Raw genomic sequence first — 60948 nt, forward strand, 5'->3', positions numbered from 1 at the left:
TTAGAAGCCAGTGGTCTAAACTACTAATCTAATTACCTAATGCCCATTTGGGAGCTAACTGCCTTCTACGTGAGTTACATGTGTGCCGCTCTACTGAGTGAAAAATAATAACGCCCAGCCCTTTGGATCCAGGGTCCTGGGCCATCTGAAAGTTGCTTCCTGTAACCAAGAGATTTTGCAAGACTTTGCCAACTATATTAAAGTTCTTGAGATGAGGCAAGGGTGGGGGCATTAGCCTGGATTATCCCAATGATTATCTTTAAATACACTGTCAAGAATTCACAAAAGACGGCTAGAGACAGAAGGAACAGCAAGCAAACCAGATGCGACAGTGTAGCCTCTGAAGAGCGAAGAAAGTATTATGAACCGGGACAAGCAAGCAGGGTTGCAAAACTCAGCAGGGCAAAGATACTGGCTTTGTTCCAGTGGGTAAAAGCCCCTGCTGGCCCCGGGGTACCAAATGAGACCATTGTGGACTCTCTGTTGTTTTCAAACAACCACGTTTGTTATAGCAAACATATAAAGCTAACACAATCATCTTTCCTTTAAATGGCTTGGCAAATTACTCATAAAATTGACAGTTTTTCTCATAAATATGTCTAGTACATATAGGAATTCTGGGTTTCCTAAGACTTTTGGGAATGTAGCAAATTAAGACATTCTTTTTAAACTAGTCATATCCTTTAGAAGGATATGTTTTGGCTTACTAATTTTTTTTGGCTCCACTAATTGTTGGCTTACAACTATACCATATGAAATAAACATTAAATAGAGTATCTATTTCAAATTAGTACATTTTTCAATTTAATCACTTGACTTTTAAATTTTTTATTACTTGGTGTTTAATTTTTTTCCTGTTTCCATTCACTGTTCACTCTAATAAAAACAGTTCTGCTTTGTTTTATTCTAAATGAGTTTGTTTCACCCTCTGAGAAATTTCATGAAGTAATGGTGTGTGTCCATAGACATTAAAAATGTTTGTTCTGTAGGTGGTTTTGAGTTTCTCTGGGACAATAGCATCCTTCTCATCTGGAAATGGCATATGACCATCAGCAGGTAATGAGGTGACTGGAGAAAACCATGGGAAGATGAGTCCAACGACATTCATTACCAAGCTGCTTCAAGGTGGGGACCTTCTCCCACCCCACTGGCATTTGGCTTTGACACTTTAGAGGAATGCTTCTCTTTCTTATGACACCACTGCCTGCTCCCAAGACAAGAGCAGAAGCAGGAAGTGTTAGACATGAAAGGACAGCTCCTACCCACCTGATAATATTAGGGAGAAAGGACCAGAGCATCCAAGTGTCAGCTCATTGGGTCACTCTCATTCAAACCACCACACGTGGGTACCATTGTTGTAGGTGAAGAGATGTAATTCTACACTGTCCTGTTAGAATTGGGTCACTGGATAAATCAGGACTCTTTGGAGAAGGCCAGCATTTACGCAGTGCTCTTTCTTGTAAATAAAGGGATCACTTTGATTGGCTAATACTCATACTATCTACAAAATATTCTAAATTTCAATTCCTTCCCTGATGAAAATTCTTTTCAGGATAAAGGTGGTTAATGTGACAGATCTAGGGTAATCAAAACAACCCTCTACAACCTAATGCTTCCTTTAAATGTCACCCCTTGTGATTCTGAAGTCTCTAACTGTACATCCCCCCCCCCAAATCCTCAAATATTGAACAATGATCTCCAACACAGAATTGTTCAGAGGTGGGGCCTTCAGAAGGTAGTTAGATCATGGGGCTTTTACTCCATGAATGTGTTCATTCATTTGTGGGGTTGTAACTTAGTGGGCTCCTGAGAGACTGTAGAACACTCAGGAACTGGAGCCTAATTGGAGAAAGTGGGGTTGGGTCTTGGGAAAGTTGTCTACTTTTTATCGCACCTGGCCCTTTCTTTTGCTCTTCCCCGACCTTCCCCACATCAATAAAATGAGTAGCTTCACTGTTCAGCCTCACCACGGACTTGAAAACAAGGGAGCCAAACAGCCACAGACTGAAAATTTAGAAATTCATCCAAAAACATACCTTTCCTTCTGTAAATTGCTTTGCCTAGGTATTTGCCATAACAATGGAAGGATAAGAGAACCCTAAAATAAGACATAGAGGTAACATAAGTCATCCACCTATAACATAATACCTAACTGTTAGGAGAGGCACAACCAAGGGAAAACAACATAATAAAAATCACATGTGCCTCCACATGTAAATACACGGACAGCGAGATACTGAAGACATAACAAAGTGATTATATGCCCGCACTTATTCATAATGAGTAAGTGGGGTTCAAGAGGCCGCGAGTCATTCCATACAAGATGTTTGGTGAAATGAAACAGGAGAGCAGGCATGGGTACAAGAACCAAGGGAAGCACTCTCTGGCTAAGCAGCAACATGCTGGACGGCTTTGTGTCCGAGAGTTAGAAGAAGGAAGTCTTCTGATTTCAGTATGGAAAAATGTCCATGAAAAAAATAAATTCCAAGTCTGGAAATACTCTTGCAAGTGAGCTAGTCCGCGTTTATAACCGTAATGTCAAAATAATTCTCAGTGTTATGACGTGGATTAGGAAGGCAACGAGATATCAAAGAAGAGTTCTATCTTTTGAGACCCGCAAGTCTTAGATCTCTCTGAGGATGCTTTTCTGTGACATCTATGGTTGCAGACAAATAGCTTTTACAGTCCGGTCAATTCAAGACTGAGTGGAGCATGGTAACTGCATCCCTTTCCAAAATGCAAATGAACCTTCCTGAGAAGGACCTTAACAAAGACAAGTGCATCTGTCTTTTGCTTTGTGGTGTATTGTTACTCTGAAATGTCAGCATATTTTAAGAGTGTTTTAAACACTTTGTGTCTCTATGCGAAGTAGCATTTAAGGTTAGGCTCAAATAACGGCAGACAAATTCTCCTTTATGTGACTGTTTGCAGGGCTCTTTAATGAGTGAAACTTTGGCCTCCTTTTGGGGTTTATTTACTCTGTCTTGTAGGGCATTTAGCAATCCTGCTCTGTGAAAGGCTAAGGAGTATGGCCTGCGATTGTGGCAGCTAGTAGTGTCTCTAAGCATTTCTGAAAAGGCCTCTAGGGGGCGGTACCACCACTATTGAGAACCAACAAGATGGATGCTTTTCCAGAGTTCATAGGCTGTTCTCTACCAGCCTCTCTGTTTCTTGGTTGCTTAGAAACTGACCCACTGATTCCTATCTGCCCAAGACCCACATGTGAGATTACTGGCCCTCTTGAGTGGGAAGTGGAGGCCCTGGCACCAAGTTGGAAAAGAAGATCTCTCTCTTCAGGAGAGCTGAAGAACTAAGCTAGGGAATGGGCTGACTTCAGAGCAGAGCCAAAGGAGGTGTCCCTGTACTATAGCAGGAACAACAAGTGTGGGACAAGTAGAGAGAGAAGGAGCCGATTTCAGGACTCTAAAAGTAAGCTGTGGTCTCAGGTCTCTGATGCGCCTTATAGCGAGTAATACTCCAGAGTCACTCAGAAAGATAAAAGTCTACTGTTGGATGCTTGTGTGGGAAGCTGGTGTGTTGAGTTCAAAGGAGAGAGAACCCATGGTTGTTTGAGTAATTCTTGGGTTTAATCTGGAAAAGTAGGATCTGATGGAGCGGAATGTTGAAGAACCGGGTAAAACAGAAGAAATGGAACCCAGCTGGGTGGGTGGGAAGGGTGGGGGGAGGAGGTAGAAGCCATCATTTATCAGGAACAAAGTCGAGTATGGTGATATATTCAAGCTTATAATGTACGGTGAAGTATTTGAATTCTTATTAGTTTTCACTCTCTAAGTATATCACGAGAACTAAGGCTTAATTCTTAGTGTCTCAAACAGAGGGGAAGCAGATCAAAATTTCCAGGTTTTTTATTTTCAGTAAGTAAAATGTCGGGGAATGGTCTAAAGTATTCCAGATGAAACATGACTTGAAGCGGGAGGGCAGGAAGGAGGGAGAGGGGTGCGCTGTTTCTCACCTTGACTTTACATCTGTTATTACTTTCTTATTTCCCTGAAATACCAGACGTGTCTCCACAAAAACAATCCCCTCTTCATGCACACTGCTCCCGAAGTCTCCCCTCCAAGAACACAAAGGAAACAGAAACATACGTGTAAGATTCCTTTGTTTCTAAACCTATCACAAGGATTGGTTTTATCTGAGCAAGAGTTATCCCAAACTTCAAATATCGTCTTGTTTCTCAACAAAGTAACCGTATCACCGTTTAAAGAAAGGGGTGTGATGTCAGGGTGTTTCACTATAAACAACAACAACAACAATCTCATTTTACGTTAAGGAAACCTTAAACTTCTCAAGCAGCACAACAGTGCACTGAGGACTCAGGGTGAACATGATTCTCAGGGAGGATCCAGTAGGGACCCCATTTATAAAACCTAGCAGGCATCATTATTCCAACCAGTGTGTGTGTGTGTGTGTGTGTGTGTGTGTGTGTGTGTGTGTGTGTGTGTGTGTGTGAATGCAAAGAAAGAAACAGAATTGCTTTTAAATAAAAAGCAAAAAAAAAAAATTACATTATCTGGGAGCTGGGAAGCCATGCTTGCTGGAAAAACATTCTGTAATCAATTGGTTGGTTTGCTCGTGCTTTCAGACTTAGAGAAGGTACACTTAGACTCCGGAGGTGTGAACCAGCCAAAGGTGAGGTTTCCACAGTGATGCTTCCTGATGACCAGACACGGTTGTAGACAAAGACCTATGATGCTGTGACCCACGTACAATAGCGACTAAAGGTCTGTTTCGCCTGGATGATAACTGGCAAAACATTGTTTTTACACCATATGGACCCGCTCTGTTTCCCGAGTCCTTCCACACAAGCTAAAAGCTAGGTTAACCCACAAGAACAAGAAAGCCTTCCACACTTAATAAAAACCATGACTGGAAAGATGGTTTAAGAAAAAAAAAATGACCCTAAGCAGGTTGGATAAATTAAAGCTATCCTTGCTATTTTGGAAGTGGACTGTGTTTTTCTTTCCCTTCACTACAATACAGTAAGCACACCGGGTGCTGATCTAAGCACCATGCCTCAGGCCAGGGAGAAGTCATTTATCACCCTAGGCCCTAGACCTCACTGCCTGCCTCCCCATAGATCCAATAAATCACAACTGTGTAAGTGGACGAGCCTTTCCGAGTGTGCTGGTACATGCTGCTGTTGCTTTCTTTACCAGGGCAGAGATTCCTCAAAGTGAGTTTACGTTGGACTGGTACAGAAATGAGTTTCTGTGTTTCTGGCAAAATGGCCTGCCAATTTATAAAGCGCTTCCCAGGCTACCCAGAGAGTTGTTACAATCATTACCCTCATCTAATAGACCAGGAGAGAAGTCACGGAGATCAGATGATTGGCCTTTAAACCCACAGGAAACTTGAATGCAGTGTTCATTCGGGGATTCTAGGCCCTGACGTGTACTCACGGTGGTGTCCAGCCAGATCCTTGCAAACAAGTTGCTAGAGCTGTTATTTCTCAACCTGTGGGTCTCGATCCTTTTGAAGGCTGCATACTAGATATCCTGCATATCATATATTTAGATTATGACTCGTAAAAATAGCAAGGTTTGAAGTGGCAACAAAAATTATTTTATGGTTGGGGATCAGCACTACATGAGGAACTGAATTAAAGGGTCGCAGTGTTGGGAAGTTGAGAGCTGCTGTGCTAGACAGACCTTCAGTTGCATTTGAGAGTCGCAGAAAGAGGGACGGCATATTTAAATGTGTTTTATAGGAAGGAACCCAGTCTATGGAAATTTAAATGTTTTAAATTACATGTAACAGCTTTACATGAATCACTATTATTTAAAAAGATTGATATGAACTTCTTTGCCATCATTGTCTGGGGCTTACAGCTTTTTACATCTATAGCTATATATTTAATGTAATTAAATGTGTTGAACAGAGTCAAGCTATAGTTTTTATTCTGATCTTGCTTATATTCAGGAAGGAAAGCTATTTATAATCATTTAGCTATCGTGTTTTGTTTGTAAATGGTGGTTATTTTGTCAGTTAAGTCAATCTGAAGCAGTGATTCTCAACCTTCCTAACACAGCGACCCTTTAGCACAGCTCTTCATGTTGTGCTGACCCCAACCATAAAATTATTTTTGTTGCTACCTCATAACTGTCATTTTGATACTGCCGTGAAACAGAATGCAAATATCTGATGTGAAGGCTATCTGACATGTGACCCCTGTGGTAAGGTCACTGGACCCCAGAGGGCAAAACCAAAATACCAAAGAAAAGCCTAGCTTTGTCTAAATTCTATCTCAAACATTATTAATATTGCTCATTTACTTGTGTAGGGACAATCTTAGGAAAATATTTCAGTTATACATAAAAGCATAAAAATAGTAATACCACTCACTCACCCTGACCTTACCACTAAGTTTACAAAGTTATCTCACAAACAGAGCTGAAAGGCACTACATAATCTCTCCAATATGTCTCTTTTTGTCTGCTAGATTGTTCTTAGTCTGTGTGAGTTGTTACGCATTTTGTTTGCCCTGGAGTTTTCAATTTCCTATGACTGTTAATTTTTTTTTTCAGTAGTATTACATACAGTTCTTACTCACTTTCGCCACTGTGGATAATCCCATGAAATGTCTATTAGGTCATTTCCCATCTTCTACACAGTTAAACACTGCTGTTCTGGATTAGCATTGTACATGTCTCTTGTGCATATGTGCTGGGGCTTCTTCGCAGCCAACACCAGAGGTGAAAATGCCGGGTCCATCACCCAGAAGTGGAAATTCAGGGCCCGTCACCCGGAAGTGGAGATGCAGTGTCCGTCACCCGGAAGTGGAAATGCAGGGTCTGTCACCCGGAAGCGGAAATGCAGGGGCTTTCAACCAAGATGTGTCCATAACTAGACATTCCTACTGATGCTTATTGTCGGACTTTGAAAAAAATGTTTCCAGAATGACCAGCATGCCCTTGCATCTCTCTGTGGTTTAAATGCATTTTTCTAATTACCAGTACAATTAAACTCCCGTTCATAAAGCTTTTCACCACACCTTATCTGCTGTGAACAATCTGTTTATAGTCTGTGCCCGTCTTCCTGTTTCCTTGAAATTGTTCTTATTGATTTGGTAATTTCTCCATTGTATGTGCTGTGAACAGCATTTGCTAACCCGAATTGCTTTACCCATGCAAGTTTGAATTGTTAGTATAGATCCCATTTATTTTAGTTTACTTCTAAAATAGTCTTCCTAACTCGGGACACATGGATATTGTCGTAAAGGTCTCTCATACTAGGTTCTTTAGTTCGCCTTGTTTCCTGTGAACATACAGTATGAGGCAGGGATTTCCTGACTTTCATCTGGAAGTCAGGGGGCCTGGTACTTCCCGCCATGTTACCTATCTCTGACCATCAGCCCTGCTTCTGCGCATGCCCAGTTTCCACATGCACTTCAGGACGCCTGATTTGGACTCCAGTTTATCCATCCTTTGCTAACAGCTTTGACACTTCTTACTGATTAGAGGTTTCTTATTCTACAAAGTTACTCAGAATCTCTTATGGCTCTTTGTTCTTCTTGGTAAAATTAAAGTCTACATCATTTAATTTCACAGAATCTTCTAGTAACTGATAACATTAATAGTTGCATTGAATTCATAGATATATATTATATCCATAACTTATATACTAAGATTTTAAAGTCTCAGCATTTAACACAATCATCTATGTATACATACATATACACATACACATACAAATGCACATACATGCATACATATATGTAATTGCCATTAGAAAACCACTTCCTTGGGAATCAGAACTCTGCCTGTTCCGTTCACTTCTACAAGCCAGTATCCACAAAAGTGCGTAGGGCAGAGTAGGCACTACAAATGAGAACGCAGATGTGGGTTTGCTTCCTTGTAAACTTCTTCTCTTATAACTGAAGTTTGAAATAGCTTTGAGAGCATTACAGAGAAGCTAAATATTTTTCCTTGTAGATTTATGAAAGATAAAAACATAGCTCTCAAAATGTTTCCTGTAGCATGCTCTATAAGAAGACTTTTATAGCACACATTTCCTACAGCGCTACACAGACACTGACTGGGAGGGTACTGTGGAAGGGAGCATTTGGAAAATGGCTTCCTGTCATGTTCGCCTCCCAGTCACTGTGTGCATTAAAAGTCATGCTGAGGAAACTAGTTTAACTTTTTCTAAAAGTTATGTGACTCCTACACTTTGGAAAAAAAAAGCAACCCCCTTTTTCCCTACCAAATTCTGTTATTAAAAAAATGTTTTTGCATTGTATCTAGGAAAGGGTGGTATTGGAGAATATTTAAAAATATGAAATTATTTAAGTCTCTTCTCTTAAATACTTGAGTATCGGTTGGGGTTCAGGCTGTAAGCTGTGGGGAAACATTCATTCATGGGACTGACACACCTATGGGGGAGTCCACAGTTCCTTCTTTCTGCTATTAGTAAATAAAGGAGACAGAATCAGTTGGCTTGAGCATTTGGATTTCCACTAATTAATACAAAGGCATTTGAGACAGAGGAGTCTGTAAATGTTGATTTCCTCTTTTCCTCTGGAAATGACAGACCTGTACAACCTGTCTTCTGTCTGCAAACCTGTGATCAGACGGAGCTAACATGGCAACCAACGTTCCTCTCAGCCCATGCCTTATTCTACCTGTCCATTCTGGTAGACCCTCACCAGCTTCTGCACTAACGATCAGTAGCTCATCTCCGATATCTGCTGATGTGGCAGGATAGCCTTCTCCAAGCGAGAAACCTTGTGAAATGAGGAAATCTTTACACAGCTCCAACAACAATGAGAGATTGTAGGGTATATGGAATTTTTTTACTTTCTTTTTTGCAACAGCTCATCTGATACCTTTTTATACAGTAGTCATAGTAACACAACCTCCACCCCCTTTCCTCAAAGACTAGCATCACCTTGGTGACTGTGTTTGATGCAATTTTTGTGAAGATATGAGTTGGGCATGTTTAGCCTTTAGCCTTGAGGTATGTAATTAAATTATCAACATAGTGTGATATGGGTTAGATACATGTGCTGTATGTTGCTATCTATTCCACCTATCAGGAGTCCCTCTAGGAGGACAATTTGCATCTTTCAGGAATATGTTAATCAGGGTTTTAGTAGCAAAAGAATGGTATTGTGTATCCCATTTAATAGTGATGGGTGGTTGTAGGCATGGCTATACTCAGGGTAATGACACATCAGATGTCAGTGTAGGTGCAGGTGATATAAGTATGGATACAGGCACCCATCACCAAGACACAGATGCAAACTACGAATAAAGCTTTCCATGGTAGTGTTACAGTTCTGTAACAAGAACAAATGACTGCTTCCAGTGCTGTTCACTTTGCCAAAAAGATACTTTTGCCATTACATCTATGAAGTCACATTGTGGACACAGACTCCTCTCATGTGCTCACACTTGAGCTATGAACTTAGTGGTCATACAATAACTGGATTAAAAATGTCTTCAGATCTGTGTTCTCCTGGCTCCCTACCCTGGGGTGTCCATTCCACAGGCCACTAGCGTGTACACCCAAACATCGAGCAGAGATGTCCACTATGCGCTGGACTATGACATCCACTCAGAGAGGGAGTCCTGACCACTGTGGCAAAGAGGGTATCCCCTTCAGCAATTCATTACCTAATGCCCATCTGTGTTTTATCTCCTCATATCTGCCATTCCTGACTTATCCTTTCCTTCTTTACCCTCCTCCCCTCCACCTATCATTCCTTCCCTCTTCGCTAGCCCTCTCTCCAGCTGCCTCTAAAGGACAACTTAGTGTACTTGGTATAATCGATTTCCATGCCTAGGATAGTTGGTATAGAATAAGGGTCAAAACATATTTAAAGATAAGAGGCAAGAAGGAAAGAAGCAAAGAAGGACGGAGGGAGAGGAGTGCGAGGAGAAGGGGAGAGAGACTAAAAATTGATATATCTATCACACTGGCTGGTTTTGTGTCAACTTGACACATGCTAAAGTCATCTGAGAGGAAGAAGCCTCATCTGAGGAAATGCCCCCATGAGATCCAGCGTAGGGCATTTTCTCAGTTAGTGGTCAATAGGGAGGGCCCAGCCCATTGTGGGTGGTGCCATCTCTGGACAGTGATCCTGGGTTCTATAAGAAAGCAAGCTGAGCAAGCCAGGGGAAACAAGCCAGAAAGCAGCATCCCTCCATGGCCTCTGCATCAGCTCCTGCCTCCAGGTTCTAGCCCTGCTCTGCTTAAGATCCATTCTGGCTTCCTTTGATGATGGACAAAGATGTGGAAGTGTAAGCTGAATAAACCCTTTCCCCCATGGTATTTCATCACAGCAGTAGTAACCTTAACCAAGACATTTGTTTTCCACAGATAGAAAGAAATCACATTTTCCCCCCAAAGTCCACTGTGGTAAGAAAGACTGCAAATATGACTACTCGGTCACATGTGTGGGGTGGGACTTACACCTCTAGTTAAATTTCACTTCTGTATTGGGTTCTTATCCTGAGGCCAGGCTTTGGTTAGTGGTTCCATTTTCACTCCCAGGGTTATCATATGTGAGAGGGAAGGCAGCTTGTTTGTCAGCTCTCCACTCTGGCATCTGACGAAGCCTCCTTGCTGCCTAATCCATGGCTATTACTCCATGCGGGTTCCTTAAGATGTGCCTATTTTAGCTGATCCCTGTTAACATCAAAGTCTAGGGTGAAACATAAGCTGGGAAACCCTGCTTTCTTTGCTTCTTCAAGATACACAGACTGTATTGCTACATCCAAGTAAAGACGATAAATCAGCGGCTCTCACCATTCCTATGCTTCAACCCTCCAACAGCTCCTCATGTGGTGCTGACCCCCAACCATAAAATTATTCCATTGCTACCTCATAACTGTAACCTTGGGACTGTTATGAATCACAATGTAAAAATCAGATATTCAGGATATCTTCTGATAGGTGTCCCCTGTGAAAGGGTTTTTTGACCCCCCCCCAAAGGAGTATCGACCCACATGTTGATAACCACTGAGATAAACAGTGGAAGGTAGGACTTCGGCGAACAGTCAGGTGGAAACAGAGGACAAAGCACGTGGTTACAGCTCTAGAGCTGGACAAGCGGCAAAATAACCAAGGGGCAACTGGAAACCTATGGCAGGGTTTGTAAGGAGATGGCCAAGGTCTTAAACATGTCAGACTGAGAAAATGGAAGGCCAAAGAGGGATTTAAAAAGAGAGATTGACGGGGTTGGGGATTTAGCTCAGCGATAGAGCGCTTGCCTAGGAAGCGCAAGGTCCTGGGTTCGGTCCCCAGCTCCGAAAAAAAGAACCAAAAAAAAAAAAAAAAAAGAGAGAGACAGAGAGGTTGACACTTGCAACATACAAAACAACATGACATGAGTGTGTGTGTGCACATTTGTGTGTGTATGAGCGACTGTGTGTATGAGAGAGAAAGTGTGTGTGTGAGAGAGTGTATGTGTGTATGTGAGTGACTGTGTGACTGCATGTGTGAGTGTGAGTTCATGTGCTCTGAGAGAGAAAGTGTGAGTATGTGAGAAAAAGAGACAGTGTGTGTGAGTGTGTGGGAGTGTATAAGAGAGTGCATGCGTGTGAGAAAGAAATTGTGTGTGTGTGTGTGTGTATGAGAAAGAGAAAGTGTGTGTGACTGTGTGAATGAGTGACTATGTGTGTATGACTGTGTTTGTGACTGTGAGTGCATGTGTCTATGAGAAAAAGAGTGTGTGTGAGAGAATGTGTATGTGTGAGTGTGTGTGTATGTGTGTGTGTGTATGTGAGTGTATGTCTGTGCACATGTGTGTGCACATGTGCATGTGTGTGAATGTGGGCATGTATGCCTTCACATGTTTATTGAAAAGTTTCTACACAGGAGCCTAATAGCAAATGAGGTCCAGTGTGACCTTGCCACTTTCCCTTGTGAGATCACTCAGGGCAAGGTTGGTCACTGGCTGTTTCCTCTGCCCCTGACTGAACTGACACACTTCGAAACTATTTAACATTTCCTCCTTTGCTCTGCTGTTGCTTCTATGTCAGTGACCTGTCCTTGGGGTCAGTTTCTCACTTGCTTGCTGCCCTCCCCACCCTCCCCACAGGGTTTCCTAGGGCATTACACAGAGCAGCTGCTTGGAGCATACACAGGCCAGTTTACATTAGGCTGTTTTTTCTTGAGAAAGTCATAGTTTAAACAAATGGTTGTGTCTATTTTAATCATTTTTGCCCTCTTTTGAAGTGATTTTTTTCAAACATAAGGGTTTTTTTTTTTTTTTTTTAGAATGGAGTTTTGCGTTATAAATTCGTCTGCTCTACCACATCCCTTTTAAACACAGCTGTTACTACAATGTAAACAAAGTTTTTAAAATGTAGATAAACAGTCACTAGAGGAAGAGCTTCAAGTGTTTTTAACACATGGTCAGTTTTTGCTTACTTGAGCACTGTGGTTTGAAAGTTGAATTCAAAATACACGTTTGCCTTCACAGACGTCAGTCTATTCAGTACAGCTGTTCCAAACGCCCCTCCGAGAGAAGCATTTCAGTCAGCACAATTTTGACAATATCCCAGTTTTGAAGTCATGTTAGTAGTAAACCTAAGAAAAATGTGGAAGTTCTACGATGGTGCATCGGGAATATTCCTCTCAGGCATAAATGTTGAATGGAAAAATTATCTAGTGGACTGAAGCTAAATTACAAAAGAGTTTTTCACGGTCAACCCAAGACAGAGTTGGCGTTTTGAAAGCAGCTGCTGTTTTAGTCCTGGGAAGAGACAATACAAATATTAATTCATTAGCGGGAGGATTGTATGCTCTAGGGACTTCCTTCTAAGCCTAGACCTTAAAACTTTTAAATTTGATGTTATTTTGGTTAGAGAGATTTTGACTGATCAAGTGTGTTGCATTTTAATAAAATTTAAACAAAACAATCTAAATATAGCAAACACATTATCTCCCCCCCAACCTTGTGTGCGTTCGTGCAGACCTGTACTGGTGTATGTGTGAGACATGCATATGTATACATACATGTGTGAGCAGAGGATAACCTCTGCACTGTCCTTAGGAGCCAGACACCTTGTTTTTTGAAACAGAGTCTCTCACTAGGGCCGAGGGCTCACCTATTTAGCTAGCCAGAAGCTCCTGTCTGCCTCTGCCTCGCCGCATAGACATTACAACTGTGCCCCTGGGTCTGGCTTCTCATGTGGGTGCTGAGGATTGAACTCAGGTCCTTGGGCTCATATGGTGAACATTTCATCAGGGGAGCCATCTCCCCAATCCCAACAATCTCAAGCTTACTGATGTTGGCTGCAAAGCATAGGTCTCCCGGGTACAAAAGAAATGTAGCATTTGGAACCAGGGAAGTAATAAAACTAGAGAATTTCAATACTTTTGGAAGATAGTATATTTGAAATCAATTCTTGCATGAAATATATGAAAACTCTATTACAATATTCTGGTATTATTAGTCATCTTGAAAATTAGTACTTAAAACACTACTTCAATTTGCTGTTTGTCTGTTATAATGTGATTCTCATTACTCAAGTGATAATTGTTTGACCACATCATTTTCAAAGACTATTTGGCAAATGCATTTCTAGGCCATGCTGCATAAAATAAAACCAAAAATAAAATAAAATTCAACCTGAAATGCAGTTTATCTAGAAATAACATTCATTTAAATGTCCAAGAATAACATACAAAATTTCTACCCATGTTGTTCCCAAACCACCACGTCTGAGTTATGGATCTTGCAGAGGAAACCAGGTTACGAAACTTAATTACTCTATGTTTGGTTTGGAAAAATAGTTAACTGATTATTTTGCTATATCACACACAACCCAACATGACCTCATTTTCAATAAAAACATATGATTTGATCCAAAGCCTTCCGTCGTACTCCATAATTAGACACCTTATCTATCAGGCTGCAAGGAAACCATGGTAAAGACAGAAACAAGAATTTTCATGTGTTAAGTTATACACCAGAGGGAGTCCCACGAATATAATACAAACACACTGATATTGCCAAAGAAAAGTCAATTAAATATTATATGCACTCTAAGAATCACAGAGCTCAAAACATGCGTAATCCAGGCCAAATACCAGTGAGCACAGTTGCACGAACATTAGACTGCGTGTTAGGTATCATCCCCAAGAATATTAAAGACTTTCCCAGATGGATTTGAGAACCAATGTTACTTAACCAATAGTTTTAAATCAAGGAACAAGGCTTGTACAACAAAAGCAGCGTGTCAACGTGAGAATTCACTTAGGTCTAGACTTTCCATTCGGGTACAGAATTTAGTGTTACAATACATAGCCACAGACCAAACCTCAACATCCCCCCTAAAACTTACCTTTAACGTTTTTATCACTGATAAACATTAATCTTGATTCAAGCTAAACCAAGCAGGTTCCCTTCAAAGAAAAAAGAATCTCGATGTCTTCTAGACTCACCTCCTGTGTTTATATCAGTGACTGTCACATCATCTGCCGCCCTGAGTCACATAAGGGAATGAAGATGACTGGTTTCTGTTTCTGCCAACATTCCCCATTCGTATTTCTTTTTTATTCAGTTTTTACACTGTTCCAACTGGCCTGAGACAAGAGTGACTCCAGGCCTTGGGGGGCTGTGGTCCCCAAAGAGGTCTCCATAATGCTTGGAGCTCTCAGATCAAGGGGTGCTGTTACTGTCCCCATGGACGCTCCAATTGATTATTTGTATTTAAAGAAAAAACAAACACTGCAAAGTGGTATTTTCCCTATTACGTCGTCAGTCCATCAATCTAGCTAGTATGAACTGTATCACCACATACTATCTTATAAGCGCAACACAAAGGGATCCTCCCAGGTCACTACTTTCTGGCTAAGGGGAAAGAATCTTAAAAAAAAAATAATTAATACTATGTGTTAAATTGCTAATGAGAATGTAGACTCTCCTGATAGCTACTAACTTTCAGAGGTGAACTTTCTCGATGTCCTACTGAAAGGCACTGTCCTAAAGTTAGATATTTGAAAAGTTTGGAGATCACAAGAGAAGAGCTGTATGAAGATATAATTCCTTGTCATCTTAGCATAACCTCTGCTACCCTTCCTAACAGATGCTGCTTCCTGTTTTTATAAAAAGAGCCAGGAGTCTTCAAGGAAGAAGTCTCTGTGGCAAATGCAATCTGCTAGTCTTTGCTGCGTCATAGCGCCTACATTCCTGACCAGCTTTCTCTTCTAGTTTCTGCCCAAATGCTCCATGGCCTTTTACCTCAAGTCAACAGCCTACTCATCCATTTTGCTTGACAACAAGAGAAATTCAGTGGCGACTGAGAAGCTCCAGAGATACACATTCTCAGATGCAAACCAAGAAGGGAAAGAAAATTCAAAGCTCACTTCTGGTGCTGAGGGATAATTGTTTGTGCCTCATGAATCGTAATCATTTGGCCAAAGTGATGGAACTTTAGTGGTCAGAAGCTCAAGCTCTGGGGGGGTTCACACCGTTCCCTCACGACTGATTCCGTTCTGTGACCTCAGGCAGGTGTATGGGTCTTCTTAAATCCTTTTCTTAAAGGTTGACACAGCAAAAACATCTGCTTATAGTGCTGATATCCATGTAAATTACTTAGTTCCAGACACTGGGGCCTGCAAAGCCCCCTACCGTCTTTTCCAGAGAGGGGCACTGTTGAACCAAGGCTGTGTCAGATAGAACACAGGCAGCATGGTGTAGTCTACCACGCAGATGTGGGGCTCAGGTTTGAGTCTACCACGCAGATGCAGGGCTCAGGCTGCCCTTTGCATGGGGCTACCCCATCTGATGAGACTCCAGCTTTCATACTTTTGAGTGAGGTAAGAAAACCCTAACCTTGGATGGATCCTAAGTGGTACCCATCTGTCAATACAGCATCCTCACTTGCTTCTTCACACCCTGTCACTGTGTTTTGCTCAAGGCTGTGTGGGAAAAGGGCAGGGACGGAGGCAGTTTCGGGGAGGGCGTGAAGGTATCTGGACAATTTACATGGCTGTAGCTTGCCTTTTCTTTCATCGATCTTCTCCCAGATAAGGTGCTGACTAACACTGCATTAAATATTAGTCAGACATCTGGGGATGTCTTGGGTCAGATGTTCTGGCTAAATGAGATTTTCACTCTGTGTTGTTCATCCATTTCCAATTAAACACTTTGGTCTTTCACACACACACACACACACACACACACACACACACACACACACACACACACACCAGAATGAAACCTGACTGTACATGTGTTCACCGCTTACAATTTTTGAGTAGTTTCACAAATCTTGCTTTTCAATGAACAGTGAGGCTTACAAGTAACTTGGACTTAGGCTCACCTTGTAGCCTAGAATGAATAATTCTGACGTGGAAAGAAGGCTGGGGATGCTGTGCAATGTTAGAAGTGGCACTGAGTATTAAGACACACAAACCTGCCATTCCAGATGCCCTGCATTTCAAAAGAAGATAGGGTCTAAATTGGTAAGGGAAAATAGATGTGCTGACAGTTTGGTCAGAAGTTGAGGGAGAACAGTTATCATATTCTATCTGCTCTCCTTTAAGTAGGGCAGAAGAAACAAAAGCAGGAAGTACACACACGTGGTGATTTCTCTGTGGGGTAGGCATTGGCCGTGTATAATTTGCTCCCTCCTTGGTACCAGAGCTTTGGCTGTTCCATCCTCTCTAAGGTCCACTATTTTAAGGTCTCCACCTTTATAAGCAGGTGTGAGACCTAGGGTTTATCTCCAGTACTCCAAAACAAGGAAGGAAATAAGGGAGAAAGGAAAGGAGGGGGTTGGAGGAGGGAGGGTATCTTGAGTCTCAGTGGAAGGCGGGAGAATCCCAGGATTTCGGTGTTTTAGACTCTTGAGAGCTCCACATAGCTGCAGGGTAGCTTCCTGGGTTACCCAAGTTCTCTTGAGACTTTTATTCCCATCTTGGAAAACCCTCAACTACTTATCTCTCTCTCTCTCTCTCTCTCTCTCTCTCTCTCTCTCTCTCTCTCTCTCTCTGTGTGTGTGTTTGTGTGTGTGTGTGTGTGTGTCTGTGTCTGTGTTATGTGTATGTATGAACGTGTGAGCGTGTGTGTCTGTGTGTGTGTCTGTGTGTGTGTTTGTGTGTGTGTGTGTGTGTCTGTGTCTGTGTTATGTGTATGTATGAACGTGTGAGCGTGTGTGTCTGTGTGTGTGTCTGTGTGTGTGTTTGTGTGGGTGTGTTTGTGTGTGTGTCTGTGTTATGTGTATGTATGAACGTGTGAGCGTGTGTGTCTGTGTGTGTGTCTGTGTGTGTGTTTGTGTGGGTGTGTTTGTGTGTGTGTCTGTGTCTGTGTATGTATGAATGTGTGAGCGTGTGTGTGTGTGTCTGTGTCTGTGTGTCTGTGTGTACGTGTGTGTTTGTGTATGTGTCTGTGTGTGTGTGTCTGTGTGTATGTGTGTGTTTGTGTGTGTCTGTGTCTGTGTATGTATGAACGTGTGAGCGTGTGTGTGTGTGTGTCTGTGTGTCTGTGTGTGTGTGGCTGTGTGTGTGTCTGTGTGTGTATGAACATGTGAGCATGCGTGTGTGTGTATGTGTGTGCTTGTGTGTGTGTGTCTGTGTATGTATAAACATGTGAGCGTGTGTGTGTGTGTGTGAGTATGTGTCTGTGTCTGTGTATGTCTGTGTGAGTGTGTCTGTATGTGTGATCTTGTGAGTGTGTGTGTGTGTGTGTGTGTGTGTGTCCACACGTGTGCGCTTATAACCTAAATAACTAGGCTTGGATGCCAGGTGGCTGGATTTTACATTGTTAGTTGATTGCGGGTTTCTTTCGCTCAGCTGTGGAAGCATCAACAAATGAAGAAACAAGGGGAACGGAACAAATCTCCTCAGAAGCAGAGAGAGACGGAGCCCTCATCTATGTAGGGACTTGACCCCAGGTACACAGGACAAGTGAACAGCAGGACAGAATGTATGGTGAACGAGATACAACAGGAGCTGGCAGTGCTCACATCCCAGAAACTCTACCCTCTGCCTCCCCAGCCTTTGTACTCACATGGGGAAATTAGCATAAAGCCTTCTGGAAAGGGAGCCAAGTAAAGGACTTTGAGAAACAGATGCCAGCCTGGGGCCAGGCTTGTCAGGAAGCTGGCTTTTTGGCACTCAACACTGTTCCTACCAGTCGTGGGTTGGCGTGCTGTGGGCACCTGCCATTTGTGTTCTCCTAGTTCCTCCTATGGTAGGGCACCTGCATTTCCATCTAGGAAATCAACCATCAGAGACGACTACAGCATTGGCAGGACCCATATTTGATTTGATCTGGATAAAAGGAAAAGCCCAGAGATACAGTTTAGTGCTAGAGTGCTTCTCTGGAGTGCTTGTGGCCCTAAGATTCAGGAGCAGGAATGAGACCCAAAGAAAGATTCTCTTCTTTTGGGATGTGATTGTGACTGTCAAGTGTAGTGATTCATTGAAGAGAAGAACCTGGTCTATCTCATCCTGACCGTAGCGACTTGATGATGACCCAAGAACACCTATCCCCTAAACATCTGCTGCTACCCTGGGTCCTGTCCTCTAACCCCGAGGCAGTAGATTTCTCTTCATTATGAGATCAACCCTAAGCCCTCTAATAATTCGTTGACTGATTGAATTGACCTACCTCAGTTTCCATAGCCTGCAACAGAAAAACTTGAGGAAGTCATTGCTGGACAAAAGGAAGAGTGAGTCAAAGCCCCTGAGAGTTAGACCTCGGATGCAGAAGGGTTGCTTAATAGCTACCACTGTTTACTTCACCCATCGATGAATGATGGAGTTAAATGATTACTAGGTCTTTATGTTTTATGACATTCTAGGATTTTATGGGAAAACAACTGTCTCTTAGTTACATTTATCTTACAATAAAATTTACTGAGTACCTGTTATGCCTCTTACTGGGGAAACAAGTGAACCTGGGGGTTCAGCTGTTACAATCTGGTTTGGGAAATGAATTATGACTAAGTAAATCCAGGTCTTGAGTATAATCCGAGCTACTCTGGAGGCTTTAAGATCGCAAGTTCGAGGTTAGCCTGGGATACAGGATGAGTTCAGGGCCAACCTGCATACTGTAAATTATTGTCAAAATTAAATGTTAAGGAAGAAAACAAGAAGAGAAGAGAAGGAAAAGCCCAGAGATATAGTTTAGTGCTAGAGGGCTTCTTTGTCATGCTTGGGACCCTAAGATTCAGTCTGTTGCATGGCAGTCACATAAGCAAATGGCATAGTAGTTACAGACTGTGTGGTGAAGGGCTTTGCAAACATGAAACCAGTTCATAAGAGAGTCAGTCTGCCCCTGGAGGTAATGCATGTGTGCCTGCTGTGTCACATGTGTGTCAGTAGATGGCAAAGAGGAGAGAGGCTCAGTGTTCTGACCTAAGAACATCTGAATGATTAGGAGCCTTCTACCCCCTGAAAAAAACAAGCCTGAGACAACCACCAGTCTGGCACCAGGGTCCAGGGCAGGGAGCTCACCTGAGATCCCCACCAGTTCAGTGCCACACAGGCCTGGAGGCACAGACAATGCCTAAGATGACCCCCTACCCAGAGCATAGCACTCCTGAGACTGCTCCTGGGATGACCCCACTCAGAGACCCCAGGTGCCACTAAGAGAGGCAGCAAGTGGTAGAGAAATGGAAGAGGAAGAGATACAGAAGGATGTAGGCACAATGAAAAGAGACCGGACCGGAGACTTGAGGGTAGCAAGGAACAACCTGATGTGAGTGGCCGGCAATGCCACTGGGATCCACGTCTGGGTTTGTGGCCCTGCAGCAGCAGCAGGGGTCTGTTACTACCAAAGACCAGGCTTGTGTCCCTGGCCTGGGCTGCTACCCAGGGACATGTTTTGGGAGCTATGCAGAACTGGTCTTACACCTCGCCTGGGCATTATGGGAGAGTTGGCCCTGGAAGCATGAGAGCAGGAACGGTGACCTCATCCCTAGCCATCTGAGTACTTCCCAGAGGGAGCCTCACACAGTGCAGGAGTCTTGAGTGAGCCGACTGAGGGTCCGAGAATGGGAGAATCCAAGGGCTGCCCCTGCCCCTCGTCTCCTGTGCAGTAGCACAGATGATAGGATGCCCTCTTCCTCTCTGGCATCTATGGCAGGTGGGGAGAGCTGGTCCCGGGGTCATGAGAGTGGGAGAGCTGGCTGTGTCCCTCAAATGCAGCTAATACTTGGGAGAGCAGACCCTGCCCCTCACTTGAGCAGCAGGATAAAGCCAGCCCTGGTTGTGGGAGTTACTGATGAGCTGCCCTGAGTGTGGGAGAGCCAGTGAGCTGACCAACTTAGACACCTCTCAGGTGGAGTAGATCCATGGCTTTGAGTTGGCCCAACTCAACATCTACCCCATCTACGAACTGCTGGAGTACATAAAATGGCCAGTTCTACAGATCCAAAACTATAGGATCTCCACGACACAGGGCAACGACAGGATATCCAAGAGTCCCAGTGAGGTTCCAGTGTTGATAGAGTAGCAGAAGCCAGAGGCTTTGTACCAGACCCAGGAATCACTGCAGTGAACATTTGCATGCAAAGATGTGTGGACAAAAGGGTGTACTGTAGGACACACTGTGACACACTACATCTTCCACAATATTTTTTTCTCAGTTGAGAGGTTGTAAGGGTGGAGGGAGGTTAGGAGCGGAGGGAGAGACAAGGGGGATTGTGGTGCATGATGTGAAATTCACAAAGAGCCAATAAAAAATTGAAAACAAAAAAGGACAATCAGTGGGTGAGACCAGGTTAGACACTATTACCAGGGAAGACTGTTTAGAAAAGAAATTAGAACAGGAAGCCAGGGGGGTAAGAATGGCTCAGTCATGAAAGATGGGGAAAGGATGTTTTATGCAGAGAGAATAATAAATGTCAAGGTCTGGGGTTAAGAAAGAGTCTTGGTACTTAGACTATGGTGAGGAACCGGGAGAACGGCAGGGAAGTTGCTGCAGGGAGCAGGGAAGTTGCTGCAGGGTGACGGAAAGATCAACACCAGGCTAGACTCGGGGAGCCTAAGAAAACTTGTAAAGTTTGTGCTTTTTTTTTTCGAGATTTTATTTTATTTTAAATTCTGTATGTATGTCTGCACATGAAAAAATGTACACTGGAATGCAGGCATCTATGAAGACAGGAGTCACTGGATACTCTGAAGTTGTAGAGCTGGGTTCTAGAAACCAAATTGTTAATCCTGAGACCCCCCCCCCCCCAGAGAAAAACCAATTCCACCATTTTGGGTTAAATTTCAAGCAAGATTTATTAAATACTAAATGCTGGCCAAAAGATGGACTTGGGTCAGGACCACTTTCTGAAATTTCCCAGATGAGTGGCCCAAGGCACGTCTTCGGGGAGGAGTGGAGGGAGGTTGTTATAAAGACAAACCTATGGGCCACCGTACCTTCCCATGAGGCGTTGTTTTCCAAGAACTACAACTCCCAACATTCCAGGAAGTTACCCAGTCTTTGAGCAGGTGGGGCTTACAGGTTAATTTGGGGAATATTTACACAAACCTCTGCAAGAACAGTCTGTGCTCTGTTGAGCGATCTCTACTGCCCCCAAGCTTTATTTTAAAAGACCCAGGTTATAAGAGAATCTTTGAGGAGCTCTGTGGGGTCCATCATGGATGAGGTGCAAGAGTCCTTGGAATTTAGAGCAGGAACCTAGGGAGGTGGGGCTTGAGACTAGACAGAAAAGGTGCCAGTGAGGGCAGAGAGAAAAAGGTAGGTTTGCTGTCACTCTGGGACAAGCAGCAGAGGACTCCGTGGTATGAGTTTCAGGGAAAAGAGACAAACCTAAGATTACCCTGGAATATTTGGTCTGAGCAGGTGAAGCCTGTACCTGTTATACAAACAGAAGGATCAGGGAGCAAAGGGTACAATGTACACGGTGGAGGGACAAGGAGAGAGGAGGGACAAAGAGAGGCCCATCTTAGCCATAATAGAAGTTAAATATCCTTATTAGACACACAAAAGCATTGAAAATATAACCCAAGATGTTGCATATTAATATCTTGAACTCAGCCAGGCATGGTGGTGTGTGTTTTTAATCCTAGCTCTCAGGAGGCAGAGGCAGGCAGATCTCTCTAAGTTTAAGACCAGCCTGGTGGTCTGTAGAGTAAGTTCCAGTACAACCAGGGAGGGCTACATAGGGAAACACAGTCTCGAACAATAATAATGATTAATAACAACAACAACAACAACAAAATAAATATCTAGAACTCAGGGAAGAGATCAAGGCTATAAATAAAGATTTGAGAATCTTAAACATCTGATACTATTCAATGCCACGTGACTCTGTGCATCTCTTTAAGGGAGGAATTTAAATAGAGTAATGTTCCCAATTAGAGGGAGACCAAGTGACAATTAAAGCTCCAACTATGGGCACTGAGAAGTGAGGTGACAAAAGGGGAGAGGAAAGAAGAGGAAGAGCGAGGGGAGGGGGGAGTGAGGAGAGGGACGTGGGGGAGGGGGAGTAGGGGAGAAGGAGAGGCCAAGCTCAGAGTGTAGTAGGCTGGATGCCTACAGTGGAGGGTGACCCCTGAGGGAAGGAGTGGCTAAGTACACTACTATTCAGGGTTCCCGAGAGCCAGAGACTCACACAAACCCCTGGTGACCCTGAACAGAGCTGTATTAGTGATGGAGACGAGAGCCAGAATGGCAGTCCCAGGGGAGAAAGCGAGGATGAGGCGAGGGCTGACTAGCAGGAGGAGAGATGATTGTGGATTGTCAGAGCGTGCTGTTAACAGAGCCAGCTGGGGATGCTTCAGTAGGGAAAAGGCACCAGTGATTCACAGAAGTTAAAACTGCTGGCAAAGTGCTGTCCCCAAGGAACTGGGAGGAGGCGGTGTGTGAACACAGAGGGAGAGGCTCCTCGCCCCCCAGGAAAGCATAGAGAGAGTTCTTTTTACAAAAGAAGGGCGTGTGCAAGGAGCAGCGGATGGGGCAGTGGTCACGTGGGCTGGGACACCAAGGAGCTGGATGAATGCTCAAAGCTGGGTGCCAGAAACCACATGGGAAACTGGCAGCAACAAGAGAAGAAAATCACAACCTAAAGAGCGAGAAAGCAAGTTACCGAAGGGATGAGTTTGAAACAGGCAGCAAAACGCACCTTTGGAATCCGAGGATCCTGATGGGTTGTGTGGGTGGGATAGATAGGTGAAGAGAGATAAAACTGAGTTGTAAACTCACTAAGATAGGCCCTCGATTCTTTCTTCTACTCCTCTTCTTCCTCCCCTCCCCTTTCTCTCCTTTCTTTGTTTTAACGAGGAGACACATAAGAGGAGTTGTGAGAGTTCAGAATAATGCTCAACGGAATCCAAGCAGAGTAAAAAGGAAACGTGCAGACCGGCGGGGTCACAAATAAGCACAGGTTGACCGGATAAGGGAGTAAACTGTAGTAGAAAATTGTGGCAAGGGGTGGAGGGTTGGGTAGGGCGCCACGAGTCAGCAGCAAGGGTAGGAGGTCAGATTGAGGAGATGGGTTTTAGGAAATCAAGATTTCAGAGGCCATTGAATTAGCTGATTGGGGTTGGGGGAGATGGATTTCAGAACACAAGTAATAAGAAAAGTAAGGCCGACAGAGACAAACAGGTAGATCAACCCATTTGTTTTTGGGTTTTTTGTTTGTTTGTTTGTTTGTTTTTTTGTTTTTTTGTTTTTGTTTTTTTAAGTCACTCATTTGTCTATGCCTGAATTTAAGTCTCCCCGCCGCAACCCCAAAACCTGAGGGGGTTATTTCTTATCAAACCTGGCCTGAGGATATCCTGATAAACAGGCTGAGCCTGCTCAGTTTGCAATGCATTTTGCTACAAATTATAGAAGCCTAGCCAACTGTGGCAGCCTAGACAGATGATTGTTCTTGTGTAAGAAGGAAGCCATTTTAAAACAGGGTCTGTGATTCTTCTGCCTTTGCCTCTTGGCCATGTGGAGGCTGCAATGTCTTCCCACCAAACTTCCGGGTGAGTTCTTCGCTGAGACCTGCTTTAAGTTCTGGGGAAAGGAGAGAGAAGAGATCCAAACTAGGCAGTCGCTGGAGTCTTTGATATCTGGGAGCTCCTGGCCCGTTGCTCCTGGTTAGACTATAATCCCTTTCCGTGTAACTATTAAAGAGTTAAGTGATCGTCCAACTCAGTGTCCTGAAGAGATTTGTATGTGAATATACAAGCTGGACCATTCAGAAACCTGGAATTTATCTTTGGGCAAAGAACTGGCTCTGCCCTTACTATTGAGGTTTCAGACACGAATGTAGAACTACGATCGAGAAATATGGGTTTCACCTACAAGGATTTTCCGGCCATTTCTGAAACCTCACAACCTCCTCCTCCCACCCATAAATCTTGAAGCATATCCAGTTTCTTATTGGAAGCAGGCTTTCCAGGGGTTGCCACCTCTAGTGAGTGACTTAAGGTCTAAGTGCTCTGAGCATCTGTGGAATCTAAAACGGATGAATGGGCTAAGGAAGGGAGAGTAATTAAAACGCTATAGATGGAAGGGTGGCCACCCGACTTCAGAGGAGTCACCTAGCTATTTTGAATTCCTCTAATCTTGGTTATCTAAATAAAAATCATAGCTAGATATATTGTCTTGGTTCCAGGCTGTTTGATCTTTGACATTTATTGGTCTTGAGGTACTCGCTTTTATTAAATTATCTAAAAGTATTTTATCGTATTCCTTGGTTCCCCGCTGTAGTATGTCTTTGTGGCGATCAATTATGTACAATTATTGTTGCTGAATTTAACAGCTTAACCAGGTAACCTGCCTTCGGTGGGAAAGATGTCACACGGGTACCTACGGACCCTTAGTTAGCAGTAGCTTCATGTGACAATCTGTGCCGTAAGAACATTTTCAAATCCACAAATAATCTTCAGTGCAGGGCCCATGAGAAGGATTCTTTAGAAGATGTTCTTCATATCGCCTGTTCTTTATTTAATTCACCTGTTATTTGCTGCGGCTGCCCCTTCTCCGTTCTCCAACTCCTCTTCCTCCTCCTCTTCCTTTTAAAATGGGGTTTCACCGTGTAACCAGGCTGGCCTTAAAGACACAGAGATCTACCCGCCCCTGCCTGCCTCTGCCTAACTGCTACAATCATGAGGTACACACCAGCATACTTGGGAATATTTCTTGTCTTTAAAAACTTAACTATGTCCTCGCTGTAGATTCTAGGAAACAAACAAACAGATGTATCCACAAATAATGGATAAGCGAAATATGCGTTTATTCTTGGCCTTAACATTCCCTACTGACAACTCATTCTTTTCTTGATTTGACATGAAGAAGGGAAGTTCCTCTGATTCACAGTGCCCTTGACATGGTTACACTTCCTTCCAAGCACCATAGACCATAATAAATAAATAGTAATAATAAAAACCTATGAGGTTGTAGAATTGTAAGTACCTAATGTTAATCCTTAGGCATTTGTTTGCATTTGTTGGGGGTGTGGAGTGCAGAGATCACACTTTGCATGTGGAGGTCAGATGTCAGCTTGTGGAGTCAGCTCTCTCCCGCTCCCATGTGGGTCCTGGGGTTCAAAGTCAGGTCACTAGGATTGGCAGCAAGAGCCTTTACCTCCAGAGCCTTCTCACTGGCCCTGTGCTCAGAGCTTCTCCTTTTTCTTTCTATTCCAGACATGAACGACAACATCTACTTCACTCACCATCATTTAACAGTAAAACAAGAAACTTGTAAGAGTTTCTAATGGAAGGGCAGGATTTATAAGCTACCACTAATACGGAAATTCTCTATGAGAATATGAAAAAATGTGTGTTTATATTCATTGGTGTGTATACTCAGCCTTCTGATATCAGAATGAGTTTGAATCTTCTTCATCTAAAGTTGAGATGGACGACGGTTTGATGTGACTGGAGACGTAACAAGGCCACCTCTCTCACGGCGCCAACACCTGCCTGCATTTGTGTATCAGGACTCAGTGACTCAGGATATTGTTGAGAGAATTGAAGTCCCAGGTACAGCAAGGTTACAGGGGTCAGTTCAAAAGCTAGGAAAGTAGACATTAATACGATCTGCATGAAATGTACTGGACATCGATTCCAGTACACAAACAATACCACACAAGACAAATTCTTCCTTTATTATTTCTGTTGTTATGGGTTAGAGAAAGTTATGGGGAGGGAAGGAAGAAGAGAGAGGGAGAAGGAGAGAAACAGGGAGAGGGAGAGAGGGAGAGAGAGAGAGAGAGAGAGAGAGAGAGAGAGAGAGGGAGACAGAGAGGTGTTATGAATCTGGTATTCTGTGAAGACCCAAGTTCAACTCACTTATTTTTTTGCGACAGTGTCTCCCCCTGAACCTGACATTCATTGATTCAGCCAGGGTGGATTGCCAATGAGTTTCAGGGATCTGTCTGTCTCCAGACACCTCTCTAGTCTCTCTCTACATTTAAAAAAATCCTTTCCCAAGGATTCAGGAAGGGAGAGAAAAGATTAGAACCTATAGAATCTAAAGAAATATTGGAATATGAAGAAATCTTTAAGCAATCTAAAACAAAAAAATATCTCCTATTGTTTGACAGAATTTTAACGGTTTCTACACTCCGTAGATCAGCAGCAGAACCAACCTTTACAGCACTGATTGCTTCGTACAGGACACAGGTGTCTTTAAGCAAGTCTTTAGATGACTGGAAGCAGTTACTGTCCTAGAAGACTGACAAGTCCAGCTTTGTTGACGAACCACTGGGGCTACTACCAGGCATTTAGCGCCCACCTCTGAGTCATGGTGACGTGGGCTCGGGTGTTTGGAAACCACTTCCTACCCTCAACTGCCCGCTAAGCCCAAGTCACTGACTTCTGACTGGACTTTCCATACGGTTACCTCACAGGTACCTAAAACATTAAGCTCTTACTTTCATCCCTAACAGACTCCTCCTTCTGTGTTTCCTCTCTCAGGGGACAGAACACTGTCATGCCAGATAACCAAGACTGGAGAAGTAACTCTTGGTCTCCATTAACCCTTTATGCAACCAATATACCTTCGCCCTAGGGGATATCCCCTGAAGAAGTATATTCCAGGCTCTGGGACCAAGTGGCACAGTCCCCTAGGGACCGTGTGTTTTAGTCAGGGGAGGCAATAAATGCAATGAGCATGAAAAAGTGGCAGGACGGGAAGAGAAACCAACGTGGGGATGATGGGGAGTGTGGATGTCGAAAATATTTAAGCTGGTGGCCAAGAAACTTCAAGAAAGGGTTTTAATAGAATGAAGCAAATGTGTACTTTGCAGGAGTCATGTGGCAGAATGAGGAAGAGGACACGGTAGAGGCCTTGAGTGTGTTTGAGGCATAGTCAAGGGAGGATATGGCTGAAGCTGAGAGCGGAAAGAAAAGCCAGAGAAGAGCTGGGGGATAGATCATGCAAGGCTTTATAGGCTAACCCAAGAACACTTGCACTGTGGGGTAGGGATACAGCTCGGTGGTAAAGCATTTGGAAGGCATGTGTGAGGTGTGAGGTGTGAGGTGTGAGTTCCAGCACTGTAAACAGGTAAAAAACAAAACAAAACAAAACCTATAACTATGGCTCTATTTCAAGTGAGGCAGGATGCCATCATTGGGATCCAGGAGAGGAGTAGACTGTAATGTGGTATACGTTCTAAACAGTCATTCTATGATAATTATTCATGGCATGTTGGATTTGAAGCGATACATCGACCTGTTGTGTGAGCCGAGTTAACAGGAGGACGGACTGGAAGAGGAAAGAACACGAAAGCAAGTAAGCATTTATTAAAATAACTGCTAAAGTGGGAGTGGTGGTATTTTGAAACCATTATAACTAGCAAACAAAGTAACCTGGGTTATTAATGGATGCTAAAGCCACTGGGTAAAAGATGGTTGACTCTACGGAATTTGGAAGATGCCAAAATAACATGGAACAGGTTTCTTTGTAAAGAGAGAAAACCTTGCCTCCACCCTCCCTGGAGAGCTCTGGTTGGTTGGTTCAGCGTAGTGATGAGTCAGCATCTCTAATGTTTGGGTAGCTTGACATCCTCTGTCATACTGTGATGCAATGTGAAGTGTGCAGCCTCCCTATGAAGGCACCCACAAACCCCCCCCCACAAATACGGAATATTCTAGATCGAAAATCAAACAATACTTTAAAAAACAAGATATAAGAAAGCAAAACAACGTGGTAACCTAATGGCGGTGTGTTTGGTTAGGTTCTGGGTCTGAAGAATTCAGAAGATTCAGGCTGCAGAAGATATTTCCCGTGGCAGTACACTTTCAGCGCTTGCCTGCTCTTGAGAAGTTCCAGGTAAGAGTGTTGGGGTCCCTGTGTCGATCTGGCTGCTGTGCAGAGAACAGGCTGCAGGATGAGGGAGATTAGTTAGGAGGCCATCCTGTGGATTCTGGAGAGACTCGGATCAGGTGGCAGTGTAGAAGGCAGGAAGTGTGCCAGTTCTGTGGTAGTTTTACAGTCAGAGCCAAGGGCGTGTGCTAATAAACTGACTGTGAAGTGGGTACTTAAGAGAAGAACCAGGAACAAGATAAAAATTTCAGATGTAAGTGCCCCAGAAGTGGAATCACCACTAACAAAAGTAGAGAAACCTGCACACCTAAGAGACTCCATTGACGGTCTGGCATTCAGATTGGAGTGTGAGGGCTTTGCCAACATTCCTAGACATCCAAATGAATATGCTGCTTGAGTGACTGCATGGTGGAGTTTTAGAGTTCAAAAGTCTGGACTGGACATTAACTTGGCATGCTATCAAGTGCATGAAGAGAGAAGAAGAGAACCAAGGGTTAGGTCCTTGGGGATATAGGCTGGTCTGGCTACATCAAGATGTTGATTATTCAGACCTTAATGGAGTCCAGAAGTAATCACCAGCCTGACAAACTTGATCCCCATGCCTACTGATGTTGCTTTTTGCCTGGTCTCCCATTTCCTCTTTGCATGACGATGCCATGATCTTACACATGCTGTATGTTCTCTCTCACATGTAGAGCCTGGCTTCTAATTGAGAAACAAACTAGTTGGGAATAAGTGTGGGTCAAGGTCAAAAGGCTAGGAGAGCTTGCCGATGGGGTAAAGAGAAGTCTGGGAGGAGAGTAAGAGAACACATAAGACATGAAGACTGGAAGGGACAGACAGGCTGAGAGGGTGTGGCAGGTACAGGCAAGGAGCCAGGTTGTACAGGAGAGAATCAGGTGAGAACCAACCCAAACTGAGAGCACATGAAATTGCCACAAGGAAACAGAGAGATCTGTAAGTTAATTCAAAACGGACTACTTTATTAAAGCGGAAAAAGTCAGCAAAACAAAAGCAATGACCGGGTCTCTTAGGTCGACACAGAGGGCATTTAAAAACCTAGTTTTTGGCTTCTTATTCTGTCTTAGCCTGCGGTCCTCTCCTACTAATCACTTACCCTGAGCTTCATTTATGCTGAACTTGCCAAGTCCCCTGCTGACTGGGTCAGTAGGGCACAGGTACATATCCCATAGAGGATCGATTTCAGCAAAGCAAGTCTTTAACCTAGAAAATAACAACGACAACAACAACAACAAAAGCCAAAGGAGTTACTGGAATCTACTAGTCTACTGAGGCCAAAGAGGGGGGGTTTAAGATAAGGAGGTCTTTAATAAAGGTTTTGAAGCCTAGAGCAGTTTACTTATAATTCTGCAGAAGATTAGGAAGAGATGACCTCAGAAAAAGTTCATTCAAAGCCCTGACTCCATTTCCTGTGCATCCTCTCATCATGCTGGCAGTCAGAACAGATGGGTGCCTTTACTGCTAAGATGTAAAAGCTGCATTTAGGTGGCCCCTCCCAGAAGAGGCCATGAGTCAGGTGATGATGCATTCACCGCTCATAGGAAACATGCAGCATTGAAAACTTAACACACACACACACCCCAAACCCACAAAAACTATCCACAGCTTACTGTCACAGGAGATGTGACTCACGTCTCCGTAGGGGTACACATATCTTATTATAGTGGCAGGAGAAAACGTGTCTCCATCAGATGTCTCTCCCCCAGTACCATCTGCACAGAGCAGTTCTTTGGTGAAAATCCTTTGAAACTTACAAAGTAATTTCTGTCTTTGTGGTTGGGCCATCTTGCTATGGTTTGTTCTCACCACAATGACTCTTAATTTGAGGAACAAAATGATGGCAATAAATCCTTTAACTATATTCAGCTGAATTCAGAGTCAAGTTGGGGATGAATGGAAAGAGAAGGCCTTTGGCTGACCTAGCCTCTGAACCTCCCAGAAACTGCTCCCACACTCTAGGGATGCCCCAGAGAAAGGATCCCAACCTGGCATCTTTGTTCCAAGTGGATGCTTTTTTCCTGTAAATGAACTTTTTTTCCCTCTTGACTGTAGATAAGGGGGTTAGAAATAAGGGAAGGAGGGGGAAAGGAAGAGAGGATCGCAAAATATTTAATACTGATTTGAATCTACAGCAAAGAAATTTGAAATAAATTCACCCACAAAGTTGAAAAGCATAGTTGTTGACTCCTGCTTTAGATGAGTGGTGGTGGGCAGCCCTGGTGAGCTCATTTACATATTCACTAAATTATTTGGTGACAATAATTAGAGAGGGAAATGGAGATATAATTCAGATGAAGGAGAGAGGTAGACAAAATAACAGCAAGGATATCTGGAAAGGTCATAAGGAATGACCAGTGAGTTCAACAGTGAATACAATACATTTGCTATCTGTCTAAACATTTCTGTAATATATATGTCTATATACAAATTTAACACACACACACACACACCACACACACACACACACACACACACACACACACATATTCTTTTTTTCATCTGGGTTACTAATGCTCTGAGAGAGCCAAAGACCACCTAGCAAAACCACCCACATTAGGCATGAGAAGGCCTCTTTTGAGTTAGTAGTCAGGATTATCTGAGACACTCCCTAAATTCTATAGGTTATTGTTATTTTCCTTGGATGCCCTCCAGATGTGAGTGGTAAATATCTCCTCTTGGTGTCTTGCTGTGGAGGCCCCTGAACTGGAACTGATTCAAATGCCCCTTCCTAAGGCCTAGCCCTCATGGTACCAGAAGGCACCATGCAAGCTTTCAAAGGAGGGAAAGAACCAGCAATTCTATCCAACTACAGTGCCTATGGATCACAGTAGTGAACCACATGGCCCAATAACCCTAGGGGTGCAGTAGTAGAATCCATACTTTGGAGGTGACCAACAGCTCTCTAGTTGGACCTTAAGACTCCCTCAGCAAGAGGGACTCATGCCTGATGCTGGAGCACTGGCCAGTTGCCCAGGTCTAGTGAAGTCCTGGATCTTGGAGGAGAAACTACAACCACCACTTTACCAAACTAGATTAATCTCTAACACTCAAATTCATCCTTATACCCACAGAAAAGGGCAGTCCTTATCCCCCATCAACAAAGCTTCTCTTTGCAACAGATAGAGATTATTACAGAATGAACACAACCAATCAAAGCGCAGGGTTGTGGAACTCTGTCACAATGGATATATATATATATATATATATATATATATATATATATATATATATATATATATATATATATGCAAAAGCAAACAAACAAAAACCAAAGCAAAAACCTCCTACACCTAATTAAGGCTCAGGGACCATTGCAGAAAAGGGGACAGAAAGATTGTAAGAGCCAGAGGTTCAGGGAGTTTGTTATGAGATCATATCCTCTCATAAAGTCAGAAACTACACATATAAATTCCCACCAACATGACTGCCTAAATATGAGGCGAATAAAGACAACAGATGTTAAGTGGTGATGGGGAATGGGACACAGGGCCTCAAGCCTCAAGAACTCCAGGTACATAAAAAATGCTGACAGTAGGAGGAATAGTCTTCTCCAGGGAAGAGCACACCAACTGATATCCAATAGCTAATGATCAGCCCTGAAAACATACATACGAGTAGCATTATACAGACTGAGCAGGTCATATTTAGAAGTATAGAGCCATAGTATATAGATTTATGAATGCATACATATATATCATGATATTAACATACACATACATACACACATATACACACATATTTATACACACACATATATACATATACATATATAAAACACACATACATATATATAACACACATATATATACACACATACACATACATATACACACACATATATAAACACACACAAACATACACATACTATACACACACATATATAAAACGCACACACGTATATATATGCACACGCACATATACATATATACACACATACACACCACACACATATATACAAACACAAACACACATATATATACACATACATATATATAAAACACACATATATATATACACACACATATAATAACACATACATATATACACATACATATACATACACACATACATCCCACATATCTGGACACACACACACACATAATTGATAGGGGAGGACTTTTTGTTTTCTGTAACTTTTTCACCCTTTCGATTGCTCTTCCTATCTCGTGACATGCTGAGAATAACAAATTGGAAATATGGAGTGAACTGGGTTCTGCTGTGGGGTTTTATTTGTCCATTTAATTATGGGATGTCTTTGTTTTGAGACAGGGCATCACTCTGTAACCCAGGCTGGAACTCATTATGAGCCTAGGCTGGCCTCACAACTCCCATTTGATCTTTCTGCCTCAGCCTCCTGGGTGTTAGGATGACAGTGTGAACCATGATACCTAGCAAACCAGAGTTCTCCAGCTGGTGGTGATCTCTAGGCTTCTTGGTATATGGCTGTGATGGTTTACACATGCTTGGCCTAGGGAGTGGCGCTGTTAGAAGGTGTGGCCCTGTTGGAGTAGGTGCAACCTCATTGAGGTGCAACCCTCAATGTCACTGTGGGTGTGGGCTTTAGGACCCTCCTCTTAGCTGCCCAGAAGTCAGTATTCTGCTAGCAGCCTTAGATGAAGATGTAGAACTCTCAGCTCCTCCTGAACCACGCCTGCCTGGATGCTGCCATGTTCCCACCTTAATGATAATGGACTGAACCTCTGAACCAGTAAACCAGCCCCAGTTAAGTGTTGTCCTTTATAAGAGTTGCCTTGGTCATGATGTCTGTTCACAGTAGTAAAACCCTAACTAAGACAATGACCAATAAAACTTAATTGAAATAAAAATTTTGAGATTCCAACAAATCAGTGGATACAGACAGTAACTTAAAGGCACTTTAGGACAGTCCATTGGCAAAGGGTACTGAGATAGGAGCATTCCCATAGGCGGAGCTCACACACTGAAAGCTTTGAGATCCTGACCAGCTACAGCCTTCGTCTGCTGCTTATGTATCTTTTCTACAATAAAGACTTGGATAGACCAATCTCTGAGGCTTCTACTAAGGAACATAGTCCTTTCTTAAGTGGGCCTCCCCAGTCTCCCCTGCACATAATCTCCAAACCTTTCCAATCTCTTGACTACCAGTCCATTAGTGGTCTTTATGTCCTCTCAGAAGGTCTTTATTAGGACATTACAGATCCACACGACGGTGTAAATTATCTAGATAATGTATTAGTCAGGTTCCATTGGTCTTAAAAGACAGAAACAACTCAAACTAATCCGAGCCACAAAGCTAATTTCTTGGGCTCTGTAACTAGAAAGTCCTGAGATTAATTTGCCTTCACATGGAGATGACTGGGGCCCTCCTACAGTGTTTTCAGCTCTCTTCAGTGGTGCATGCCTCCCATGCTTTAGTCCCTCGGCTCTCACGGAGGAATCATATTCCTTGTAGAGAGTGTATATGTTTTGCCCAACAAACATAGACACTCTTTCTTGAAAGAAGAGTCATATCTTGTAAGATAAGTGACAGGAAAAGTGAGGTTCTATCTTCTTCCATAAGAAGGGTCTTTTCAAATTACACAAACTATAACTTTTCCATAGCTACTACTATTAGAGGAAGACCGTGATTCAAAATTAAACAGTCTTGTCAATTACTTTATAGAGATGCCGGTAGTCATAAAATGTCAATCGATGTCCTTCATGGTAAACACGGAAGCCTGTTCATTATGAAGCACTTCTGAGATGGGCATTGACAGTTCTGGTTAACACTTCTGAAAGTTACTACAGTACTTTCCACTTGATCAAGCTTTCCCCTTGTGACTCAGAGCTTGTCAAAGCTAATGACCCTAACGACTCCATGGTTCCTAAGCAGAAGCTGTCCAGCTGTGACTCCATCAGAATCACCTGGAAGGATGATTAAACACCAGCGGGGGAGCAGCATCTCACCCCAAGCCCAAGAGGGCTTCTGATGCAGAAATGGCTGGAGCTTGACCATGCTACCAGATGCTAAGCTCACTGCCCTGGAGCATGCTGAGACTTCTTACAGTCATCTCATTACAATCACTGCACAAGGGGAATCGTCTAAATACAAAACATTTTATTCACTGTTGCAAAAAGAAAATTACTCGTGCCATTTATTCTAAACAAAGGAAAATCGAAAGTTTTGTTCTAGCACTGGAATTTTGGCAGAACCTTTCAAATTGAACCTATCAAAACATATACCTTCAAATCCTTGAGTATGGATGTATTCGCATGCATGTGCATATGTATGTGCAAGAGAGAGAGAGAGAGAGAGAGAGAGAGAGAACCTAAGATAATAGTCCTTAAGCACAGTCCCCCCACACTTTTATTTGATACAAAGTCTCTCAGTGACCTAGAACTCTCTGATTAAAGCAAGTCCCAGAGCTAGAGTCACTCCCAGGGCTAGAATCATAAGTGTGTACCCCCAAATGTTAGTGTAGATGGACTCTAATCTTGCTGTTGATACATGTATATTTTGAGTTCAAATTTCAACTTTCTATACGCTGTGTGATTTTAAAAAAAACCCAGGTGTGGTGGATAGTAAATTCAGGTTCTCTGGTGGTTCTTTACGCCATGTTTGCTCGCCCAGCATTATGTTTGATAGGCTTGATTCTGGATGTTTACCACTTTATCTTCAATGGCTGGGCCCAGTGCAACTTTGATAGCTGCTTCTCCTCCATCCCACCCAGTACTTACAATTTCACTTATATTCCAACAACTGTAGGTTTTGTTGTTGTTGTTTAGGTGTTTTTGTTGTTGTTGTTATTGTTATTGTTTTGGTTTGGTTACTATTTTCAAAGACCAGTGTAGCTGTATTTCTCTAAGTATTAATGTTTATATAGTTTAGGGGTATTCTTGAATTTGCAGTTGAATCCCTGCCTTCTGGGGACTCCCCAGGGGCCCTGTAGTGCTGGTTCCATCAATTCTGTGTGTCTCTGACTGAGTTTACTAGCATCAACTTCTGGTGACTCGCTATCTAGTATGTACTATGCAATTTAAAGTTTTTAAAAATCATCTTACCATGCTGTCTAGGCCAGTCTTAAAGTGAGAATTCCTCTGACTCTACCTCCCAAGTGCTGGAATTACATATTTGTACCACCATCCCAGGCAAACTATGCATTTTTTTTTTTTTGGAGCTGAGAACCAAACCCAGGGCCTCACGCTTGCTAGGCAAGAGCTCTACCACTGAGCTAAATCCCCAACCCCCAAACTATGCATTTTTAGAAGTTGGTTTTCATAGTGAGACCAGGACCTACCTTTTCAAATACTTCATTGACTAACCTGGTTTAATGTTCCTTTTTTTCTTTTTTCTTTGGTTAAAATCGCAGTGATATGCTGGAGCGTAGCTCATTGGTGTGGACCATGAGTACAATGTGACCCAGATACTGGGTTTAATCCACAGGACTGCAAAGACAACTATCAAAGAATGGCGTTTAGCTATTTCTTTCACTAAGGCGATGAGGCACCTGAGAGGTATACCTTAGGGAGGAAGGCTTTAGTTTACTCCTGGTTCAGAGGTTACAGTTCATGATGGCAGGGATGCCTGGTGGCTGGGGCAGCTCCACACATAGCAAGCGACAGAACATGAGTTGGGAGATCCTCCCATCCTGGGGATCAAGAAGCAAAGAGCGTGGACAAGAATCAGAAATGATGTTACCTACAAGGTGTCGACAGCTCACTTCAGCTTAGACCATAGCTCGAAGACCCCTTAACTCCCCACCAGGTGAGTACCTCGTATTTAGACACATGAGCTCATGGGAGACATTTTACATCCAATCCACATCTCTGCATATTTCAGGAGAAAAGATCAGTAGTAGGTCGCTATCAAAACCGTGGCTAGCCACGTCCAGAATGCTTGCTTGTTTTCTACTCACAAGGAGCAGGCCAAAGCCTTTAATCAGTTCTTTGAGTGACTGTGCCCCCACTTAAACCTAACCAGGGTGGGGCTTTGAGCATCTAAGGAGTGGGGGTTCCAAAAAGGCGGAGGGGACTGAAGTACATCCGGTCTTGTGATCACATGAATATTCAGGTCAGTGCTCTCCACTCGGTTTGAAGTTGAGTCACTTCAGGAAATCCAAAGGGGTCTCATTACACATGGTGAGTGTGCTTCCTGCCGGAGGGACCTGCTTGGCATCTTCTGGTCGTGTGTGAATCACCACTCTGTCTGGCTGCTATACAAGTACATATTGTTTTATTGAACAAGAGGGTAGAAAGTCACATAAAACATCGCATACTACAAATGGCCAGGGAATAATTTGACTTGCCTTGGTGCAACTTAATTTACACATCGGTCTCCTAGAAAAAAAAAAAAAGGAAAACATCTGTTCCATAAATACAGCTTAGTCTGGGCACATGAGCCATGAATGGCTTTGATTATTATTTGTTTTAGTTGAATTCCCCTTGCTTTATTTTTTGAATTGTAATATTTTAAAAATAGAATAAAGCACTTTCAGGCAATAAGAAAAAAGGAGAAACAGTATAAAAATAGGGGAAAAAGAGCTTTATTAGGGAAAAATCTATGAAAGAAAGAACACAGAACCAAGATTTGCCTCCAATTTTGAAAAACATATTTATTCCCAACCTTACTAAATATATTTGTTTCTCCATCACGGGGTAGTTTTTCCTTTCAAGCATCTGATTTGTAGCCATATTTAAGTCTTGACATACTGTCTCAAGAAAGAAAAGAGAATGAATTTGTTTTCCAAGCTTAGATCACACCCAAGGGGATATTATTTAAACAGACAGGGGGTTTTACACGAGCATCAGAAGCAGAGGAGAAGCTTCGAGCATTTTTATCAGAGGAGGAGAAGCTAGAATGGTTTCTAGATGTTCCAAGAGCAACACGCGTTTGTCTTAAAATGTCAGGCTGAGTGATGTTGATGGTCTTTCTGAGGGAGACCTGGGTTGTCTGAGAACGTCGCAAGCATGATGCCTCCGGATAGCCATGTCTGAAGACCTTACAGAGTCCCAATCTGTTCCGATGCAGAATCAGAACTAAATGAGAAGAACAGGTGGCCCCTAAAATGTGCTCTGGGTTGCCTCTTGTCTCCCTGTTCCTGGAAAACCTCTAGAAAACCTCTTCACAGAGCCAGCTTCCACTGCAAGGTTGAGTTGTAGGCACAGGTTTTAGCTTTTTCTACACCTCATATGCATTAAGCGTTGTTTTCAGCACAGTGGCGCACTGTTTATGTATGTCAATATTGCAACCACTGGCCCCTTTTAGAAGGTAGTGACGGGCTGCTGAGGCTGAGCTGTGGTCAGTTTAGTGCTGTTTTCTAACAGACCCTTAGACCATTGACAACGCTGCTGCTGCTGCTGCTTCTTCTTCTTCTTCTTCTTCTTCTTCTTCTTCTTCTTCTTCTTCTTCTTCTTCTTCTTCTTCTTCTTCTTCTTCTTCTTCTTCTTCTTCTCCTCCTCTCTTCCTCCCCCTCCTCCTCCTCTCTTCCTCCTCCTCCTCCTCTCTTCCTCCTCCTCCTCCTCCTCTCTTCCTCCTCCTCCTCCTCCTCCTCCTCCTCCTCCTCCTTCTTCCTAAGCTGTGCAGAAGAGCACTGCACTCATTAGTTAAGTACTGATCCTTAAACTCAGGATTGTAGGGTACCACATCCTGCTCTCTCCCTCTCCCACAATGCCTCTTAGTGAGAGGTTGAAAATGTCCCCCTAAGAGGGTGAAAACTTCCTTTGCTTCCAAACTGTGTTCCTTTTGTCTGTGCCTCAGGTTTTACCTGGAAGCCCTGACCTGGAACTCTCACAAGGCAAGGGGCCCCAAGATGTCTGCATGCCTGAATACAGAAAGAAAAACAGGTCACCATCTTGAATTGTTACCCCATCCCACAGGTGTTTTCTTGGGCTTGAATTTTTCAGTTTGTGATCTAGGTGCGATGACCTGAACTCATGGTAAATATATTTGGGGCTTTGGGAGTTTGGAATTTTAGTTAGGCTTAATCTTGTTACTGCACTTGCATTAGAATGGCTGTCATAAAAAGGACAAAATATAACAGATACCGTGAGGGAGTAGAAAAAGGTAAGGGGTGTACACTGTTGGTGGGGATGAAAACAGTTTAGTCTGTTACATAATCACAGCACTCGGGAAGCAGAGGCAGGTGGACCTCTTGAGTATACAGAGGCAGCCTGGTCTACAGAGCAAGTTCCAGGACAGCCAGAGCTACACAGAGAAACCCTGTCTTGAGAGAGGGAGGGGGAAGGGAAGGGGGAAGGGTAGGGGAAGGGAGAGAGAAAAGAATGTGGACCTTCCTTTAAAAAACCAAGGATAGAATAGAATTACCATGTACGCCGGTGTTCCCACTATTGGGTACATGTCCAAAGAAAATGAAATTAGTGCATATAAAGAGACATCTGCATTCCTGCATTCACTAAAGCATTATTCATAATAAGTGAGAATTATGGAAATACCCTATGAGTCCACCAATAGAGGGATGGATAGAGGAACTCTTTATGTACGCACAAAGGAACATTGTTCAGCTCCAAAAAGAAAAGGAAATCCTGTCATGTGTGAGGACGGGGTGAACGGAGAAAACATTATGCGGTCTGAAGCGAGCCAGGCATAGGAAGGCAAGGAGCATACCATCTACCTTACGTGGGGACTGGAGAGATGACTCAGTGGTTAAGAACACTGGCTCTTCCTCAAGAAGAGCTGAGTTCAATTCCCAGCATCCCCATGGCAGCATACAACTGTCTGAAGCTCCAGTTTCCAGAGGATCCAACACTTGTACAGACACACATGTAGGCAAAACACCAATGCATATAAAATAAAAATAAATAAATTAGTTTTTAAAAATCCATTTCATAGACTCAGAAATCAGAATGGAGCTTGTCAGGGTCTCAAGTGGATTAGGGGAAAGGCCAGTCAAAGGATGTAAGATCTTTGACAGAGATCTGATAGATACCATAGTGACTGTTTTCAGAAACAATATTGTATAATTGAGAACTGCTTTAAAAAAAGATTTGGACTATTCTCATCATAAAAATAAAGTATGTGAGGTAATATATATGACAATTTGCTCCATTTAGCACACTACAATGTTACATTCAACATATCAGGTTGTGTACCATAATGATTTTGTAATGAATAACGTTGTCAAATATATAATAAAGAAAGATGCGCTTTTTTTAAAAAAATATTTTTTGTTATGAGTATGGATGTTTGGCCTGCACATAGGTCTGTGTACCACATGTGTGTCTGGTACCTGCAGAAGCCAGAAGAGGGTATCGATACCCTGAGACTGGAGTTATAGACCATGGTGAGATGCACGGTGGGTGCTGGAATCAAACTCAGGTCTTCTGGAAGAGTAGCCACTGTTCTTAACTGAGCCAAAGGCCCCAGGAAAGATTCTTATAGCATGTGGACTTGAACTGGAGGCCAGAGATTCTGCATCTTGTCTCGTATTACTTAACCAGCCTGACAGGGAACTTTTAGGTTTCCCTCCTCCCTCCTGTATCTCTGATATGTGAATAGGTCCTCTCTCTCTTATACCTGGACCATCACAGTTTTCTCATATCTGGTACCCACCACCACTAACCTCACCCTCTCCTGTCTATTGTCTGCATTAAAGATACAGTTATGCACGGTCCTTCATCAAAACCCTTCAGTGAGCCCCCACTGCCTGGAGGGCACAGTCTGAACTTTAAGACAATAATTTGTGGCCCTTCTGGTTGACTTTGGAATATAAGTCAGGGGCTGATATTCCCAGTCATCTTCCAGATTTCTTTCCTCTTTCCATTCTACACCAACGTCACCATGAAGTTTTAAGTGGACATAATGGTAGCCATCTCAGAGTCTTTTAAAAGTCCCCAACAGTACAGCCATCCATGTGTCTAGCTCTAGTCAATGAACACTAAACAGAAGGGTCTTACAGAAGCTTCAGCCACTCCCCTACATGACAGCTAGCTCATTCCTTTGTTTCTTTCTTGCCCATGCTCAGGCATGAATGTGGCAAGGGAATGTAAGCTGCCATGTTGGACGAGGAGGAGATCTTGGATGAGAGCCATGGTGTGGTGAGAGAAGAATGATTCTGAGAGCTTGGAGCTTCATGTCCCCAACCTGCCACAAGAACCAAGATCATGTGCATCTGTGACAAAAAATCTTCATAAAGACATGACTGTGACTCTCCTTCCTGCTCTGGGCTACACACATGTGGAGCTGTGGATTATGTGTTGGCTGGATAATAGGATTTCATGAGTCTGTATTTATCTCCTGTTGTCCTGTTGTTGCTTTGATTTTCAGGTGGACTCTGTTTGTTCAAAGCCTTCTTGGCATCGCCCACCTTAAGATTATTCAGAGGTAGGCACGGACCTCCATTTTACCATTATTCCGTGTGCTGCCTCTGCCCAGCCATGCATTCATCACAACAACTATTGCTAGATAGTTCAGAATATTTAAGCCTAAATATCTTACAAACTCTTGTTTCCAGCCAACCTCTTCACCCATTGACTGCCCATGATTTCTTTATCATTTTTTAAAATGTTGTAGATAATAAACTCCAACAGATCACCACTAGGTTTGTTTTGTCTTTGTGTTTCCAGTGCCTGGAACAAAATTGGCCCTTCGGAGTAGCTGCTATGCGAATGAATGAAAATTAGAGTCACTGGGTTCTCATTTTCTCTTCTTTAACACATCAGTAATAATGATCTCTACCCTATATATGTTCTTAAAAATCATGTGAAAAGAGAAATCCAAGTAACGTGTGCTTCTTGAACTTCAATTTTCTTGCCAATTATCTTATGCAAGTATAACATCTACAAAATTCAAGAATAACTGGTCTACTTTGTAGCTACAGAAAACAGAAAGTGAAGAATAATTAGAAAAAAAGGCATGCTTCTGATTTTAGGCATGTAGACTCTAACAATACACCAGAGGCTTCTTAGGCCAATTTAGTTTCGAGTGGTAGATAGTTTCATATATTTGTCTTGTCTCCAGGTAACCTCTTCACTCACTGACTGGGTCAACTCCATATAAGTGAGTTGTGCTTGAGGTAAAAATACAAACAGTGAATATCAAGACAAACGTCTTTGTTAAAACCATCTGTAGGGCCCTAGAACATAGGGCATGTTCCCTTCTCTAAGGACAACGAGAGAGGCTCTAAGTTGGGTCTTGGTAGAGCAATGTGGTCTCAGGACATCTGGGAAAAATAGACTCCATAGAAGAAAGACATGCTCAGAGAATCTCTTCAGACCCTTCCCTTTGAGGATTCTCTTGGGATTCTGTTTCCTTCTTCGAACCATTCTAAGCCCAGTGCCACCATGAAGTCATTTGCAGAGCCATGTATACTTCAGCGCTGCTGGGCTCCTCCATTTTGCTACTGTCTTAAGACTTCCCAGCCCCAGGGTCTCATGTCCTGGAATCTACAAGGTATCTTTTATAGCCATCGATTTGTTTCTGCCTCAACCATGAGACCCAGTGTTGGTTTTTTCTATATTTTTCAGCCCGAGAGTGGTAGTGATGAGGGGTGTGTGCTGGGGGATAGGTTGAATGTTACCTCTTAGATTATGAATTGGTGACATCAGCTTTTAAAGCCAAAAGTATCTGTAAGATCTCCTTTTAAATCTATAGCAGCTTTAACTACCTCAACTCTTCCATTTAAACTGACTTGGGGGGGGGAAATGTTGGGTTCAAAGCAAAGTCTGGGCTCTTCTGCTCTGCATATTTGCAAATGTACAAAGCTGGGTCTGTTATGTCCTGTCTGAAAGGCTATCTATTTGTACAGCTTTATGTATCTCTTCACAGGACACCCATGAAGTCACAGCTCATATTTCTGCTTTAAATATTCGATCTTTCGGCTTTAAACACCAATAAGGGTTATTTGTCAAAAATGGATCTTAAACTTCGCCCCACAGTTCTGCAGCAGATCTTTAAAGTAATGCTCTAGGGGTGGGGAGGAAAGGGTGGGGGAGACGGGAAAAGTCGGCCATTCGGCAAGCATTTATTGAGTGCCAAGTATGTGCAGAGCATATGGTATCTAGTAATAGGTGCTGTAAGGGGGATAAAATAGAAATGGAATCCGTGTTCTTGCTCTCAAGATGAAGGAGAAGAGAAACATATACACTGTCGGCTCAGGGCTGCATCCAGCATTTCAACCTTGTTTTCCAAAGGTGTTTGTGTGAAAATCAGGAACAAACAACAGGGCCATATAAGAACATTTTAGCAGGAGTGTGTTTGTGTGCATGTGTATGTGTGTATGTATGTGTGCACACATGTGCATGAGTGTGTGTGCACATGTGTACATGAGTGTGTGTGTGCACGTCTACATATGAAAGTGTGTATATGTGTGTCCGTGTATATGTGTTCATGGGTGTATATCTCTATGTGTGTGCTTTTGTATATGTGTGTACAAGAATAAGCATGTGCATGTATACAGTATGTGCATGTGTATGCTCATGCATGTACATATGTGTGTGTGCACTCATTCATGTGCATTTGCTGTGGGGAACAAACAAAGCAGGGCATTTGTGATTATAGAAATAATACTGATGATGTAAAAAGGAGTTATATGGGGTCCTTGGTGTGTTTTCTTTCATCCTCTAACCCAAGGCATCTATGTCATGTTCTGAGGTTCCCAGCAGCAGCCCCTGTGTCTCTCTTTGCCACACCAGGGACATTACCATTCTGACTCTCAGATTCAGATTCTTGGCTTTGCCAAATTTACATTTCCTTTGGTCTTGGGTGAGGACAAACTTACCTCACTGTTGATGTTTACCATAGACCACTTTGTTTCTAAACTACATGGTGATAAGACACTTGGAAGATACATGTCTGCCACATGTGGGTCCTAGAGGACTGCTGCAGAGACCTGTTTGTCTTACACAGATGTGGCCATCCTGAACTGGCTCACAAGAGCCCCCCCCCACCCTGACTCATGCTGGGGTTGCAGAACAGCACTGGAGTTCTCCTCAAGTTCCATGGAGTCATGCTTATAGCAGTGACCTCACAGAGGCCATACCTTGAATCCCATTTCCAATATCCACGAGCTGATTGACAAAACTTCATATGAACAATCGATCCCCATATTCATCATATGCTATTCAAAAGTTCTCTCACAACACTATTGTGATAGCTACTGAAGTAATACACAGAAATCAATGGACACAATGCTCGATGCCCAGACGACAGCATTTAATAAAACTTTTAACTTAGGCGAGCTGAGGCAACAGCAGGGTTGGTAAGGTCCTTGCTGCACAAGCATGAAGACACATATCTGATCACCAGAACCCACAGGAAGAGTCAGTGATGGGCAAACGACTTGATTGATAAATCGTTGGCTACCCACAAGGACTGGAGTTTTGATCCCCAGGATTCATATCAAAGTCAGGCAGATGTGTAGGGAGGTAGGGTCTCTGGAGTAAGTAGAGTAGCCAGGATTGGTGATCTCAGGGTTCATTGAGAGACCCTGCTTCAACAAAGTAAAGGGAAAGCTATTGAGGAAGATATCCAGTGTTAACTTGAGGCCTTCACACATACACATACACACACACTCACACACAGATACACACACACACATACACTCACTCACACACAGAAACACAGAGACACAGATACACCCATTCACTCACACAAACACAGATACACACACACACAAATACAGACATATGTAAACACACACACACTCACACTCAGAAATACAGACACAACAGATACACCCACTCACTCATGCATACAAACAGATATACCCACAGTCACACAAAAACAAACATATACACACTCACACAGAAACAATGACATGCCCACTCACTCACTCTGATACACACAGACTCACACAAATACATACACACACAGATCACAGATAGACCTTTTCACTGATACAAACAGATACACACACACAAACACAAACACATACACACTCACACAGAAACACAAAGATACCCACTCACACAAACACAGATACACACTCACACAAACACAGATACACAGACACAGACACATACTCACACAAACACAGATACACACTGACAAACACAGACACACACTGACAAACACAGACACACAGACAGACACACACAAACAGATACACACTGACAAACACAGACACACACTGACAAACACAGATACACACTGACAAATACAGACACACAGACACAGACACACACAAACAGATACACACTGACAAATACAGACACACAGACACACACACTATTCTTAAAAGCCAAATACTATGGTATGCACTGGGGAGGCTCAAGGCTCAGCAAAGACCCTGTCTTAGAAACATAGACTGAAGCGTGATGGAAGAAGGCACCAGATGTTGATTGACCTCTGACCTCTACAGGGGCCCACACATATACAGCAAATTTAAATAATGCATTGATAGAGTTTTTATTAATATGCATTCATTGTGTGCACATATCCTTTGGGTTGGTCTACAGAGTATCTGATTAAGAGGAAAACAGAATTTAAGCCTTTTTAAAATCCCTGACTGTATAGTCAAGTGCTGTCAAGGACCTTCCCTTCTCCCTCCTCCTCCCTCCTCCCTCTTTCTTCTCCCCACAAACATTTCTCATATATCTTTGAGGGACTGGTATTGCATTAGATTCTAGCAGAACGGTGGGGAGGCAGACAATTGTGTCCTCTCACAGCCTCTGGTCCAGGGAGAAAGGAGATGTGACACGATTACTCCAGGTGTCGACCCAGAGCTGAGTTCTGGGGCCTGCAGAAGGGTTCATAGAACCCAAGGTCTCTACAAGTTCAGGCACATAGCATGTTATGAATTTACAGTTGGGAGCCCAGTTATTTGGTTGGTGTTTTCATTATATTGTCCCTAAAAACAGGTCTGTGATTTTTCCAGTGAGGCACCAAATCAAATCCATAAATTTCCAAGCCTATGTTTTAAGTGACAAAGTGACTCTTCGTTTATAGATTCGAATGTAACAATAGGGCTTTTCCCCACCATACTCTTTCCTTTAGCCAAGAGTTTTAGAGTTCCTCTGGATAACTCAGAAGAATGGAGAATTTATACTGACGGATCGATAAATCACGTGCGAGAAACCCAAGAAGCAAGGCGAATTAGTCTCGTGTCTATTTCTTTATACATATTAGGAAATTAAGTCTCAGAGAGGTTAAAACCTCGTCCAAATTCACACCCGTGGCTCTTAGATCAAGCCAAGGATACCGTTGTCTCTGAACGGTATCCTAATTTGGAGTTGAGTGCCCTGACCATTTATTGAAAAACAAAGGCCTTTTTTTGTACCTCCCTGGCCCGTGTGGATTTATATAGCCACTGCTAGTGAAAACAAGATTTACGTTCCCAACCATCCATCTTTTCTTCATTGCCCAGCTCAGCGCACCTCCAGCTCGCAAGCGATACTGTTCTTTCTCTCATTCTCAGAAAAAGGCAGTACTCCTTAGACCAGTGATCTACTTCAAATCCCCCGTTCGTGTTTTTTCCTCATCCTGACGATTAGCTGTGAGGGTCACTGGGGCTGTTTCATATTGCCGTGAGTAACACTGGCCAGGGTTCCTCAGACTTCACAATCACAGCTCCAGATCATGAGTTTAAAATGATGGTCAGGATCTTTTAAGGCCCCCCCGCCAGCTCACGGTTCCTGCTAGTTTTCAGTGTCCTCTCCCTACACAGTGAACTGAAGTTCCCAGCTCTGTGTCAAGCACGGAGGAGAATCTGGCCCAGCATCCCACTGTTCGTGTGGTGTTTACAGAATGCACTTTGCTCTGGACCATCTCTGGGCTCCGTGTATGCAGTGATCCTGTTTCAGTCTCTTCCTTCCTTCTTCTGTCTTCAAACGTAACAGTTTTTATTCTTCAGATGTTTTTGATACTCTGTTAGATCCCAAAGCTAGTACCTGTGCCTTCTTTTTAATCTCCCCTGTTGTCCTATAAGCCAATGTTAATACCCTCAAAAAACTCTCCCTCAAAACCCTGATGTGTGGGTATTAACACAATTCCCTCAATTCCCCCTCCCCCTAAGATTTGTATATCTAAGTTTCCAACACAGAATAAAATAATGCTTACCTGACAGGGATTGGTGTGAATTTTAAGTGAGTTAATCAGGAACTCCCTAGGAGAGGGTAAGTAATTAACACACATTCTTTAGGAACATTACTCAACTACCTTACACTTCTCGAAATTGAAGTTCACGTGGCTTTACAACCAGAGCAATCACAATTGCTGCTCTCTACCGCTAGGCTCCACCACCTCCATTTTCTATTCTCAGTCAAATGCCCCACCCTCTCAAATGTCAGTCCTCACTTGTGGTTCAAGAATACCCTCTGAGGGGAGGGGGAGAAAGAGAATACCCTCTGAATGTGGGACATCACATGGACCCCAATCCGCAGTGCAGAGCTGCGTGCTTAAGACAGAGCTCGTCTGCAGGTAACTTCAAATATGTGAGATACGATATTCTTGTGTCGGTTGCCTCAACAATTGGCGATAACCTGTGCCAACAATTTCCTGTTGTCTACTTGCACTTGGAGGACTTGGGGGAAACCCTGCCGATGGTCCTACCTGTGGGGAAGATTCTTTATACCCTGAAGATACAAACTGAACTCAGTGAAGGGAAGTAGTACATGGAGTGACCTCTGCAGGAAACAAGACCAAACTTCCAGGAGCCCTCACCAAGGCGTATCCCTTCATATGGGCCCATTTCTATGGCAGTAAGTTCTGACAGCAAATGGGAAAGAGGGGGTTATCAGGGACTCTCCTCGGAGGCTTGGTGTCTAGGTGCTTAGCTATGGGCCTTTCAGACAGACCCTGCCCAGCAAGGACTGAAATTCCAGCCTGGAGATCTCCTTTCTTTATTCTTTTTGGCACCCTGAGAGCAGGTGTTCGGTCTGAACAATCCTTGTGCAGTTTAAATACAACAGTCATCTTCTTGCTTTGGAAAATGCTAGGCATACATTGGAGGCAGACGTTTCTTTGCGTTGACTTGGATGGGGAGGTAGGTTGGAAAGAGATAAATGTTCACACCAGTTTTTTGTTTTGTTTTGTTTTTTTTGTTTTTTGTTTTGTTTTTTTGTTTTTTTTTTTTTTTTTTTTTTTGGTTAGAAATAATACAGATGAGCCCTATCCAGTGAGCCAGAGACCAGAAAGAACAAGCCCAGGCCACCTCCCTGAGCAAGAGGGAAACCCTTGACACACTGCTCCTGGGCACCCTGACAGCCTGAGGACTGAAGTCACATGCTTCTCGTCTGAGTCTAAACCTCACTGAACCACTCTGAAGATTCTAGAAGCACTATTGGCAGCTTGCAATACTGTTAGTTGGTGTCACATATATATTACGAGCATACATGCCTACTGGTTCTGTTTCTCTGGAGACCACGGTTCCTCCCCAAACCCCATCTTCCCAGATATCAGCCAAGGCTCAACCTTGCAAGTTGATTTTGCATGAATAGCAGCAACCATGAGAGAAGTCTCCCTCTGCCCCACCAGTTGACTGTTTCCTGCACATTACTGACTTTCACTCTAGTAGAAGTCACGTGGTCATTAAACCAGGGAGCAGTCGAGCCCACCAACAATCATGATGTTGAAGAAAAGGCACAGGAAGAGAACTTGTGTTGGGGTTGAGGCAGCAGGCACAGACCCCAGACTACTGGCTTTCCTGAAGTAACGGGACATTCACTGAAGACTCAGGAGTGTCATGGTTGATGAGGAGACTGGAGAAGCCTAGAAACTCTTGCCATTCCTCACAGGAAGATGTAGGGTTGATTTCCTGTATTCCTAGAGTTGGGCTGGTACCTGTTTACTGTCGCTAACAGACTACAGCCAGTGTGGCACTGTGGGCATCTAGAAAGAAGCTCTAAGAAGCATGACACTTCTGCTTTTCTCCTCTTAGGACCCTTGAATAGCTATATGATGATGACCGAGGGCCCTGCTAAAAAAACCTAGAGAAGGGCTGGGGGAGCCCTGCCAGCCACAGTAGTGCAGGCTGTCCCAGCTGTGGTGACAGACTGCTAAGTAAAGCCACTGTGACTTAGCTAGACGTCATCTCTGGGTAAAGACAGGGTCATGGGAGCGTTGCCCTGCAGGACCCCACCCAGATAAAGGAACTGTGACCAAATAAAACACCAAGGTGGCTTGAAGCCAGTAATTGTGGACATCCGACTTCACAACAGTAGATAACCATTACAGTCTGGGACGGTGGGCGCACAATGGCTTCCTTGTAATGACGGAGCCCGGAGAGAGAAGCAGGAGTGAGACATCTGAGCAGAGGCAACAGGGCTGCTCCGATCTTTTCCTGCCAGTTTTCCACTGTTTTGCAACGCTGACATGTGTCACTTCACAGCGAAAACAATCTGTACCCTTCCGGGTTAGGCGCTGCCCCAGAATCTCTTCCAGACCTCAAACCGAGGTCTGTGAGCAGGGGAGAGCCCAGACACAGTGAGTCATGTTTATCTTCCGAGTGCTGAAGGCCTCGTGCAGACTTAGATCACCGCTGACTTGTTTCTTCACCGGGAGCCAAAACCCGGCACATAACCTCATCTCCAGCGAAGTTCTCGGCATGGCCCTGAGTGTCTATGTGCCGGGGCCAGGTGTGCCTGGGAGGAACCCGGAAATGTAATAATTACCCCACAGCCAGTCTGGCTGACTTTCTGGACAGCACCGTTGAGCTCCTTAATTAGAGCAGTTAAATCTAGACATGCATATTCAAGCCCTGAATACTTAATTTATAGCATAAGGAGAGAGAATCCACCCAGCCATCCACTTGACAACACGGGTGGAACACTTAGCCTGTCACAGATACATTGGAAGCCAGACTTCCTGCACCCTAAGATTGCTTTTACTGTGTCCCCCGGGAGACAGGGATAAAAGGAACTCTGGTCAAGGTAACAAATGAGTGACTAGTGTAACAGAGACGAAGAAGGTGTGATAAGAGGTGAGCAGAGGGAGACACCATGGCTGCCCAAAGGAAATAGAACCTGAAAAGATATCTTAAAAGTGTAATCTCTCACCCTCCAACTCCAATTTTAAAAGCCGCACACAGTTATTAGCTACATGACCTTGTGCAAATCATAAATTTTCTACATCTTAGTTTGCTTATCTTCGAAAGGGAATGGGTTGGGCTAAATGATCTCGAAGGTCCTTTCTGCTCTAAATGCCTGGAATCCACATGAGTTTCCATGAGAAGACCCAGCAAAAGTGTGTGAGCTTCTATCCTTCATACAACCAGATCTAAACAAGATAGTGTTTCCCATGGCTTAAACCCCTTTGGTGGCTGCATTTCAAAGAAAGGCCGGACCCCTCCTGACGATGTGTGTGTGCTGCCTGTGTTCTCAGCCCCCCTGGCCCCCTCTTCTTCTCTTCCAGCCTTCACTCATTCACTCAGCCGCTTCTCGCCCTTCTCTGAGTATAGCGATTGTGATTTTCAAGGTAGCTGTGTTCCCATCCCCGTTCCTGTTCCCTTGCCCACCACTTCCTCCGAGCCAGGCAGCCTGGCAGTTGAAAACAGTGCCACCCAGGAATCTTGGCAGGTCTACAGCTGCCTGGAGATCAGGGAAGGAGATTCTAGTCTCCTACATTGCTCCACACTGACTTTCAGGTTCTCCTCTTGACTTGTCCCCACACTTCCACCCCTGGTTTTCAGAGACCAAGTGCCTTACGACTGCTGAGAATTGGGGGGGAGGGGGGACAGTGCACCTTGACTACAGTAGTCAGTGTGCAAAGTTCTTAGTGGTGCCAGCCAAGCCTTCCACCTTCTATCATGCAAATACATATTCATTCAATCCTCTCCCTTCCCCTTCCCTACCTGTCCCTCCCTTCCTCTCTCCTCCCCTCCTCTCCTTTCTTCTCTCTTCCCCTCTATCCTCTCCTATCTTCTCTTCCCTCTCCCTTCTTCCCCCTCCCCTTCCTCCCCTCCCTCCTCTCCCCTCCCCTCCCTCCTCTCCCCTCCCCTCCCTCCTCTTCTTTCTTCTTTCCTCTCCCTTCCCTTCTCTCCCCTTCCCCCTCCCCTCCCTCCTCTCCCCTCCCCTCCCTCCTCTTCCTTCTTCTTTCCTCTCCCTTCCCTTCTCTCCCCTTCCTCCTCCCCTCCCTTCTCTCTTCTCCTCTCTTCTCCCACCCCCTTGGCCCTCTCTCCCCATTTCCCTTCCCTACTTCCCTCCTCTCCCCTCCTGGCCACTTACCTCCTCTCCTCTCCTCTTCCTTCTCTCCTTTTTCTCCCTACCCCTTCTTTCCATCCATCCTCTCTGTCCTTATCACTACATTGTTAACTCCTTTTGTTCTCACTTGTAAAGGGTTTGTGCAGAGGCCCAGATTAAAAAGTGACTTATTTCTCACTGTTTAGATGCAATGAACCTGGCTTAATCTTCAGGCGTTCCCTCCTTGTTTAGGTCTTAAATTAAGAAATGGATTCAGTGCCTGTATTGGGCCTGAGGAGTCCCTCCAGAAGTTTCTATTAAAGCATTCCATTGGTTTCCTCCTCGACATTTGCTGTGATGTTCAGCTCTGTCCTTCCTTAGCAGCTCAGTGGCTTTAAATAAATGTCTCTATTACCTTGTACAGGTCTGCTGCTGGCACTACCATGCACACACAGGGGAGGCAGGGACTGTGCCTGTACTCCCCCATCAAACAAGGCTAAGTGCCTAGCACAGGACTTCATTTTGGACAAATGCTTGAGAATTCCTTCTAATAAATATAGGCATGAGAACCAAATCCTAATCTCCATTAACTAAGAAATGCTGAGGGAAAACAGGCTGAAAAGAAAAGAGATGAAGTTCAGCAAATCAGAGGAGGGCATGGACCTGGGGGCTGCACACAGACAGACCTGGGGACAGCATCCTCCCTGTACAATCTCCAGATCTACTGTCCAGGGCTATACAACCTTCCAGATGACTTCCAGAACAGAAGGGAACAGAGGTAATGACTGCTCACCCACTGGTGAGACTGCTGCTTGAGTACAGTGAGTTCACACAGGTAGAGCTATGAGAACAGCTTCTAGCACTCTCTGTTGATAATGGTAAGACTCAATGCAAATCTTCTAGCCAATCTCGGAATTGGCGGAAAGCTTATAAAGCAATCTGAAATCTCACTCATTCTCTTCTCTTGTGGCTATCAGACCTGTGTACAAGATTTCAGTGCCCTGGGCAGCAGCTCCCTTTTGTTTCCTGGGTGTTTTGTTTGTCTGCCTGCTTGCTTGTTTATCCACTGCGGTAGCAAACTTCACATGGGAACTCAGGTGCTATTTTGTTGCTATAAAAGCCTAGGGTCCTCAGGAGGTGTTGGATCACAGAGATCCACTCTCTTCCTGGGATCAGTGTCATCAAAAGGGCCTGCGTGGCATCTGCTAACCTCTCTACTATGACATAGTTTAAAGATCCTTACCAAACTCTAATCTCTCCCTCTCCTTCTCTCCCTCTCTCTCTCTTTCTCTCTCTTATTCTCTCTCTCTCTGTCTCTCTCAATCTCTCTCATTCTATCTCTCTGTTTATCTCTGCTTCCTCTTCTCTCAATTCTCATTCTCTGTTTCTCTGTGTCTCTCTATCTCTTTCTCTCTCAATCTCTCTTATTCTCATCTCTCATTTTCTCTCTCTGTGTCGCTCACTCTTTGTCTCTCATTCTCTCTCATTCTTTCTCAACCTCTCGCCTCTTGCCTCTCTGTCTCTCTGTCTCTCTCTGTCTCTGTCTCTCTCTCTGTCTCTGTCTCTCTCTGTCTCTCTCTGTCTGTGTCTATCTCTCTGTCTCTGTCTCTCTCTGTCTCTGTCTCTCTCTGTCCCTGTCTCTCTCTGTCCCTGTCTCTCTCTCTCTCTCCCCCTCTGTGTGTGTGTGTGTGTGTGTGTGTGTGTGTGTGTGTGTGTGTGTATTCCTCCTTTACCCAGCAAGAGCTCTATTCCTCCCCTGAATACATGGGAAGCACAAAATGCACTCTTGGTGGGTTATTTTTAAAGAAGAGGTCAGGAGGTCAGGGGCTGGACATGGATCTGAAGGAGTTAGGGAGTAGTGTGCATGAAAATGATCAAAGTATATCATGGGTGTCTATGAAATTCTAGAAGAATTAGCAAAAATATATTAAAAAGAGCTCTATCACTAAGCTATATTCCTACTACAAACACCAAATCTTCTCATGGCTTTTTCTGGTACTGCCAAGCCCCCAGAATTTGAGGACTAACCTGGTTTTCATAACTCAGGCTAAGCTGGGGTGTGTGTGTTGGGGGTGTCACATGGGCCAAGGTATGGATGTGGAGGTCAGAGGGCAACTTAAGGAGTCCATTCTTTCCTTGCACAATATGGGTCCCAGGGATTGAACACAGATTATCAGGCTTGGTGGCAAGCGCCTTGACCCAGTGAGCCGACCCATCAGCCTCCAGTTCGCTTCAGGAGCCAGCCTTTCCTTTTTCTTTGGCGGCAACTCATGGTGGCCTCCCACTCCCCACATGACAAAAAGGTTTCCTCTGAGTCTTGTTATCTCTACCTGTCTTAGACCACCACTGGCAACTTCACCAGGGCAGGAAATACCGATTATCTCTCCGAAGCTTATCACAAAAGCGGCAAACAGCAAATGCTTGCCAAAGAATTAAATGGGCACATAAATCAATTAGCTATTGCCATACACGTGAATTCTTTTCTGTGACTCATCATGAACAGTTCCAAATCCTCCGGCTCCAGCTAAACAACTGTCCTAAATCTCCTGCATCCTGGAGCTATGTTTCACTGAGGGCCTCCTTGCTCTCCTGTGACTGATCCCTTCTCTCCTGCGTTGTCTGTTCCTTCCCTTCTTGGCCCCCTTTTCTCTTTCCATCTAAAGCATAGACACACAGACATGCAGACACACTCACACATACCCACCTGTACACACACTTGCACATGTATACCTGTACACATCCGCACAGACATGTGCACACACACACACACACACACACACACACACACACAGCAGAGAGAGAGAAAGAGAGAGAGAGAGAGAGAGAGAGAGAGAGAGAGAGAGAGAGAGAGAGATTTAAACTTAACTTCCTGAAGTTCTGGCTGTGGACTGCCTTGGGATTCTGATTAAGGTTGTTTTTGTTGCCACATAAGACGTGTTGGCCGAGTTGTGATGAAATTCAACAATGTGGTGTGAACAGAAAAAATTCCGAAGTCAGGGATAAGCAGTGTCCTGGCAAAGCCAGAGGCCACTGCCCAGCTGACAGTTTGCTGAAAGTGGCAGACGTTTCTTAAAATGGGCCTTGGAAGAGGCGATGGGTGTCCCAGAGTAAACGTCAGCCTGCTTGCTGCTAGATGGGGGCGCGGGGGGTGGATAGCTCCTCGTTTTCCCAGCCATGGTGCATTTCCTCTGCCGTGATAAGTGACCTTTTTTTATTTCCTTGCAAACTAGATTATAACTCCTCTAAAATGAAACACCTCACTCCTAATACTTTCATGGAACTGGGTAGACAGCTGTTGCATTTGCCTGCCCAAGCTCCATTGCTCCTTATTCTGATAACGGTCCGCCAGGGTCATGTTGGAGGACAGCTCACTCTATGCTGGCCTCTAAGGCAGTGTCAGGACTCAAGCTATGTCACCCCAGAAAGAATCACACAATCAAAAGAGTGACAATAAAATGAAAATCATAGCGTGCTTTGATTCCCACCTCGGTGACCAGCAGAATGTCCATGCTGACCCTATAGCTGCTCTCACTCCTGTACTGAGACTGGGTATTTATGTGATCTTTTCTACTATGGGAGTTAATCCTTGGTTTTTCTTTCTTTTTCCTCTTTCCTTCTAAAGTCTCCCAATATAGGTTTCTTTTGTCTTTATCAAATGCCTAGCAGACCCAGTGGAGGAAGAGATGGACCTGAGGTGTCACAGATGAAATTCTGTGACCTTGTTTAGTCATCCTTTGCTCTATTTGGGGATCTATGATGCTGCTCCAAAGCACATGAGCTATAAGGCATGATGCCAGCCTGGCATTATTGGGAAGTGGCAGAACCTTGAAGCCAGCGGTTCTTAACGTATGGATCTCAACCATCAGAAGACACACATTTCCCATGGCCTTAGGAGTTAAGATACTGTTCAGTAGCAAAATTATAGTTATGAAGTAGCAATAAAAATAATTTTATAGTTGGGGGTCACCACAGCATGAGGAACTGTATTAAAGGATTGCAGCATTAGGAAGGTTGAGAACCGCTGCTTCAAGTGGTTATAGATGAAGCCTATGTACATTAGTAAAAAAGCATAGCTATCTTTAATGATTTGCTTAACAAATTATAAACTTTCAAAATGCTTAAGCTCTTAAATTAATCTCTGACGAGTTTACCATGTAATTTGCCTTTAATATATTTTTATTAATTCTTTCGGAATTCCATGTGTGCAAACAATATATTTTGATCATGTAGACCCTCCCATGCTTGCCCCTAATTATTCCCAGATTCCTGTCACCTCTCAAATTCTTATCCTTTTTTTACTGAGTAATTTTTTTCATACAACCCATTTTGGTCATGTTTCCTCCTTTCCCAGCTCCTCCACACCTCCCTCCTCACCCAATGTTACCACCTCCCTCTCTCAAACTGAAACAAAAACAAGACACACACACACACACACACACCCCAAAAATGGAAATCAAAAGAAATGAGCAGAATATACCCAAGAAGACAAAAAAAATGCAAACTGAGATGAAAAGTCTACCAAAACATCACTGATGTCCTCTTGTATTGGACAACTACTGCTGGCCTTCCCTGGAATATGGTTAATATCCAGTGGGAGTCCACTGGAGAAAACCCATGTTCCCTTGGCCAGGAGTCATCAATTGCGCACAGCGTCTTGATGAGGGGTGAGAGCCTGTGTCTGCCCCTATTCTCAGTACTGGGACAGCTTCTGGCTTGAACCTGTGCAGGTCTTACATGCTGCCACAGTCTCTGTGAGTATGTCCCTGCATCCAACCTCCTGCCTGCTTCTTTGGAGTCCTCCATCCCGTCTGGTTCTTACCATCTTCCCACTTCTCTTCTGCATAGTTTCCTGGGTCTTCAGGGGAGGGATTTGAAGACATCCCTTTTAGGACCGAGTGCTCTCCTCACATTGTCAAGTTGTGGGTCCCTGTGGGTCTCTGTGGGTCTTTGTGGGTCTCTGTTAGTTCCCATCCACTGCAAGAACACACTTCACTGGTGAGAGCTGAGAGGAGCTGTGTGTCCTATGAGAGTGGCAGGGAGCCATTAGGAGCCATCTAATGGCCCTTTAGCAGATCAATAGTTGTAGTTTTTCCTGGGCCCATGACCTTTCTACTCTTAGACTCTTGACTACATTCATTGTTGGGCTGGCACCTGTGGTGTCTTAGAATTTAGTAGAAGAGCTGTGCAGGACCCTCTGGCTTTTGGTCTCCACTAAGGAGTTGGCGTTTTCCTAGTAGCTTTGCCTTTACAGGTTATTTGTTCTTTTCCCTTGCAGCTTCTACCATCCTTTGTTTGTTCTGTAAAGTTCGTGGTTGTTATTATTATTTGTTGTGGTGAATTCCTTATCTGGTCCTGTATATCTGGTGTTCTGTATGCTCTTGTACCTTGACTGACACTTTCTTTAGATTGGAGAAATTTTCTCCTATGATTTTTGTTAAAAATATTTTCTGTGCCTTTGATCTGGATTTCTTCTCCTGTCTCTCTCCCTATTGTTTATAGATTTGTCTTTTCATGGTGTCCCCAATTGTCTGAATGTTTTGCACCTGGATTTATTTTTAAAAATTTAAACATTTTCTTTAACTGTGGTATCCATTTCTTCTACTTTGTCTTTAGTAACTGAAATTTCTCTGTCCCATGTACTGTGCTCTGTTAGAGAGGCTTACCTCTGAGGTTTTTATCTGACAGCCTTAATTCTTCATTGCCAGTTCTTGTGTGCTCACCTGCATGCATACTTATATGTGTCTGTGTGTGATCTTCTATTTCTTGCTTAAATTCTACCTTCGTATTCTGAATTGTTTTCACTATTTCATTCAACTGTTTGTGTTTTCATGAATTTCGTTAATAGATTTATTCATGTCCTCTCTGAGGTGATTTATTATATGCATAAATTCCATTTCAAAGTCCTCATTTTTTGTTTTTCAACTAAATTGCGTTTCTCAGGGCCTGCTGCAACGGAGCTATGGCTCTTGAAGAAGGCATATCGATATGACTGCTCATGTCTGTGTTTTTGCACTGAGATCGAGGCATCCGGAGTTAGGAAGCTTGAGGTGTTTTTTGGTCTCATCTCTGATAAGTGAGTATTCTGGTTTTGTTAAGTTGCCTTTGCTCTCTCTGGATCCAAGGCAAGTGTGGTGGCTGCAGGTTCTTGACTAAAGAGTACTTCTGCGGGTCAGTGGGTGACAGGAAGAAATGAAGATGGGTGAAGAGGACAGGCTGTGTGTGTGTGTGTGTGTGTGTGTGTGTGTGTGTGTGTGTGTGTGTGTGTGTAGGGGGACAACGGACAGGAAGGAACTAAGGGACCAGGTTCTGTACCAAGAAGTAGATTTCCCAGGGAATAGAGGTGAGTGAGGCAAGAGGAAGGCCTACCTCAAGCAGGCTACTGGAGGACTGACAGTAAGTCAGGAGAGATCATAACAAAGGACAGGAAGGCTAGTGAAAACCGCCTTTTCTGAGTCCCAAGCCCAACGTGGCCTTTGAGAGTCCCTAGTAGATAGTGTTTCTGTAGATCAGTGGCTGACACACAGGGTAGAGATGGGCTAGAAGGGAAGGCTCTGATGGTTGGGCAGGGAAGAGCTAAGTTGTGTCATATATATATATATATATATATATATACACATATATATATACATATATATGTAGTATGTATGTATGTATGTATAACTGATAGATGGAGTGTCAGCCACAGAAGCCTGGAGCATGGTGGACATACTAAGGGACACCCTTAAAGAAAACTGACTTTGTCTTCCAGCAGCTATCAAGTGTCACTAGCTCTCTGGCTAGAAGTGGGGGCTCATGAAATCCACTCTTCTCTGTATTAGACTATTGACTGATTGCTAGAATGTTGTCTCCACAAAGGCAGCCATTTTTCTTCCTATTCACTGGTATATCTTTATAACTACTAGCATATACTATCTATAACTGGTTCACTAGTGTATTATAACTACTTCCTACATACAGTAATAATAACTATTCCCACTAATGAGTGAATAAGCCAATGTTACAAAAGACGTGATTTCTTAGTGGACATAGTAGTTATTTATCCCCCACATTTACTGACTATCTAGACAATATAATCTTTATTGGAAAATACCCCCAAAAAAGTTTTCTATAATTTATGCTTTTAAAAATACTTTCTCTTACTCTTGGTTGAAAAAACTGTGTTGCATACTAATTCTAGATAAAGCAGTGTTTGCTTTCCTAATAAAATCCTCACAGCAGCATATTTGTAAAAATAATAATCAGAGGGGAAAAGGCCATCATTTGAGAATGGGTGAGGGGAAGGCATGAGAGGAGTGGTGGGGAAAGGGGAGGGGCAAAGTGGTGTAATTATGTTTTAATTAAAATAAACATGAAAGTTTATGGGAAAAAGCAAAGCTTTTGGAAAACTGCAGATCGCACACAGAGCACTTGCCAATGGTGTGTAAAACCCTGGGTTTGATCCCCAGAGTGGGGCGAGGGAGGACTTTTCAGTCCATATACCACACCCCTGCCATTTAAATCTGCAGGATCTTTGTATAGGGCAGGCAACATATGTTCCCCAGTTATCATTTGACTTGCTCTGGCTAATGCAATGCAAGAAGATGCTTGCTTGTGCCTTTGTCTTTAAAGTGTCCCTTTGGACAAGTCCTAGTCAACCATTCACTCCTGAATGAGATGGATGAAGCCAACTTGAACATATCCATTGAGTAAGATGAAATCTCACTCCCTGTGTTCAGATCCTCCCTGGAGGTGAAGAGAGGGGGGAAGAGATTCAGAGATTCAGAGATTCACACACACACACACACACACACACACACACACACAGAGAGAGAGAGAGAGACAGAGACAGAGACAAGAGAGACAGAGACACAGAGAGAGACAAAGAGGAAGACAGAGAAACAGACAGTGAGAGAGAGAGAGAGAGAGAGAGAGAGAGAGAGAGAGAGAGCTCGACTACTTGCATCCACAAGACACCAAGAGTCAATGCCATTTGATACCTAGAATTAGAATACTTAAAAAGTTGGCTAATAGCATTTCAAATAAAGTGCATAACAGTGTTTGGCCTTCTAGCTGGAACTGAAAATAGAAACTTCTATCTTTCATTAAGCCAGACTTGGAGGATATTTTGTGGTCCTTAATTTTTTTCCCTTGAAGGAAAGTACTCTAAAAACCCCAAAGTGAGCCTTATTTCCTAAAGGAAATATAACTTAAAATGCTGTTCTTATGAAGACATGGCCGTGCCCTGAAAAAGCACGCGAGAGGAAGTGAGTCCTGTCTGAGCCGCACTACCTCCACCCTTGGGTGAGCCACCGCAGTCTGGTACCAGGTTTTTCCAGTAGTAGCCTGAGGAGGAAGGGCAGTGTTAGTTATGTTCTGATCTAGCGTTAGATTTTCCATTCTTCTTTAGGACCGGAATAGAAATACGGTAGAAGTGTCCTATTGACGAATGGAAATAAGAACTTAAAAAGAGATTTTTTAACACACTCCTTGCAAATAAATAGAATAGTATTTAAATCAATGGGAAGGAAAAAAAAGTATAAGCCCCAGACCAAACCTAGTCAGAATAATAAACTTTTGTAGGCCAAGGAGCTCATTCCGCAGAACAGCGTATGGACACTTTGCTTTGATTAGTAATAATAATAGTAACAATCATCATCATCATCATCATCACCGCCACCACCACCTCCACCACCACCACCACCACCACTCCCCACCACCACCACTCCCCACCACCACCACCACCACCATCACCACCACCACCACCACCACCACCACCACCACCATCACCACCACAATCACTTAAGTGCCGAAAGAGCACCATGTTTGGTTATCCGAATAAACCCTATGAAATCCTGGGTGAGCAGAAACCCTGTTGAGAGTTGACTCTGTCTAATGTGATTGCTCAAGCGCTGCCTGGCCTTCAGCTTGCTCTCAACAGGCGGCGTTAGCCTTGTCCACTGGTCTGAGAGCTGCTTCTGTAAGAGTGATGAACCAGCAGTGCCAAGCTTTGCTCTCTGGTTATGTCCAACAGTCTGTGGGCAGGAGCGGAGCCAGCAGAATGATTGCCCTCTTCAAGGCAAACTCCCAGGGAGGGGAATTCCTTTTGAGTTCTTTTTTTTTTTTTAATTTCTTTTTATTTTTTTATTTTTTTAACTCCTCTTTAAGAAAGATGATCTGTCTCAGTCCTGTGTCTGGTGTTTTCCTGGTCGAGCTCCACAGTCGGCTGCTGCAGCCTGCAATCTACTACAGCAATCTCCTTTGTTCAGCCCAGGAGCCCTGTCATCTCTCAAGGCAGGGAGAATCACCAATGGCGTCTCACTTCAACAAATTAGCCACAGTGTTTACACTGCAGGTCCCGGGGCTGGGCTCGCTTGTATTTCAAGAAATTCCCAGGATTCTAATGTTTTTCCAACTGGGAGGGTTTTGATGCTATGCATTTTATTTCTCTGGCTTAGCATACATGATTCCTTGTGATCTTGATGAATGCTTTAAGCCAGTCACAGAAACACACACACACACACAGACAGACACACACACCATACACACACATACACCACACACACACACATATACCACACACATACACCACACCACACACACACAGACACACACACACACACTCACACACATACACCATATACACACACACCACACCGCACACACACACCACACCGCACACATACACCATACCACACACACACACACACACACATACACCATACCACACACACACACACATACACCATACCACACACACACACACACCACACACATACACCACACACATATACCACACCACACACACACAGAGACACACACACACACAGAGACACACACACACACATACACCATATACACACACACCACACACACACACCACACAATACACCACACCACACACACACACAGAGACACACACACACACATACACCATACCACACACACACACACACACACACACACACACACACACACACACCACATAGACATAAAAAGACAGAGGGGGGGGCACAGTACAGGAAAGAATGTTTCTAAAAGTTAGGAACCCATGAGACTGAGTCCTAATTCTGCATCACTTCCATTTTAAAGTTTACAGCAAAGGTCAGGTTGGATATCCCAACATTTCTCCCAGATTTAACATTCTCTACCTTTGGACTTCTAACTGGTAGCCAAACAGAAGTGAACTTTCATAAGTCGAGGAGTCGAGTTGCCCCAAGCAGAAGGGGAGACTGAGATTCCTCAAGGATCTACCAACCCCCTGCCTCATATTCCACATAAGAGAGTGGAGGATACATCCACAAAGGGTGCCACTATTAGGTTTTATTAGTTGGTAGCAGTCTTCTCATAGAGCCCTACATAGCTTGTAGTCTTAGTGTTTAGAGAGCTCCTATTTTAGGGTTGAGGGCAAGGGAATAAGTCAAACAAACAAACAAGTCATAGTTAGGAGTAAATACCACCCCAAAGTTCCTTTTTAGGCCACCAGTCAATGTATAGGAGGAGCAAGCAGATTAATTTTCAAAAAGCTGATCTGCTCAGTGTCTAATTACACCTGTCACTTTCATTGACCCAACTCCAGACCTGATGTGGTCTCTCTCTCTCCCTCTCTCTCTGAAGTCACACGGTCGTGTTTTCAGATCAATTTCAAGCTGATCTGTGTATTTTCTGTGTGACATGTCTTTTTCACATGACAGTTCAAAATTACGCAGAGAAGCACTCAA

General features: G+C 43.6%; 1 long non-coding RNA gene and 1 pseudogene across 1 annotated transcript; both read left to right on the forward strand.

Annotated features, from left to right (window-relative positions):
* Nucleotides 1–19251: 19251 nt before the first annotated feature.
* On the forward strand, nt 19252–19372 carry LOC120093989 (small nucleolar RNA SNORA17; annotated as a pseudogene).
* Nucleotides 19373–21373: 2001 nt separating this feature from the next.
* Nucleotides 21374–40733, forward strand: LOC102547506 (uncharacterized). Its single transcript, XR_001838875.3, has 7 exons — nt 21374–21423; nt 25576–25914; nt 26478–26783; nt 27596–27667; nt 28113–28207; nt 37938–38023; nt 40162–40733. It is a non-coding gene; the product is annotated as an uncharacterized LOC102547506 (long non-coding RNA).
* Nucleotides 40734–60948: the final 20215 nt, after the last annotated feature.

The sequence above is a fragment of the Rattus norvegicus genome, chromosome 7 (genome assembly GCF_036323735.1).
Source record: "Rattus norvegicus strain BN/NHsdMcwi chromosome 7, GRCr8, whole genome shotgun sequence".
NCBI classification, from domain to species: Eukaryota; Metazoa; Chordata; class Mammalia; order Rodentia; family Muridae; genus Rattus; species Rattus norvegicus.